This window comes from Gossypium raimondii, chromosome 10 (genome assembly GCF_025698545.1).
Source record: "Gossypium raimondii isolate GPD5lz chromosome 10, ASM2569854v1, whole genome shotgun sequence".
Lineage (NCBI taxonomy): Eukaryota > Viridiplantae > Streptophyta > Magnoliopsida > Malvales > Malvaceae > Gossypium > Gossypium raimondii.
Window position 1 is genome coordinate 32,259,104 of NC_068574.1, and position 72,089 is coordinate 32,331,192.

The 72,089-nt window shown below is 33.1% G+C and overlaps 3 protein-coding genes and 1 non-coding gene across 4 annotated transcripts; all 4 read right to left on the reverse strand.

Annotated features, from left to right (window-relative positions):
* Positions 1-25,021: 25,021 nt before the first annotated feature.
* Positions 25,022-28,540, reverse strand: LOC105775039 (serine/threonine receptor-like kinase NFP). The gene is made up of 2 exons (XM_012597585.2): positions 26,853-28,540; positions 25,022-25,927 (listed from the first exon to the last, which is right to left on the reverse strand). The coding sequence occupies exons 1-2, from the start codon at positions 27,966-27,968 to the stop codon at positions 25,196-25,198; spliced, it is 1,848 nt and encodes a 615-aa protein (XP_012453039.1). The 5' UTR covers positions 27,969-28,540; the 3' UTR covers positions 25,022-25,195.
* A 155-nt stretch (positions 28,541-28,695) lies between these two features.
* LOC105777385 (photosynthetic NDH subunit of subcomplex B 5, chloroplastic) lies at positions 28,696-30,164 on the reverse strand. Its single transcript, XM_012600646.2, has 5 exons — positions 29,859-30,164; positions 29,642-29,702; positions 29,438-29,559; positions 29,056-29,352; positions 28,696-28,948 (listed from the first exon to the last, which is right to left on the reverse strand). The coding sequence occupies exons 1-4, from the start codon at positions 30,114-30,116 to the stop codon at positions 29,122-29,124; spliced, it is 672 nt and encodes a 223-aa protein (XP_012456100.1). The 5' UTR covers positions 30,117-30,164; the 3' UTR covers positions 28,696-28,948; positions 29,056-29,121.
* A 1,635-nt stretch (positions 30,165-31,799) lies between these two features.
* LOC105777384 (CBL-interacting serine/threonine-protein kinase 7) lies at positions 31,800-33,367 on the reverse strand. The gene has a single exon (XM_012600645.2). The coding sequence runs from the start codon at positions 33,291-33,293 to the stop codon at positions 31,971-31,973; it is 1,323 nt and encodes a 440-aa protein (XP_012456099.1). The 5' UTR covers positions 33,294-33,367; the 3' UTR covers positions 31,800-31,970.
* A 31,455-nt stretch (positions 33,368-64,822) lies between these two features.
* On the reverse strand, positions 64,823-64,934 carry LOC128034309 (small nucleolar RNA R71). The gene has a single exon (XR_008190438.1). It is a non-coding gene; the product is annotated as a small nucleolar RNA R71 (small nucleolar RNA).
* Between the last annotated feature and the right edge of the window lie 7,155 nt (positions 64,935-72,089).

Here is a 72,089-nt window from a genome sequence, read left to right on the forward strand (position 1 = left end):
CACCATAGAATACCTAAGAAAACAACTCAAAAACACCATTGAAGCCGACTCTGAAGTATATTTCCATCAAGATTGAAGATATCCTTTTAATTTCTTTAAATTTTATTATGATTTTCTTTGTTTCTTGTGGTTATACTGTCTTTGAGATATTTTTATTTGCTATCATGAACTAATTTTCCAAATATCTAGGGAGATGAACCCTAGGATGGATTTTTTATTTGATTTCTATTTTTACGCAATAAATACTTGGATCTTGTTCTCAATTATGTGTGCTTAATTATTGGTTTGATATTTCTAGATTATTAATCCATGTTTGATATGCTTAAATCAGAGGAGGAATAGACCCTGTTTAAGAGTAGATCTAGCGTAATTGAGTGGAGTTGCATGCAATCCTAAAAATAGGACAACATAAATCTACCATATTAGAGTCAAATCTAATAGGGGATCCATAGATCAAGTTAATGCAATAATAGGGGCTTTAATTAGAAAGAAATTTCAATTAATGAACCTATAGTCAGTTGCTCTTAGTCTTGATGAGAGACATTAGTATAATTTAGGGATTTCTACGGATCAAGATACTAAGTCAAGAAATTGCGTAATATAGATTGATAATGACTGAGAGATGAAGTTTAGGTGGATTCTTTCCTTCGTATTGTCTCACTTCTTGGTTGTTAATCGTTTATTTTCCTGATTTGTTCTTTGTCATGTTCTTTAGTTAATTAATTTAGTTAATTTTAGTTTTAATCAATCACTCCAATTTGTCAATTAAATAATAGAAAGACAATAATTACTAGTACTTTTAGTCCTCGTGGGAACAATATCATTGCTCACCGTAGCTATACTATTAATTGATTGGTGCACTTGCCTTAGTTAGATTTTTAGTTCGTTTACGACTGCATCAAGTTTGTTCATTCTTGTTTATAAAATCTTTAACAATAAGGAAGAAATAAATCTACAAATTTAAAGTCTAACCTAAAAAGAAAAGAGAAAACCTAAGCTACAAATGAGAAAAAGGAAAAGAAACCCTAACCTTAAACTAAAATTAAGGAAAAAGATGATAGAAAACAAAAGTGAAAAGCTCTCTCCTTTCATTCAACCAAAAATGACTTTAAATAGATTATTTCAACCCTAACTTTTGGACCAAAATGTCCCTAGGTGCCTAATTTTGATTGTTGTGGCCGATGGACAAAAACTACCCTTAGAGTCATTCTTTTGTTGCATTAGGCTTAGGTATCGCGATATTCGTGTTTGGGTATCACGATATTGAAATCTAGGCCCTTAGGAATCTCGGTCTCACGATACCCAAGGATGGGTATCACGATACCACTATAGGTGGCCTCTATTCTCCTTATTTCATCATTGTCAAGAGTATCATGACTTTCATGCTTCGATATCGTGATACCCCCTTCTAGGTGATATTTTCTTCACGCTCAAGCCACCGTCGACTCCTTACAACACTCAATCCACTTGTTAGGTTTCCTATGGAACAATTGGCCAAATTGGGTCACAAAAAGAGCAAAAATGAGACATTTTTATTTATTAAAGCTAAAAATGAAAAAATAAGTAAAATTGTAATAAAAACATATAAATTGCGTGAAAACAAGCTCATTAAGTGCAATGAGAAGCCTAATTTGACACATCAATTTGTGGCAGATCAACTCTCTCACACTTAAGTCTTTGCTTGTCCTCAAACAAACACACTAAACATGCAATAAGACGATCCTTGGACTAAATCAGACAATTAAATCACAGTGTAAAACATCGAACTTGCATGAGAACTACCTTACATGCAACTTAGTGATATTTAGCTAACTCAGGCATCCTCAATGCAAACACAACTAGTTCAATAAATTAAAATGTTAACAAATATAGAGACAATTAAAATGAATGTATGTACAAGTGTTATCCATCAAAGCGAATTACGTGGATAGCTTATAAATATAAAAAATGAATTGGTCATGTTCAACCAGACAAATGCAAGCAATTCAAGAATTATTGTGTTAGTGAATTATTCGGGTCCCAAAAGTGTTCTAGGCTTGTAACATTCTGAGGGTTAGGACGGTTCAGAGTTGAAAAAACAGATAGCTCAAAACGGTTTCAAGCACTAGAAATGGTTAAGCACATGGCATTATTTCCTATTCACTCCAAATTTATTAATATACTCGCCTCCTTATTTCTTCTTCTCTCGCCTACCTTATTTCTCTAAAATTTTAGAAGATATTACACAATATCGGCACATATAAAACTAGTAAGCTTTAATAAATTATGAATTGAAAGATTTTCTTTCCAAGCTTAACTTTGATTTTTAAAGCTCCTTTCTACTTTTTTCACTCTTCGGCTCATAATGCTTTTAACCCTCACCTTGCTTTTATTCATTCAACATTTTGATTTTTGTATTTTTTTCTAACTCAACAAGGTTCTATATGTACTATTTCACGTAGTCTTTTCTTTTCTTTTCTTTTGCATAAGAAGCCACCATAACGTCTCTACCTAACTAATAAATGCTAAAAGTAACATGTTTTCATCCATTCTTAATACGTTTTTGGGTGATTATTTATTATTAATTGTGAATTTTATGCTCTTACTCCTTTAAATTCATGTTTGTATGCTTAATAGAGCATTTTGGAGTAAAAAAGAGTGAAAAACGAGCGAAAATAAAAAATTTGGAACAAGCTACAAGAGCCATACGAGCTGATCCATTCAACATGGTAGTGTGACTTATTGGGAAATGTGCCCATGTTGTAGTAAACATGTAATTGTTTTCTATGTATTTGAACGGTGACTAAATAAATAAAGTTAATTTCATATTTCACTATTACTACATGAGCCACACGGACTGACCCATTCCACACAATCGTGTGACCCACACGGGCTACCACACAGCTATGTGGTAAACCATGTCGATTGTACAAATTTCCACTCTAAACCACGGAAAATCATAAATTTTAGGTTTTTTGGGCATTCTAAGACGTATATATGACAAAAATAAGGAGATAGGAGTGAGCCGTCATAGAATATTCAAGAAAACAACTCGAAAAACAACATTGATGCCAATTCTAAAGTAGATTTCCTTCAAGATTGAAGATTCCTAGTTGATTTCTCAATAAATTATCATGAGTTTTTTTTTTATTTCTTTCGGTTATACTATATCTTGGATGTTTTTATTTTCAAGTATGAACTAATTTTCTAAATACCTAGGGGAGATGAACTGTAATATGGATTCTGTCTATTAATTTTTATTTTATGCAATAAATACTTAGATCTTGTTCTCAATTATGTGTGCTTAATTCGTGGTTTGATATTTCTAGATTATTAATCCATATTTGTTATGTTTAAATCAGAGAAGGAATAGACCCTATTTAAGAGTAGATCTTGCATGATTGAGTGGAGTTGCATGTAATCCTAGAAATAGGATTACATAAATCTACCGGATTAGAGTCAAATCTAATAAGGGAATCCATAGTATGAGTTAATGCGATAATAGGGGTTTTAATTAGAAAAAAATTCAATTAATCAACCTAGATTCAATTGCTCTTATTCTTGAAAGAGATATTAGCATAATTTAGAGATTTTTATGGATCAAGTTACTAAGTACAAAAATTACATAATTTAGATTGAAAATGACATATGAAGTCTAGGTGGATTCTTTCCTGGTATTGTTTCGCATCTTGGTTATTACTCTATTATCTTCGTGTTTTAATCTTTGTCGCATTCGTAGTTAATTAATTTAGTTAATTTTAGTTTTAATCAATCACTCGAATTTATCGGTTAATTAATAGAAAGACAGTAATTACTAGTACTTTTAGCCTTTGTGAGAACGATATCTTTATTCACCATAGCTATACTATTTACTGATAGGTGCACTTGCCTTAGTCAATTTTTTACTAAGTTCACGACGCATGACTAACCCTCAATGTCCATAACCTGACATCCATTACATAATGCATTTTCAGAATTAGGATGGAGAAGGGTTGAGCTATTGACTCGTTTAGGTTTAAGGCTTCAATAATAAGGCTAAACAAGAAAAAGGATACTTGAGGCTCAAAATATGGGAACTAGTGGTATATAGCAAAAGGTAAGGCTTTTAGGCTCTAGGCTAAGTAAACAATGCCTAAGGTTTTTCCCGAAATATCCACAAAACACAACTTTTATCAAGCATACATCTATTCAAACGAACAACTAACAATTTAATTTATTTATCTACAAGGATACACATACTTCATTCATCCTATGGCACAACTTATACATTTTCATCAAAAGTTATTACCTCTAATCTATATACTAATTAACTAGTTGAACTAATTACTCTACAATTAAGAACATCGAATTATCTAGTATTAGTTTAAATTTACATGCTTGGAAATTCAGCATACTTATTCGATATTTACAACCCGTGGCCTATTGCCCAATTATTGTCCAAGCACCATGCAAACACATAAAACAAAGAACACAAACGAAATTTTTTTTGAATTTTTTTGATTTTTTTCTAAAAATGCATTAAGAATGAAAATAAACACCAAAACAAATAGAATTGAAAACTATATGCATCCCTCCACACTTAAGTTACACATTGTCCCCAATTCGTCCCAACTAAAGATAAAGTTTAAGGAGACCCCCTTATCCAATGTAAGTGCATCAAAATGGTGGAATAGTCCTCAAACTTTGTTAAAACTTTTAATGTTGTGTAGATCCTAGTAGGTCGACCTACATAGGAAAACAAAAAAAAACACACAAAAAATAAAATCTGCAATAATAAGAAAATGAAAACAAAATAAAACTAGCAAAAAGAAAACTTATCAACTTTCGGGTGATCCGTATTGTAATGACCCAAATTTAAGGTTATTGGAATAGTGGTTTCGTAACCACAAATCCAATTTAAAGAGAAATTAATTTTTTATGATTTATCGAGTGATTAGATATAAGTATTAGAGTATTGATAAGAAATTTTATTGATTGCATGCCTAAATTGCCTATTAGGACTTAATTGCAAAAGTGGGTAAATATGAGTTTTAGATGATAAAGGATTTATTTGAAGTGTATAATCAAAGTAGAGGTCCTTAAATAGTAATTAGACCATAAAATTTCCATGGAGAAAAATAGGCATGCATAGATAAAAATAACTAAAGTTTTAATTAAGAGTATTTTAGTCATTGAATAATAAAAAGAATAAAAAGGGAAAAAGATGGCAAAAATATCATCTTCTCCAAAACGCTTTCTGCCAAAATTTGAAGGACACTATAGCTAGGGTTTTCACACTTTCTCAAGCTCATAGTAAGTGATTCCAAGCCCCGTTTTTAATGTTCTTTACGTTTTTGAGATCCCGGTAGCTTAATTTAGCTTATTCTAGCAATAATTTAACCCAGGGTTTATATTTGGAAAAACAGCCATAGGTGAAAAGTTTTTATTTTGATGTTTTAAGGTATAATATGAAGCTATAAATTAGGTTAAACAACTTTTTATAGTCGATTTTAAGCGAAAACGAGTAAAACTCCATAATCGGTAAAATACCTAATGTTCATAAATAGATGACAGAGTGAGAATTTGATGTTGTCATAAAAGAGAAAAATGTTCAGCATGTTGTAAAACACAAGAATAAGAGATGAAGTTTAATTTCCGAGCTTTGGGGAAAAAATGTAATTATGTAAAATTTTAGGGGCAAAATTATAATTTTCCAAAGGTAGAGTCGAGAGCTATTTTAATGAATTTGAGTATTAAATAAGTTAAATTTGCTATTATAGATCAAGAAGAACGGAATTCGAGGTTAGATCGAGGAAAGAATAAGATTGAAGACTAAGTGATAGATTTGGCTATATTTGGTATCGAGGTAAGTTTACGGTAAATAAATGCAATATTTTAATAATTATTATTAATGTTGTTATTTTCCAGCAATTATATATTTATTTCATGAATTTATCTAATGTTGACTCAAGTATGAGATGACTGAGAATTAATGATACAAGCCCTATTGAAACATTAGGAATGTATTGGATACAAATGTCATGACATTTGGGTAAAGAGATCCCATGTAACACCATGTCTGGGACATGGCATTGGCACCGATATGAGAACTCCTATGTAAGACCATATCTGGGATATGGCATTGGCAGTACATGAAACATCCCATGTAATACCATACCTGGGACATGGCTTTGGCATGTTATTATCAGAAAGAGACCCAAGTATCCTTATTGTTCCAATGTGGCTCAATAGGCTAGTAAATAACTTATGTCCATGAAAGTTCAGTTAAAAGCATAAATGGCAAGTTCAAGTGAGTTATAAGAGTTAAGAGTATATTAAGTTACCCATTGAGAATCAACATTTCAGTAAGTGAAAAGTAAGTCATAATTATGAGTTATCTAGGTATACAAGTAAGTGAATGAGTAAGAGATTAAGTAAAGAAGAAATTAAAATTATGTTACTTGGTATTATTATTTGTGTTCAATGTTGCTATTTATTTACTTGTAAACTTACTAAGCATTATGCTTACTTTTTTTATTTTATTTATATATAGCATTATTAATCAAAGTCGAGGATCCTAAAGATGTTGGAGATCGTCCACACTATCAACCATAACGACTCGATATTTTATGATGAACTATGTTTTAACTATGGCATGTATAAGGACTTACTTATTTTGAATATTGTATTATGATTTTGCTAAAGAATGATGTGTAAATATCTAATGATGAATGGTTTTCAAAATGGCTAAGTATGAAGGCGTTTGTTGTTATACATGTCTATGTGATAAATTATGAATAGAAATCATGAAAGAGTAATAAATTGCAAAGAAACAGATTTCAAACAGCAGCAGTGAAGTGAATTTGAAAAATCACTTAGGATTGTATAAAATGAATTAGGGGGTTTATGATAGATAGAATGAAATCATTTTGAGTCTATTTTCCTGGAAATATAACGGTTTAGCAAAAGGAATTTTATATTTTGAGATATGTGAATTTTTGTGAGACAGGGTCAGTACTGTTTTTGGAATCCCCTATTTTGAGTTTAGAAAATCACTAAAAATTGTAAAAAATATTTATGAGTTTTAATTTATATTTCTAGATTCCTTATTGAGTCTATTTTCTGTAGAAACAAGTGAGAACACCATATGAAAATCTTACAATGAGAAAACTTATTTTTAGTGGCAAGGGGTCAGGACAGTCGAGTGGTGAAACAGGGGAGACTTTAACTAATAAACTATATTAATTGGCAGAACCAAAAATTTTGAAAAATTTATTATAAGAAGGGAAAATTTACGGATTTAAATTTCGAGTTCTGTAGCTTGAGTTATAAATGATTTAGTGACTGCTGCGCGAGTGGACAGCTTTATCATAAATAGTGAGATAAATTTTTAAAAGTAAATTTTTATGCCCCGAAGTAATAAGTTAAGTAAAGTAATGCCTCAAGCTCGACTTCGGTAACGGTATCAGGTAAAGGGTGTTACATTTGTTGGTATCAGAGTAGGTTTAGTTGGTTCTCGGATCGAAATACTCAATATGAATAAGAGTCTACCTATACATGCCATACTTGTATTTTGATAGTGTGACGAATCCTGACGATTTTAAAATGTTGTCTTTTATAGTTATGGATCCTGAACGAGTTGGCACTGATGAAGTAGATAGTAATGCACCCGCTCTCACAGAAGGGACGGTGCCACCAGATGTTAATGTTAGTGAAAGCCCATATCAGTTAGTCAGGGAGGAGGAGCTAGAGAAGCCTTCTTCCAAGCTATGAATGATTGGTTTGCCGAGTTCGTTCGTACGAATCTAGCTGTGAGACCTCCACCCCCTCATGATTCTCAAGTTCTCCATGTAGCTTCCCCAGCTACAGGTATAGTTATCAGAGAGAGACCTCTAGTTGATAAGATCCCGAAACAAGGGGCTAAAGAGTTTCGAGCTACCAAAGACAATGATGCTGAGAAAGCTGAAATTTGGCTCAAAAATACTATCAAAGTTTTTGAAGAATTATCTTGTACACTGGAAGAATGTATGAAGTGCGTTGTTTCACTTCTCCTAGATTGAGCCTATCATTGGTGGAAGACTCTCGTGTCTGTGGTACCGAGTGAGAGGGTTACCTGGGATTTCTTTCAGGAGGAGTTTCAAAAGAAGTATATCAGCCAGAGATTTATAGATCAGAAAAGGAAAAAGTTTCTTAAGTTAAAACAAGGTAAGATGACTGTGACTGAATATGAAAACGAATTTTTCAGACTTAGTAAATATGCCTGGGAGTTTGTATCAACCGAAGCTAACATGTGCACAAGATTTTAAGAAGAGCTTAATGATGATATTCGACTAGCAGCAGGTGTTTTAGAAATCAGAGAGTTTGTCCTTTTGGTGGAAAGAGCATGTAAAGTAGAAGATTTATTAAAAGAAAAAGAGAAGGGCAAAGCTGAAGTTGAAGTGCAAGATACAAAGAAGAGGCAAATGAGTAAATCATTTCAGTCTAATTCTAAGAGGCCTAAAGAGCTCTCTAGTGGATCAAATTTACCAGCCAGATATTCTAGTCGAAGCAGAGGCAAAATATTTGAGGGCTCTAGAGCTCAAACCACTACAGTTGCAAGTATGAGCAGTACTCGACCTCCTGGGCCAGAATGTCCTCAATATGGTAGACGCCACCCCGGAGAGTGCAGAGCAAGTGAAAATGTTTGTTTTAGATGTGGTGCACTAGATCACTTTATTCGGGATTGTCCCGAAACAGCTAAGAAAGAAGTTATACCCAGTGCGAGATCAGGAAATGCTTCTACCAGAGGTAGACCATAGAGAAACCTAGGAGTTGGAGCGGGTAATAGGGGTATGCCCAGTGACTCAGCAGCTAGATCAGATGTTAGAGCACTCGGAAGAACATATGTTATTCGTGCTCGTGAAGAGGCATCCTTTCCTGATGTAATTACGGGTACATTTTCTCTCTATGACACTAATGTTATTGCATTAATTTATCCTGGTTCTACACATTCATACATATGCAAAAAATTAGTATTTGTTAAAAATTTTTCTGTTGAACCTATTGAATTTATGGTTAAAGTCTCGAACCCCCTGGGCCAGTTTGTGATGGTGGATAAAGTTTGTAAAAATTGTCCACTGATGGTAAAAGGTATTTTTTTCCGGTTGACTTGATGTTATTTCATTTTGATGAGTTTGATGTGATATTGGGCATGGATTGGTTAACTCAGAATGATGCAGTAGTAAACTGTAAACCGAAATATATTGTGCTAAAGTGCCAGAATGGAGAATTACTTCGGGTTAAATCTGATCAGATAGAGGAATTATCCGATGTGATTTCAGTTATGACAGCTCAGAGGTGTGTCAGAAAAGGGTATGATGTTTATTTGGCATATGTGTTGGATACTAAGGTATCTCGAGTCAAAGATCTGAGCAATTGCCGATTGTATGTGAATTTTCTGATGTGTTTCCAGAGGAATTATCGGGGTTGCCACCTGAAAGAGAAGTGGAATTTTCTATAGATCTGAATCTGGGAACTACCCCAATTTCCATAACTCCGTATCGTATGGCTCCTACAGAATTAAAAGAGTTAAAGACACAGTTACAATAACTTGTTGATAGAGGTTTTGTTCGTCTGAGTCATTCACCTTGGGGTGCTCCAGTTTTGTTTGTGAAAAGGAAAGACGGGTCTTTGAGATTGTGTATCGACTATCGGTAGCTGAATAAGGTAACTATAAAGAATAAGTACCCGTTACCCCGAATTGATGACTTATTTGATTAGTTGAAAGGTGCCACAGTATTCTTGAAGATTGATCTCCGATCGGGTTATTACCAGTTACGGGTAAAAGAGCCAGATGTGCCAAAGACAGCTTTCTGAACCAGGCATGGGCATTATGAATTTTTGGTTATCCAGTTTGGGCTGACTAATGCACCTGCAGTATTTATGGATTTGATGAACCGGATATTCAGACCGTATTTAGACAGGTTTGTAGTAGTTTTTATTGATGATATTTTAGTCTATTCTCGAGATGAAAATGAGCATGCAGAACATTTGAGAATAGTGTTGCAAATTTTACATGAAAAGAAGCTTTATGCTAAATTCAGTAAATGTGAATTTTGGCTCCGAGAGGTGGGGTTTCTCGGACGTATTGTATCTGCAGAAGGCATCAGGGTAGATCCAAATAAAATCTCAGCTATTGTCAATTGGAGTCCACCGGAGAATGTACCTGAAGTTAAAAGTTTCTTGGGTTTAGCTGGCTATTATCGGATATTTGTACAGGGGTTTTCTATGATAGCTTCTCCGATGACCTGTTTATTACAGAAAGATGTTAAATTTGAATGGACAGATAAATGTCAACAGAGTTTTGACCGATTGAAGAAATTATTGACAGAAGCACCTGTGTTGGTACAGCCCGAATCAGGTAAAGAATTTATTATTTATAGCGATGCATCATTAAGTGGTTTAGGTTGTGTCTTGATGCAAGAAGGTAATGTAATAGCCTATGCTTCAAGACAACTTAAGCCACATGAAAGAAATTACCTGGTACATGATCTTGAATTAGCTGCTATTGTATTTGCATTGAAGATATGGCGACATTATTTGTATGGTGAAAAGTGTCATATTTATACTGATCATAAAAGCTTGAAGTATTTGATGACACAGAAAGATTTGAATTTGAGACAACGCAGATGGCTTGAATTGATAAAGGATTATGATTTGATTATTGATTACCATCCGGGTAAGGCTAATGTTGTAGCTGATGGTTTGAGCCGAAAATCTCTGTTTCCTTTACGAGCTATGAATACCAGGTTGTCACTGACTGATGATTGTTCAATCATAGCTGAAATGAGAGCTAAATCGATATTTGGTCAACAAATATGTGAAGCTCCAAAAAATGATGAGAAGTTACAGGCTAAACGGGTACATTGTGAATTAGGTAATGATTCAGAATTTCAGATTGAGACTGATGGTTTGTTTATTATTCAGAGGCAGAATATGTGTACACGAGGCCCATAGCAGTACTATGTCTGTACATCCGGGGAGTAATAAAATGTATAATGATCTGAAAAAGATGTATTGGTGACCGGGTATGAAATGTGATATCTCTAAGTTTGTATCAAAGTGTTTGGTATGTCAACAGGTTAAAGCTGAACATCAGGTACCTTCGGGATTACTTCAACCAATCACTATACCTGAATGGAAATGGGAAAGAATCACTATGGATTTTGTATCTGGGCTACCGTTGTCTCTGAAGAAGAAAGATGCCATTTGGGTAATTGTCGACCGATTTACAAAGTCCACGCACTTTAGTCCGGTATGCATGGATTATTCTTTAGATAAATTGGCTGAATTGTATATATCTGAGATTTTCAGACTACATGGAGTCCCTGTCTCCATTATATCAGATAGAGATCCCCGATTTACGTCTCGTTTTTGGGACAAATTGCAAAAAAGCTTTGGGTACTCAGTTGCATTTCAGCACTGCATTTCATCCTCAAACAGATGGTCAATCTGAGCGTGTAATTCAGGTATTGGAAGATATGCTCCGATGTTGTATATTAGTGTTTGAAGGTAATTGGGAAAGGTATCTACCTTTGATTGAATTTGCTTACAATAACAGTTATCAGTCCAGTATTAAAATGGCTCCGTATAAAGCTTTATACGGTAGAAAATGTAGAACACCATTGTGTTAGACCGAGCTCAGTGAAAAGAAAATACATGGGGTTGATTTGATCCGGGATACAGAAGAAAAAGTAAAGCTGATTCTGGATAGTCTAAAAGCAGCTTCCGATCGTCAAAAGTCAAATGCTGATCTTAAACGAAAATAGATTGAATTTCAGGTGGGTGATAAGGTATTTCTAAAAGTGTCTCCTTGGAAGAAAGTTCACCGGTTCAGTTGAAAAGGTAAATTAAGTCCAAGATTTATCGGACCATATGAAATCATAGAAAGAATTGGACCGGTCGCTTACCGATTGACATTACCAACGGAACTCAATAGAATTCATAACATTTTTTCATGTATCTCTGCTACGACAGTATCAATCAGATCCTTCACATATTATTTCTCCAACAGAAGTGGAGATTCATCCGGATATGACTTTTAGTGAAGAACCAGTCAAGATATTCGCACGGGAAACAAAGGAGCTTAGAAATAAGAAGATAAATTTGGTAAAAATTTTATGGCAAAAACACGGGATTGAGGAAGCAACATGGGAACCGCAAGAGGCAATGAGGGAACAGTACCCAAACCTCTTTACTGGCAAGATTTTCGAGGACGAAAATCCTAAAAGAGGGGAGAGTTGTAATGGCCCAAATTTAAGGTTATCAAAATAGTGGTTTCGTAACTAGAAATCTGATTTAAAGAGAAATTATTATTAATTTTTTTATGATTTATCGAGTGATTAGATATAAGTATTAGAGTATTGATAAGAAATTTTATTGATTGCATGCCTAAATTGTCTATTAGGACTTAATTGCAAAAGTAGGCAAATATGAGTTTTAGATGATAAAGGATTTATTTGAAGTGCATAATCAAAGTAAAGGTCCTTAAATAGTAATTAGACCATAAAATTTACATGGACAAAAATAGGCATGCATAGATAAAAATAACTAAAGTTTTCACACTTTCTCAAGCTCATAGTAAGTGATTCCAAGCCCCGTTTTTAATGTTCTTTACGTTTTTGAGATCCCAGTAGCTTAATTTAGCTTATTCTAGCAATAATTTAACCTAGGGTTTATATTTGGAAAAATACCCATAGGTGAAAAGTTTTTATTTTGATGTTTTAAGGTATAATATGAAGCTAGAAATTATGTTAAACACCTTTTGCTAGTCGATTTTAAGCGAAAACGAGTAAAACTCCACAATCAGTAAAATACCTAATGTTCATAAGTAGATGTTAGAGTGAGAATTTGATGTTTTCATAGAAGAGAAAAGTTTTCATCATGTTGTAAAACATAAAAATAAGAGATGAAGTTTAATTTTCGAGCTTTGAGGTAAAAGTGTAATTATGTAAAAGTTTAGGGGCAATTTTGTAATTTTTCCAAAGTTAGAGTCGAGAGCTGTTTTAAGGAATGTGAGTATTAAATAATTTAAATTTGCTATTATAGATCAGGAAGAACGGAATTCGAGGTTAGATCGAGGAAAGAATAAGATTGAAGACTAAGTGATAGATTTGGCTATATTTGGTACAGAGGTAAGTTTACGGTAAATAAATGCAATATTTTAATAATTATTATTAATGTTGTTATTTTCTAGAAATTATATATTTATTTCATGAATTTATCTAATGTTGACTCAAGCATGAGATGGTAGAGAATTAGTGATACAAGCCCCGTTGAAACATTAGGAATGTACTGGATACAAATGTCATGACATTTGGGTAAAGAGATCCCATGTAAGACCATGTCTGGGACATGGCATTGGCATCCTTGAGAACATGAGAGGTCCCATGTAAGACCATGTCTGGGACATGGCATTGGCACCGAGACGAGAGGTCCCATGTAAAACCATGTCTGGGACATGGCGTTGGCACCGAGATGAGAGGTCCCCAGTAAGACCATGTCTGGGACATGGCATGGGCACCGATATGAGAACTCCTATGTAAGACCATATCTGGGATATGGCATTGGCAGTACATGAAACATCCCATGTCAGACCATGTCTGGGACATGGCTTTGGCATGTTATTATCAGAACGAGACCCAAGTATCCTTATTGTTCCAATGTGGCTCAACGGGCTAGTAAATAACTTATGTCCATGAAAGTTCAGTTAAAAGCATAAATGACAAGTTCAAGTGAGTTATAAGAGTTAACAGTATATTACATTACCCATTGAGAATCAACATTTCAGCAAGAGAAAAGTAAGTCATAATTATGAGTTATCTAAGTATACAAGTAGGTGAATGAGTAAGAGATTAAGTAAAGAAGAAATTAAATATTATGTTACTTGGTATTATTATTTGTGTTCAATGTTGCTATTTATTTACTTGTAAACTTACTAAAATTATGCTTACTTTTTTAATTTTCTTTTTATATAGCATTATTAATCAAATTCGAGGATCCTAAAGACGTCGGAGATGGTCCACACTATCAACCATAACGACTCGGTATTTTATGATGAACTATGTTTGAACTATGGCATGTATAGGGAAAAATGTTGTATTATGATTTTGCTAAAGAATGATGTGTAAATATCTAATGATGAATGGTTTTCAAAATGGCTAAGTATGAAGGCGTTTGTTGTTATACATGTCTATGTTATAAATTATGCATAGAAATCATGAAAGAGTAATAAATTGCAAGGAAACAGATTTCAAACAGCAGTAGTGACGTGATTTTGAAAAATAACTTAGGATAAAATAAAATGAATTAGTGGCTTTATGATATATATATATAATGAAATCTTGTTGAGTCTATTTTCATGGAAAAATAACGGTTTAGCAAAAGGAATGTTATATTTTGAGATATGTGAATTTAGGTGAGATAGGGTCAGTACTGTTTTTAGAGTCCCCTATTCTGAGTTTAGAAAATCACTAAAAATTTTAAAAAAAATTATGAGTTGTAATTTATATGTCCAAATTCCTTATTGAGTCTATTTTCTGTAGAAACAAGTGAGAACACCATATGAAAATCCTACAATGAGAAAACTTATTTTTAGTGGCAAGAGGTCAGGACAGTCGAGTGGTGAAACAGGGGAGACTTTAACTAATAAATTGTACTAAATTGCTGAACCAAAAATTCTGAAAATTTTATGGTAATAAGTTATTTGAGTCTAGTTTTAAGGAAAATTAACGGATTTAAATTTCGAGTTATGTAGCTAGAGTTATAATGATTTAGTGACTGCTGCGCGAGTGGATAGCTTTATCATAAATAGTGAGATAAAATTTTAAAAGCAAATTTTTATGCCCCGAACTAATAAGTTAAGTAAAATAATGCCTCGAGCTCGACTCTGGCAACGGTATCCGATGAGGGGTGTTACACGTATCCCCCTCCATAGAAGAACTTCCAAGTGGTCCTCGACACCTTGAATCGTCCTTTATTCTTCATGACTAGAATAAGGACCCCCCTTGGCGTTTCAACACATTGGGACTGTCTTATTTTTTACCTTCTAGATAACCACATCATGAGCCAATTCCTTCCATAGTCTATCCTACTCCATATCTCGTCCCAAGGTATTATAGCCTCGGGTATTACAAACTCAATGTCGCCATAATCCGTAGATACCTAAACTCCAATTCCTGTTTTAAACTGAAAATAGGTATGTTCGTTAAGTCCTTCAGTGAGCTCATCTTCAATAATAGTTGGAAAGTGTGTTGGCTCCTATAACAGCCCACCCGGTGAAGTCTACAATAATGAGCTGATTTCAAGTGAGCCCACACTCGGTAGACGTGAGCTTGAGGATAATGGAGGAGACTACTCTATCGAAGCGTTCATCCTAGACAAATTGAAAAGGTACAATTTTGATTAAGGTTTTATTACTTTAGATATTACAATTAAGTTCTTGTTTTTGAAAAAAATTTAAAACTATGGTTTTTCCCTAAATTTATTTTTCGTCGCATTTTCCAAACTCAATTTTCCAACAATAACATGTTTATAAATGTGTGATATAAGGTAATATATACACAGGATGATTATGTTTTTGCAAGTTAATGAGTGTGTTTTGGTATAGTTATTCATGTATAAAAACATATATGGTAACTTGTTAAATGATAGATGCTTTGTGGCAAAGTTTGGATGATGTTATGCATATGAATTAGTAGGTGCTTGTGCTTTGGCATTGTTGAGTTTGGATATATATAATCATGTGCATATGGTAGCTTTAGTAAATGTTGAATGATATTTGCAAAATTGAATTGCAACCTTAAATAATGCTATGTATGTGACCTAGCTTGTGGTATAAAATGGATAAGTGTTTTGGTATGGATTGTGAATTTATATTGTTGGTATAAAATGTGGCATATTGGTTGTATGCTTGTAATGGATTGAATGACTACTTTGTAGGTTAATTGTGTACATATATGTATCTATGAGCTAAGATATAGGTTGGGCATGAAATGAACTTTCAAACTAGTGATTTTTTACCATCTGGATAAAAGTATCGATACCAAAGACCAATGTATCGGTACTTGACCAAATGAACAGTATTTTCAAATTGGAAGAATGTTAAAGCGGTATCGATACTGATTATATTATCGATAACTACCATAAAAGAATCTATATTTATTCCTTTGGTATCGATACCTAGTTCCAAAGTTTTAAAATTTACAGTTTGGTTCTTTCTCATGCCCGAATCTAATAATTGTATTTTAAAGCTCGATTTAGTTCCATTTTCATTTGTAATATTTAATATGTGTATTAATATGATCATTCAATGTTTTAAATTGCATTGATTGTTCCAAAATTATTCGTAGCATCTCATAGCTCGGGTCCAGTGACTGAACCGGGTAAGGGGTGTTACAAAACTAATGAACCTATATCGATTATACTGGTTGCCACTTTTAATAAGGAATCTCCTCTCGTTCTCATCCTAAATTAAAAGATACCACCTAAGATTACCTTCTGGTCTCACCTAGGCATATAGCTTACCTTCCAGTCTCACTATTGAGTACAATCATATCGAATAATTTAAGGATAAACTCTCCTCTCGATCTCGTTTATCTAGGTTTTCTACTAGAGGCATTAATTTTAGCGTATTAATCATTTCGATATAATTAAACAACCAATCAATTAAGAATAGACGCTAACTTAAGCTAAAAACAACCAATCAACCAACCATCCAACTAATTTAAAGTATACTCAAACTCAAATTCCATACAAGCATTTTATCAAACATATTGTAAGCATAAAATGAAAGCAATGAGTTTAAAACAATGCTCATTCAATTGATGAAGTTCCACTGAAGCCTAAGAGTTTGCCCATCATTGTTTACAAAATCTATAACAATAAGGAAGAAAGAAATCTACAAGATTAAAGTCTAGCCTAAAAGGAAAAGATAAAACCTAAACTACAAATGAAAAAAAAAAGAAACCCTAACCCTAACCTAAAACTAAGGAAAATATGACAGAAAAAAAAGTGAAAATCTCCCTTCTTTCATTCAACCAAAAGTGGATTTAAATAAATGGTTTCAACCCTAACTTTTGGACCAAAATGCCCCTAAGCGCCTAATTTTGATTGGTGTGACCGTTGGACAAAAACTACCACTATAGTCATTTTCTGTTGCGTCAGTCTTATCTATTGCAATATTCGAGTTTAGGTATTGCGATATCCGTGTTTAGGTATTGCGATACCCAAGTCAATATTGGAATTCGGGGACTTGGGGATCTCGGTATCATGATACCACTATAGGTGGCCTCTATTCTCCTCATTTCAGCACTATCAAGGATATCACGACTTTCATACTTCGATATCTCAATACCTCTCTTCTAGGTGATGTTTTCTTCACGTTCAAGCCACCGTCGACTCCCTACAACACTCAATCCACTTGTTAGGTTCCTCATGGCATGATTGGCCAAATTGGGTCATAAAATGAGCAAAAATGAGACATTTTTATTTATTAAAGCTAAAAGAGAAAAAAATCATAATAAAAACATATAAATTGCATGAAAACAAGCTCGTTAAGTGCAATGAGAAGCCTAATTTGACACATCAATTTGTGGCAAATCAACTGCCCACACTTAAGTCTTTGATTGTTCTCAAGCAAACACACTAAACATGCAAAAAGACGGCCCTTAGGCAAAATCAAACAATTAAGTCACATAGTGGTAAAACATCGAACTTGTACGATAACTACCTTACATGCAACTTAGGAGGGATATTTAGTTAACTCGGGCATCCTCAATGTAAACACAATTAGTTAAATAAATTAAAATGTTCACAAATATAGAGGCAATTAAAATGAATGTATGTACAAGTGTTATGATCAAAGTGAATTATGTGGATAGCTCATAAATATAAAAAATGAATTGGTCAAGTTCATCGGGACAAATGCAAGCAATTCAAGAATTATTGTGCTAGTAAATTATTTCGGTCCCAAAGGTCTTCTAGGCTTGTAACATTCTGAGGCTTAGGACGGTTCAGAGTTGAAACAACATATAGCTTAAAATGGTTTCAAGTTGTAACAGTCCATTTCTTTAAAGTGTCAAAATAGTGGTTTCGGGGCCACAAATCTGACGTGTGAGTTTGTAAGTATTATTATTTAATATTTAAAAATTAGATATAGTATAATGATAAATTTTGACTTAATGATTTGTGTTAAATGGAAGAACAATTAGGTTCAAATGGTATGACTCTAAAGTCAAGTGGTTTTAGAAAATGAGGTATCGGGACCTCGTTTCTATAAGTTGAGCTGTAAATATTTTTATAAATATTTATGGAGTGTTATTAAGGTCGTATTAAATTTTTGTTAATAAATTTTGATGTTTAAAAGGTTAATTAGGTGAAAAGGACTAAATTGAAAAAGGTGCAAAAGTTGAGTTCTATTAATTAAAGGTGTCTAATAGCTATGAAAAGGTGAATTGTTGGAATTAGTTGGTAATTATACCAACTGAAGTATTAATTGCTCTTTATAAGTATTTTATTAAGTGATTTTTGATGAATTTAACGATTAGGGATTAAATTATTGAAATAGTACAAGTACAAGGATTTAATGTGTAATAACAGAAAATATGGGCTATAATAAGGTCTCAATAATTCGGTTAAACTTAATTTGGAGTAAAAATCGTTAATTTGCATGTTTTAGGCTCAAGGACTAAATTGAATAAAAGTAAAATGTTGGGGAAATTTTGTAAAAATGTTAAAAAGGACTAAATTGCATAAAATGATTGGTTTTTCTGTCTAAATTAATGAATTGGATGAAATTTTTAATTTAGATCAAGAACGAGTGACAAATCGAGAAGAAGAAAAAATTACCAAATAGCCTATGTACTTAGTCATTGCCGCAATTTAGCCAGGTAAGTTCGTATGATTAATTAACGTTTTAATGTTATATTGAATTATATATTCATGTATTATTTTCCATAAAATCAAATGTGGAAATCCAACAATGTTTCGACAATTATCGAGTCCTATTTGAACCTTAGGAATACGTAGGATACAAATGACATGTCATTAGGGTTACCATGTTTCGGGTGCTGGTCTTGAATGTCCTACTAATGGCTAAGGTCCTACATTTGTTTCGGATACTCAACAGCTTGTGTGAGCAGCATCGCATAGCTTATATTCCGACCGTCAACTTGTGTGAGCAGACCTATTTCACAACTTGAGTGAGCAAAGATGTAAAGGAAAAAGAAAAGGTTACGACTATATGTGCTCTTTGTGTGAGCTTTCCCATGTATATGATGTTATTCTAAATGGTTCAACGAGTATGAAAAGGAAAAGAATGGTAAGTGTTCAAATGAAATATGACATGAATTTATGAAAATGATTGAAATGGAAATGTTCAATGAAAGTATATCTATGTTCATGAAAAGGATGAATTCAGAAGTAGTATGTTCATATACATCTAGCTTACCTCATGTTAATTTAAGTGAATTATGTATTAATGCAGTAACATGTGTCGTGGGTGGTGCTTAGGCTTGTGCCAAGCTTATGGTTGGATTATATCATGCTTAATCTTAATGATATACATCGAAATGGTAAGTGTCCAAATGAAGATATGCTTATGTGTATGAAAAGGTAGTATGAATCAAAAGATATTTTTTCTTATGAAATGGCTTATCATGTGGTTGATCCCAAAAGAGTTAGTATAAATACACTAATTTGTGTATTGATGATGATATTTAGGCTTGTGTCAAGCTTGTGTAATTGGTTGATGTTTATGCTTATGTCTTGTATTATGCAAATGATACGGGTAAGAAAAGGTAATGAAGCGGTAAGTTTATAGTTGATATGTAATATGATAATATAAAAGGATTGATGAGTTAAAGGATTTACTTATATGTGAGAAATTTACTTATGTTATGATTGAATTTACCTATGCCATGAATAAACACACTAATTAGTGAACTGATAATATTATTTAAGCTTATGCTAAGTAAATGGAATGGTAAGTAAGTAAATAGAGTGGTTCATAGTCTTATAAAAGGTTAATGATTGTGTAATATGTCGTATAAATCCTATTATGTTAGGAATGAAAATATATGTGATATTGATGGACCTACTCATATACGAGTTGATGGTTATATAGTTTGATAAATCTTGTGGCATTGGTATAGATTTATATTTACCCTATAAAGTTCATTATTGAAATGGAATGTTATGTTAAAATTTTATACGAGCTTACTAAGCATTCATTGCTTACGTAATTACTTTCCTTTACTCTACAAATTATTGAAAGCTCAATCGGCTTGGAAGCTCATCAGAGATCTATCACACTATCCAACATAAATATCAGTAGTCTTTTGATGTTTTGGCCAAGGTTATAATGGCATGTATAGGTAGACTTGTGTTGGTATCTAATTGAATGCTAGTTGATAATATTGGCATGTATAAGTTGTTTTGGTACCATTTGATGTTGGTTGGTTGGTTAGTTTCATTTTGGTACTTATAGATGCCTTACTAGTATATGTTATTTTGGTAGTGTGTTAATGCATGTTTGAATGGCCAAAGTTGTATGTGATGAATTGACCTAAATATGGTCAAGTTATGGTATGTTTTGAAAATGGTATTAAACTAGATGTTTATGAATGAAAAGTGGTCAAGTATATACATATCTTTAGGTAAGTTTGAACGTTGCAATTGAGGTGTCCTGTATGGCATATTTGTTGAATGGTTATGAACTATTGAATTGGTCATTTTATATAGGTTTTGGTCATGTTTTGATACCTTAGTTATATGCACAAAAAGGTCGTTAAGTGAATGCATGATTTGGGGAAGGAATTGGCTTGGTTTTGGGCAAATTCATGTCCACAAGGCCTGAGACACGGGCATTTGACTCAGTTGTGTGTCCCCTATAGGTTTTAAGGTTGCAAGTCAGGCTGTTACACGACCTAGCACACGGGCTAGCACCGGCGTGTGAGGCCATTTCAAGAGTTACACAGCTTGGTACACGAGCGTGTAGCTTGGCCGTGTGACCCAATTTCAAAAGTTACACAAGCACGGACATGGGCTGGGACACGACCGTGTGTCCCTATTTCAATTGTTACATGGCCTGACACATGGGCGTGTGTCTCAGCCGTGTGAGTCACATGGCCTGGCCACATGGCCGTATGACCCCTACAGTCCAAATTTTTTAACTTTTACATGAAATTTCTGATTGATTCCAATTTAGCCTCGAATTTTTTGTATTGTATTTCTAGGGCTCGGTTAAGGGACGGTATGCATGTAATGAATGATTTATGCTATGATTTTGTTGATGTATGAGATGTATGTTTTAAAAATACGTTTTTATGGTAAAGCTCTGTAACTCTAATCTGGAGATGGATATGGGTTAGAGGTGTTACACAAGCACTAGAAATGGTTAAGCACATGACATTGTTTCCCATTTGCCACTAATTTATTCATAAACTCGCCTCTTTATTTCTCCTTCTCTTGCCTCCCTTATTTCTCCAAAATTTTAGAAGATATTATGCAATATCAACACATACTAAACTAGTAAACGTTAATACATTATGACTTGAAATATTTTCTTTCCAAGCTTGACTTTGATTTTTAAAGCTCTTTTCTACTTTTTGCACTCTTCCGCTCATAATGCTTTTAACCCTCACCTTATTTTTATTCGCTAAATATTTCGATTTTTTGTATTTTTTTTCTAACTCAGCAAGGTTCTATATGTATTATACCTTGTAGTCTATTCTCTTCTTTTCTTTTCTTTTTTATTTCACAAGAAGCCACCATAACGTCTCCATCTAACCCTCAATGTCTATGGCCCGACATCCATTACAGAGTGCATTTTTAGAGTCGATACAAAGAAGGGTTAAGTTATTAACTTGTTTATGTTTAAGGCTTCAATAGTAAGACTAAACAAGAAAAGGATACTTGAGGCTCAAAATATGAGAACTAGTGGTATATAGCAAAAGGTAAGGCTTTTAGGCTCTAGGCTAAGTAAACAATGCCTAAGGTCTTTCCCAAAATATCCTCAAAACACAACTTCTATCATGCATACATCTATTCAAATGAAAAATTAATAATTTAATTTATTTATCTACACGGATCCACACACTTCATTCATCCCATGGCACATCTTATACATTTCATTAAATGTTATTACCTCTAATCAATTATATAAATTAACTAATCGAACTAATTAGTCTACAATTAAGAACATCAAATTATCTAGTATCAGTCAAAATTTACATGATTGGCAATTCAACTTATTTATTTGATATTTACAACCCATGGCCTATTGCCTAATTATTGTCCAAGCACCATGCAAACACACAAAACAAAGAAAACAAACGAAATTTTTTGGAATTTTTTTGAATTTTTTTCTGAAAATGCATTAAAAACGAAAATAAACAAACAAAACAAAGAGAATTAAAAACTATGTGCATCCCCCCACACTTAAGTTACACATTATCCCTAATGTGTCCCAACTAAAGATAAAGTTTAAGGAGACTCCCATTATCCAATGTAAGTGTGGCAAAATGGTGGAATAGTCCTCAAACTTCCTTAAAGCTCTTAATGTTGTATAGCTCTTGGTGGGTCTACCTACATAGCAAAATAAAACAAACACACCAAAAACAAAATATACAGTAATAAGAAAATAAAAACTAGCAAAAAAAAAGACTTATCAACTTTTGGGCGATCCGCTATCCCCTCTATAGAAGAACTTCCAAGAGATCCTTGACACCTTGAATTGTTGTTTATTCTTCATCAATAGAATAAGGACCCCCTTGGCGTTTGAGCACATTGGCGTTGTCTTATTTTTAACCTTTTAAACAGCCACATCACAAGCCACTTCCTTCCAAAGTCTACCCAACTCCATAACTCATTCTAAGGTATTATAGCCTCGGGTATTACAAACTCAATGTCGCCATAATTCGTAGATACCCGAACTTCAATTCCCATTTCGAACTAAAAATAGGTATGTCCGTTAAGTCCGTTGGTGGGCTCATCTTCAATAATAGTTGGAAAGTGTGTCGGCTCCTATAACAGCCCGCCCCACAAAGTCTCTATTTATAGTTATTGTTTATTATACTAAGTGTAGTCTTGAGTAAGTAAAGTATTAGTTGTGGGTAAGTATGAGATTATGTGTATGCGCCAATTGGCTAAGCCTGCGTTTTGGCAAGATCTGTGGTTTGGCGAATTCTTCTGTCAAGTATACACCACCTAGATGTTTTGGCAAAGTTATCAAATCTATAATTTCATAGAATTGTTTATTATTTTTATAAGACTATTTAGTTAGACCAGTGAGAACTGGTTAGAATGGAACTAAGATACTATAGTTGATAAGACTTAAATGATGATAAGTGCACCTAATCACGAAAATCAAGAGTGTTAGTGGAATAATCTGATCCTTCCACTAAGCATTGTCTTTGTGCTTAAGTATATAAGAATATCAGTGTCTTCACTGATAAACTTTTGTGTTTTCTTTGCATTCATCTTCTTCTTGATTTTCTCTGCCTTCTCTAAAAAGCTTAAGTCCTGAAACCTGTCTAAAGTTGAGTTCGATGTATTCAACCAACTCCTACATTTGTTTTAACTCTCTGGTAAATACCAATAACCCCTAGGTTATTTTTACAGTTATTTACGTATTTTCAATTCTACATGCATAAGTATCAGATTAGTATCTAAGAAAGGAAGCTTCTTGATTATTCAAAAACAATTAACTTAAATCAAACTTAATATTATTATATTGATAATAAATTTTATTTTAAAAATATTTAAAATTATTAAAATATGAATATAAAATAAACTTGATTAAACAATGTATAAAATAAATTTATAGATGTAAAATAAATTCAATTAAACAATGAAAAGACAAGAAAATCTCAAATGTATGTTTGTTACATTGAAAACAACTTTTATGAAATATTTTAAGAAATCTACTAAACAATAGAAAATATTTTGTACAAATTCATTCAAGCACCGAAAATATTAATTTTTCTAGAAAAGTCACTTTCGTAAATCATTTTCCGAAACCATTTTCAATAAAACAAACAAACCCTTAATGGAAAATCAATTACCTGAATGTATTTAGTTCAATCAATTAATTTAGTATTTAGTTCAATTAATCAATTTAGTTTATACAAATTATGCACACCCTTTATTAAAGGAAAATATTTTATAGATAAGCTTTTCCAACAAATCTGAATATTTTATCTATGTTTAGGATGGCTCTAGAATTGAATCAAGTTTATCTAAATGGCTTGATTTAAGATTTGAAGTTGGAAACTTGGGAGGGGTTTAGTGTATTTAATTTTATAGTTCTAACTCAAATCAAAATAAAATAAAAATAAAATTACTTGATTTTTTTATTAGTTTCGTTTCAAACTTAATTATTTATGTTTTAACTTAATTTTAAGTTTGAATTGACAAATTTTAATCCTAATCGCAAAACAACAAAAACATAAACTTAAAAAAAGTACCTCAGTTAGGGTTATGAAATATTTGAGTTGAATTTTAATTTAGTTGATAGTTTAAATTGCTCAAGTTTAAGTTTAAGTTTAAAATAATTAAACTCTATTTAAAGAAGAGAGAGAGGGTAGGATGTCTCATTTTACACCTATAAGTAAAACTTGTTAATTAGAGAAACCGAGAAAGTTAGTTGCATACAAACTAGACATCATCTCTATTATTTTTGAGCTTACTGTAAGTGTTAGTTTTAATAAATTATTGAATATGGGCATATGTCTAACACGTTCAGTTTTAATTTTTAAAATTTTTCCTCTATTTAAAGATTTTTGCAAGTAAAGATATTATACTTTTATGTATTAAGAGTTAGATTATATTTTGTTTTTTTTACTCAAAAAAAAAATAAATTAGTCATTATACATCAAATCAAAGAGTAAATTGATCTTTTTATTAAAAATTTCATTCATTTCTAATGTTAAAAAATGGTTCCTACACATCAGCATAAGGTACACATGGCACGTCACATGTCACTGTCCAGTTATTCAGTATAAATGGATGAAATTTATAATATAAATTACAAATTTACTCTTTTATCTAATATATATAGACTAATTTGTCTATTTTTTAGCACAAAATGCAAAATATAATCTGACTTCTAATAAAAATCTTTCATGATACTTTCATCTATTTTTACAATAGTCGATCTCGATACCGATACGTGAATATGAATCAAAACATATAACAACATTCACCTTGGAAAAAGAGGAGGGGATAACCCATCTTCCGAGACATGGAAAAACAAATCATGGGTCATGGACAAAGCATATACAACATCCACCATCCTAGGCCTCCTCCTTGGGTCTTTATTCACACATGCGATGGCAATCCCCATTACATTCATCACACTCTCCATCCAACACCCCCCTCCTTCTAAACCTCCATCCATAAACTCCTTCACTTTCTTCACCTTTCTCTCCTCACTCCCATCCAAAACCCCATTAACACTTCCCCAAAGCAGCTTCCCTCCTTCACCAATGGCTTCCCTGCCAGACACTAGCTCAAGCAAAACAACCCCAAAAGAGAAAACATCCATCTTCGTCGACACCACCCCGTCCGCAACATATTCGGGCGCAATGTAACCTTGGGTGCCAACGATGTGCATGGTTATTGCATTGCAGCCGGATTTGGCCAGTCCGAAATTAGCAATTTTGGCCCTCATGTTGGAATCCAACAGAATGTTGCCGCTTTTGATGTCTTTGTGTACAACTTTTGGCCTTGTATGCTCATGGATGTATTGCAGACCGTTTGCCACATCAACGGCAATCCTTAACCTTGTTTTCCAATTTAGTTTTCCATTGTTGTTTTGATGAAGACAAGAGTAAAGGCAGCCATTTTCGATGAACTCGTATACCAGATAGCAAGTTGTATCTTCAGGGTCTATGCAAAACCCCTCCAACTTCACCAGATTTCCATGGTTTACCTTCAAAATCAGAATCATGGTTCAGTCCATTAATCAAATCATGCTTACTTTAGGAATAAAAGAAAAGGTTATAGGCGTTACATAATATCATCTTGGAGAGGATGAAATAATTATAGAAGACCCTATATTAGGAATCAAATTATATCTTATTATCTCTACTTAAACAATAGGTAAAGTAGTCCCGTTAAATGAAAGAGTAAATTAGTCCTATTAAAAATACAAATCATTTTTACTGTTAAAAATCAATCTCAGACGCCTAAGGTTATTCATCCATTATGTTAGTTTTAATATTAGAAATATATGAAATTTTAATACAAAAATTAATTTACTTTTGATTTAACTTACAAAAACTAATTTACTTATTTTTTAATAAAATAAATAAAATACAATTTAACACTCTCTCAATGATACTTTTACTTCTTAGAACTAATATGAATACAATTTAACACTCTCTCAATCATACTTTTACTTCTTAGAACTAATATGAGTTCAATTATTTAGTTATGGAAATGCGATGATCTAAGAATATTCCCCCACAACATCGGTAATGATACCAGCCAAAAGAACAAGCAGGAAATAGATGGGACATTCAAAGATGTAAATATTATACTATACCATAAAATAGGATTTGTCATCGTCTCCATGGCATTTGACTTCATATATTTTTATGCTTCTTTCCTACTACATTATCATCTAATGAATAGACAGGTCACTTAAACTAACCACTATTTTATTGGTAATATAAATTCAAACGTTTGTTATCATTTGTTAGTGAGGTCCTTCCATTGGTGTCCTTATTTTCAATTATGTTCATTTTATTAGGATTCTTTTCACTTAAGTCCTTGCAGAAGTCTTCACACAGATTAGTCCAAAGAAGAGGAAAAAAAATGTTATTCAGAAGATAAGAAAACGAATCAAATGATACCTTCTGTAAGATCTTAAGCTCTTCACATGCATTCCACTTCATCTTCTTTATGGCATAGGTACCTCCATTAATGGAACCTTTATAAACAGATCCTTGAATCAAACAACTCTCATTAAAGCAATCAGTGGCTTCTCTAAGTTCTTCAATATTGAACACCCTGTACATATCCAAGCAATCTGACACATCCGCCATCAAATTTACTTCATTTCCCTTCATTAGCATCCCTGGCCTATTAAACTGTATCTTCTGATTATCCTCAGGCCTTTCCATGTCTCTTTTCTTGGAAAAGACATCCCTATAAAGCAACACAGCAAAGAAAAATATCAAAAGAACCCCACAAATTCCCAACCCAATTGCCAATCCTACTATGGCCCTTTTCTTCTCAGCATTTCCAGGAGAGGCTGCTGAAGGTGCCTTAGGCTGAGGTAACACAGGCAGTTTATTAACTGGAATGAAAATGGTATCAAAAGGGTGTATTTTATTTCCATTCATGTTGTTTATATCATGAGTTCGAACTCCGAATCTTGAGGCGACTAATGATAAGTTGTCATAAGGCTGAAACACATAAGAAACAAGGTAATTCACTCCAGTTTTAGCCTGAGTTTCATTAGGACACTTGCAGAAGATCGGAAAGACAATTTCGCCCCCTATTTTGAGTCGGGTAGGGACGGAACTCGGATTGAAAACTTCGACAGATTGGTAAGTGGTAAGGTTTTGAAAGTTCCTAGTTGACACGAGATAGAAAGTATCGCCTCCTTTGATTGTGTAAGTGAGGTTGGCAGCTGAAAGGCTACCAAAAGTAGCGGTAACGGAGTTACAAGAACATGTTATGGGAACAAAGAGGGACTGGTAAGGGATGAGAAGAGACGAAGGGGAGGAAATATTGCTTGGTTGTGATATCATTAGACGACTAACATGGAAAAGATCGCCAATGGAAGCCAGGTCAAGGAAGTTAGGAGCGGTGGCTCTGTAGAAAACGTAGGTTTGGCATGGATAAGTGGTCTGGTTAGGTGTGCAAGTGTAGCCTGTGGTGCTTGGTTGGGTTTGGGAACCATGGAAGAGAAACAAGATAAGGAACCAAGAGAAAAACACTTGCTGGTGGGGTTTGATTCTCATTTCTTTTTTTCTCTGGTTCTTGTTCTGGTTTCGAGCCTTTGACCCTCAGCTGGTTTGTTTATAAACTATATAAGTGAAACTGAAAAACTCTTTCTTTGACAATCAAGCTGCCATGGAAATAATATATTATTAGAATTAAAGAATTTATAGTTTATGCATCAATCAATGACATTGCTATATTGCTTCTGCAAAATTGTAACTGGTGAGTGATTAACTTTGACCAGGCCATTGGTAACCTTGTATGATTGTTAAGATTAAAAGCTATATCTGAATGCAAAGGAAGCTTTCATATCCAGGTTGAAACTAGTTCCTCCACATTGACAAATTCTTGCTTGTACCAGATATCAATGTTCTATAAGAAACATGGTGACATCTTAGGAACTCAAGAATAATGGTGACTGTCTAATGGATTTTCTGTGCAGGGATGCATAAAAGTTATTATGCAATAGATAGGACTAGAAAATAGACAAAATGTTTCAAATATTTAGGGATAAAAACTATATATTTTAAAAGGAACTAGTTAAAATGATGTGGTATTTCTTTGTTACTTGAAATATCCGTGTTTATTTTCCAAATATTAAAATAAAAATGAGCATACTTATGTCCCATGTCACCTCCGAGTCCGAGTAACATAGGTACTACCTTCAAGGTCCTATTTCCAGAACATTATTTGCAGAATGTGAAGAAAATTTCAGTCCATAAGAAAAGCAGAAATTTTAGCTGAGAATGAGGTATAAACAGTAGAATTTGCATATAATCTTATTCTCGGTACTCAATGGAATAGAGCCTTTATATCTTCAAAAACAAATGATGGAAACTGATATAGTAGGCATTCAAATTAACCTTGTAAAGAAATCATCATAAAAGCACTCCCAAAGCTCTCACACCTATGATGAAGTTTTAGCAGCCTACTTAAGGCGACAGTTTCGATTTAGTATCTACTGCAATCGAACGTGATCGCATCGGACCGAAAAATACATCTGCAATCACAATATAGATGGCTTACTGATTAAGTGATCCTCTTAACACAAACATAGTAATCAATAAAAACTATCTTCTCAAAAAACAAGGGAAAAAGAAACTATACCTTCCAGACCATGCTCACATGACAGTAGCTAATAATTACAGTTCTCTTTTTCTGATCCAGAGAAGTTTATCTCTTTGTTATATCATCTTTCTTGATAGTGAAATCCCAGAGATCTCCATATTTCTCATTAAAATCCCAAATGCTCATGGTATTGTAGTCATTTATTAACTTATCACGAGCTCCCCTTTCCATGTTATATATCTGTGGCTCAAAGTGGTGAGGCTTATCTGGTTTATCCATCTCAATTATACAAAATATAGCCGTAAACACTCCAGCTCCTATGAACAAGTACTCCCCCTACAACATTAAATTCATCTTGTTAATCTTATCTGTTTTTCTTTTCAAAAGATAGAAAGATAAATGAAGACATGAAATGAATTACTGGAACATTGAAAAACATTCCGGCAGCAACTGCAGGGAGGAAGAGCCATGAAATAAAGCCTTGGAATCCTGTTGGAGGTTCAATAGCTTCAATGTCATCAGCAATGGCTCCCCAAAATGTTCCTGAAGTAAAAAAGCTTCAACCAGTTATATGTTGTTTCACCATTGGTTAAACAGAAACATCAAATTTAACTCTTTCATGTACCTTTCTCCTCTCCTTCAAAGTAAGTATGGTGCCCATCATATTCCCCATACTTAAAATCTTCCTATAATTCAACAAAACATAAGCATTGAAATGAACCAACATATTCATATAACAAAAATGTATACTCTTGTACCCATATACATACAGAAGACAGACTGGGATATGAATACTTTTAAGTAAAGCAATTAGATTAGAAATAGAAACGAAAAGAACTGACAGAGCTGACGCTGTTGGTGGCCCATCTGTCAACAGGGTCTTCATTGAGATCAGGTTCAATCTCAGACAACCCTGCAGCATTCAATCTTGTGAAGTTGATTCTTCCATCCCCATGGTTTCTAACCAGCTTGAACTTAACAAGACCAACCTCTCTTTGGTTCTTCATTACATTAACTCTGGTTTCAACCTTCTTACACCTGATTTTAGGCACTGAACTTACAGAGACAACTGAGAGTGCTGCCTGAACTGCCATTTTCATTTTTTTGTTTCTCTGTTTATCTTCCTTGTGAGCATGTACCCCCCCCCCCCCCTTCTTTCGTCTATAACGGAGTGAGGTTTCTAAGCAACTGATAGGTGTATGAATGACCAATTAGATAGAATCACGTTGCACGTGGGGGACCTACTTGTTGAGGTACGTGGTGCATTTTGGTTGGGGGCTCTCCCATAGTTCCTGTGAGACTTGGTTTGGTTTAATCAGGCGTTAAATGAAGGATGGAGAATGCTTTGTTCCTTATCCACTTTTTAGGACGTCGAAAATATAAAGGCCGAAACTAAGCAGTGGAACTCCGCACACGGGCCATTACGGCCTGTCAAGGCTGGTGGATAAAGGCCTACCATAGCTAAGAGTACTTGGTATAAAATGTTTTGTTTTTCTAACTTGAGGTATCCGATTAACCTGAAAATGTAAAATCAACTAGGTAAAAACAGTCTGGTTTTTTTTTTTTTTTGAAATTGAGTAAATTAGTCTCTTCAAAAAATGTAAAGCAATTTAATCTCCTTTAATTTAAAAAATAAATAAGGATAATTAATCATAGCGTTAATGTTTTTCATCAACTATACATAATTTTAATTGGTGTAGCAACAAACTTGGCCTTTAATGTTTACTTATTTTGTCATTTTGACCTTAATTCTAAAAAAAAATTCAACAAGTGCAACTTCAACATTTATACAATTGTTATGGAATAAATTTGTTAAATTAGGACCAAATTGACATATATATAAATTTTGAGGGCTAAAAGTATTATTATTCTAATAAAAATTATATAAAATTGATGAAACTTTAACATTTTACTCACTTTTGAATTGATAAAAATTAAATTGCTCTGATTATTTTAAGAATGAAATACATTTGGTTGTTATGCTGGTAAATCTGCTTAATGTTATCTTTTCTTCATTCTCTTTGTTGCTGCTAAATTATGTTTGTTGGTGGCAGCCACTATCTGGATGTAATTTCGGTTTTTGTCAATTGATTATCAGTTTCTTCCATTTTTTTTTCTTGTTTCTTTGATTGATGGAATATAGTTTGGAGTTTTTGGGATGGACAATCAATGGAATTATCTTGAAAAAGATTGATTCCAGAAATTTTGGTATTGTGGGTGTGGGAGACCTCTGCAATTGATTCAAATTTATTGAAAAGAATAATACCAACAAAAAATGCCAAAAACATTTGGATTTGATTTTAAGTACCGGATATGTGTTGGTATTTAATATGATGTTAAAGTTTTTCATGCAGAGAATTTTAAAAGATTATATCTTCACATTCGTGTTCGGGTAGGCATCATGCATTAAAGGAAAAAAAATAAGAGTCCAAGCAACATAGAAAACTGCAACCGAGATATAATATGCATGTTTCAACAAATGTTACATTGTATGAGAAAGAAGACATTGTGGAGAGGGATAACTTTAAACTCAAAACATGCTGGTTTTGATTTCTGCCATCCCTGTTTCTCTTACACTATTACATTAGATTTACAACAACTCTACACTCGGAAGAACAAGTTCTGGCTTCCAAAACTCTGACAATATTTTCCTGTTTGTGAAATTTAGTTGTTAATCCACGTGTTTTTTTTTAACAACTTTTATGTTTCAGCTTCTTCCCCTGTTTCTGGAATTGATTCCAATTTTATCAGTTCCGCAAAATCTATGGAAAGTTGCCAAGAAATCAACAAAATAATAATAAATTATTCAGCTGCTGAAATTATCACTATAATTTTCATCTTTTATACCTATCTAGATTCAGACCAAATAAAATAACTAATGAATACAACAAAAGTAGGGGAAAGAAAGAGGGAAAAAAAAAACCTTCCATGTACATTACCAAACAAAAACACCATCACCCTAAAGCACCATTATCCCAAGAAACAAAAACGTCTCCAAGGCCGGCTTCCAGATCCACCCACTGCCCTTCCTCAAACTCTACCCCACCATCCATCACCTTAACCTCCACCAAAACAAACACCTCTGCCACCTCTACCACCTCCACCACCACTACCACCCTCCCTTTCCCTAACCCCATAACCCCTCTTTTCCCTCTCTCCACTCTGTACCCCAATCTCTCCCCTACCTCCCTAACCCTCTCCATTACCCCATCCAACTCCATTGAAGTTGTATACCTCCTTTCCTTCCTCTTATTATCCCCTCCTTCTAAAAGCCCTGACAAATCCAACCCTGAAGACAAAGCTATTATATCAAAAGCATTAACTCCATTACAAACCATATCATGTTGCAACTTCCTGTCATGTAACAAACTTTCTTGTTGGCTGTTGGATGATGGAAACGCCTTTGAAGTCCTCTTAAACCATGAAGTTTCCATTAACTTGGCTATGTTCATTCTTGTGTCGGGGTTCGGGTCTAAAAGCTGCCATATTATAGCTTTTGCTTGCTTTGATATCCAAGATGGAAATTGAAACTCCCTTCGTTGAATCTTTTTGTACATAGTCATTAAGTTACCATCATCAAAGGGTAAATAACCTGCCAACAGAACAAATAAAATGACACCACAAGACCAAGCATCCGCCTTGGAACCGTTATACCCTTTTCTCAGGACAACCTCAGGAGCTGTATAAGCCGGCGTTCCACAAGCTGTATGCAGAAGACCGACGTCGTTTAGCTGTTCTGGTAGAGCCGAGAGACCAAAGTCCGAAACTTTAAGATTTCCACTTTGATCTAACAACAGATTTTGAGGCTTCACATCACGGTGGGCGACACCGTTTAGGTGGCAGAAGTGGAGAGCGGAGACGAGTTGGGAGAAGTACCTACGTGCGGCGGATTCAGTTAATCGGCCACGGCGTAACACTTTGGAGAAGAGTTCACCACCGGAGGCTAGTTCCATGACGAGGTAAATCTTGGTCTTTGAGGCCATCACCTCGTGGATTTTAAGAATGTTCGGGTGATGTTGTAGGCGGCGCATAGCTGAAACTTCCCGGATTATCCTCGGTTCCATGGCGGCATCTACTGTTTTCGTTTTGTCTATGATCTTGATCGCCACAACGCTGTTATTGTCCTCAAGAGAAGTTGCCTCGTGAACTTTTGCAAAGCTTCCACGGCCTAACAACCGACCCAATTCATACTTACCTAAAAGTATACTTGCTGGTGTTTTAATACGGCTGAGTGTCGGTATCTGTGGTGGTGGTGGAAGTGAAGCCACTGACGGCATGGTGTATGGCGGCGAATGGGGAGTACCACAACGAGGTTGAAGTAGACGGTTAGTTGGGATATATAGTGGGGGGAAGTTTGGTTGGCTTCTCGCTGTCAAAGACTAAAATCTGGTGGGACTTTCCTTCCTAAACTACCCTTTAGATCTAGTATAATTTGATTCTTGTTTTGATTGGAAAATTAGGTTAAAATATACTTTTAAGTCCCTGTATTTTTTTATATTTAAAATTTAGTTCTTTTACGTTTAAGAATTTTTTCCTCCACTTTTAAATTTCAATTAGTAGTCATGTAATAAAAAATGACTTGTAATTAACCTGAATTTAATAGAATAATTTTGACCAAGTCAACAAGTAAACCATTTTATATCTGAAAAGTAGAGAAATTAAATTTCTTAAAATAAAAGTAGGGACTAAATTCCAAATATGTAAAAAGTAGAGAGGCATAGAACATATTTCAACTTAAAACTTTCACTTATTTTTGGTTAAAATTGTTGTTAGTCTTCATACTTTGAAAAAAAAGTAAGATTCAATCCTTGTAATTAAAAAGTTAAAAATAAAGTGTTATTACTTTTTCAATTTAAAATTTTACTATTATTATTAATAATTTCTGTTAAAATTTATCAAGTTAATATGGTAATTAAGTTGTCCTCACATTATTATAATTAATGAAAATAAATATGTTAAGTTTACAAATTTTGATGAAAATTACTATCCCTTTAATGATTGGGTTAGGATTTTAAATTTGGAAAAGAATAAAAGATTTAATTTTTAACTTAAAAGTATAATGACCGCATCTTGAATTTTGTAAAAGTATAGGGACTAAAAATATATTTTAACCTTTATTCTTTAGATTTTTCGTTGCATATTCCTAGTGGGTCTCTTTCATTTTAGGATTGATTTGGACTTGTATTTTGCCTTCATAAACCATCCAACAGTTGTGTGCGGAATAATTGAACTACAAGTACTTTTCTTTATCTTTTTCTTTTCTTTTATTAAAGCGACAAATGTTAAAATTTCACATCAACTTTTATCCAATATAATATATAAAATTGATTTGATAATTATTAATTTAAATTTAAATATAAAAAATTATCTCATATATAATTTATGAAATTAATTTAGGTGTGACAAGTGTATTATAGAATATAGTAAAAATATAAATATAAATAAATTCTTTAAACTCCACAAACAATGTAGTAATTACTATTTATGAAACTTTAATTTTATTTTAAGAAAACAAACATATCATCAACAAAGCTTGGCTTAATAATAATATTGAGGTCTTAGGAATTCTAATATCTTAAATTTAACTCTCTGTATAAGTTCTCTCTAAATTCTCTTTAAATTAGATATTGTTATGATATAAGTTAAGATACAATTCAGGTATCAATTTAATCATGTTTTTGTAATAATTTCTTTTAGTTATGATTATTTAAAAATATGTATCATGAATTGTGTAAACTGAAATATGATTTTAATAAATTCAAAACAATTTAAAAATACGTATAACTCAAGAATAATGGTCTTTTATTACCAAAAACAGGAATACTTGTGTTTTTCTGTTTTAAAAACCACCCACTAATAAACTTTTTGAAATAATTTGGTGTTTTAAAATATATATATATATAACTCTGAAGTAATCTCATTGATATAGGAACCCAAAATCTATAGACATGTATAACACCAAAAGGGATAGTTTGGTCGATAAGGAGAAAAGTTAAGGAATTGAAATTGAGTTAAATCATATCAAATTAAGCATTATATTGTTATGGAGTGTGCTTTTAAAATTGTTCAAAATGATTAGATTACAATTATTATTATTAAAAAATAATAAAATATAGACACCTATAAATCAATTTCTTTTAAAAATTAAATGTAGAGAATAAGAAATTTTAGTAACACAAATGATATGTTTTTTGAACTTTAAGAACATCACATGTGATGAAATGAAAATAAGCAAACATTAAATTGGGATATTAATCATTTCCTAAGGCTTGATATGACAGGTGGATTGTTTTGGTACGCAAAAATTTAAGGCAATGGACAATCAATTAATAAATACGGTAAATTACATTGGTAGGGCCTTAATTATTAGTATCTTTTTTTTGTCTTACAAAATATTACTTAATTATTGAATTTTTTCTTTTATTTTTTCTCACAAACCTTTAGATTGTTGATAGGAAGATCACATGACAATTTCTAAAATTGACATAATAGTAATTTTAATCCTCAATATTTATATATTGTATTAATTTAATCTTAATTCTTAAAAATTTGCCCTCAACGTTTATATATTGTGTAATTTGATCTTTCTTCTTTTTTCAATTTTACTTCTCTTTGCGACTCTTTCACCTAAAAAGCTAAAAAATCTATCAATTAAATTTTATCAAAATATACCAAAAATGTAAACACTCGAAAATCCAATATAATAATTTTTATTTTTTCTCATTATTTTAAAATTAACCCTTAACGTCACAAGTAAAAGTAAAGTTGCAAAAGATGACTAAATTACACAATGTGTAAATGTCGAGGTTTAATTTGACACAATGTATAAATATTGACGGTTAAAGTTGTTATTATGCAAATTTCAAAAGATGTCAAGTTATTTTTCGTTAATAATTCAATGCTAGTGACCTCAAAAAAAATTTCAAATTGTTAGGTGACTGAAAAAATTAAATAATTATTTTATAACTTTTTATAATTTAGTGATAATTAGATCAACAAATAAATTGGAGTATGGAATCATTTATAGTCATGTCTAATTTTGCTACCTATAAAGTGGCGAGCATGGTCGCCATTACGCTTTTAAGAAAATAATTTAAAAATAATATATTAGGAAATTCTACCAAAAACTCTTACAGCAAAGCTAAAAAAAAAAAAAAAAACCTTACCACCTTACCATAAGCTTCAAAAAACAGGAGCCTTTAGATTGAATCAAAATTAATTGTAACTGTTGAAAAAAAAGGATAAAGCGAAAACAAAACCGGGAAATCACCGGTTATGGTAAATTCACTAAAGGTAAAAAAAGAAACAGTTGTAGGTTAAAAAATAATTCTTCACCAAGCTGCCATTCCTCGTTCCTCCTCCTGACCCATTCTTGTCGGGCTTCCTTCCAACCCATTCTGGTCGATACCACTACCGTGTTTGCTGCTCTCCAGCGCTAGTCAAAGCCAGCTGCATTTAAGGCAACGTTTTATGCCATCTCATGCTTTCATCTTCTTCGCCGCGGTTCTAACCGATCCCAGTGGACATCTTCGCCGTGTCTGTGACTTTCCGACGACTAACGAAGTCCACTTCCTTGTTAGTGTCGTAGGTTCCAATTGGTGCATTTTGGTCGTTCCTCTTCTTCACCATGGGACGATCTTACTTTTCTCGATGTTTCTACCCCCTCGACATCGCTACCCTTTTTTACTGTGGGTAATCATTCAATTCCTTGTCTCTTTTCTTTTTCATTTTGAACTCGTCTCTTTTTAGGAGAAGTAGTTAGCTTTGGAAACCATTCAAAGGATCGTCAATCGCATAGCTTGGAACGTTATTTTGAGAAGTAATGCATGTTATATGGTAGTTCAGTGACTATTGTTTTCAATGTGCTAATGTGCTTCGTTTGAGTGATGCATTATTTTCATTTTCCAGAATCAATAGAGAACTTTCTCCTCAGAAACAATTGAAGGAAGAAGCAAAATTACTAACGGAGGAATTGATGATTTCAATTCAATATACATGTACCACCTCTAAAATCATTATGAAATAAAAGTAGTATTAAGTGAAAATTGTGTATAATGAATTCTTTGGTAAAGTAAAATAAAAAAAGTTAATAAAAGAGAAAGATGGTGGATGCGAGAGAAAGTTGAATTAATAAGTATGTTGTGACATATTAATTTAAGATAGGGACTAAATTGTAAATATGTGAAAAAAATTGGGATTTAAGTATAATTACTCAAAATTTGAAGGGTTAAAATGTAAATAAAAGAAAATTTGAAGGAACAAAAGTGCAAATAACCCAAAATTTCTTATGACACAAAATTGGTAAGTAGGGACCGAATTGAATAAGTGGAGAAAAATATGGGATTAAATCACAATTTTTTCAAAAGTGAATAGTGATTCAAAGATGATTTTGTAGAGAATTATGAAGGGCAAAATGATCATTTCTCAATTTGGATAATTATCAATTATTGAAGTGTAACAGCCCGTTTTCGGTAAAATCAGAACAGTGGTTTTGGGACCACAAATCTGATTTCGGAAGAAAAATTATTTTTATATTATTTTATGGTCTATAGTATGATAGTAATGTTGTATAAAAATTTCATAAAGAAATTTTACCGATTACATGTTTAAATTGATAAAGGACCAAATTGCACAAAGTACAAAAGTTGAGTTCTAATAGCTAAAGGGATTAAATAGCTATAGAACTTTAAATTGGAGGTCCTTATATGGTAAATAGACCATTAAAAATGCTTAGTGATTAAGGATGATGATTCATCCATGGAAAATAAAAAAAAGGATGAAATTGGAAAGTGAAATAATAAAAGATGATAAATGATAAAAAAATAAAAATATTATCATTTATATCATCTTTCCCAAATTAAAAGCATGGAAACCCTAGCCATGGAAACCTAAGCTCAAGCCAACTTATTTTGCTTGATTAGGTAAGTATTCTTGCCCCTTTTTAATGATTTTTATATTTCCGAGATCGTAATAGCTTAATCTAGCTATCTCGGGAATTAATTTGTAAAGTTATCAAGGTACTAGGGTTTTGATATGGATGAAAATAGATGAATTATGAAGTTTTATGGTAGAAAATGAAAGGTTGTTGATAGATAAACAACTTTTGTAAAGGGAATTTTGATGAAATTATGATTTAGGGACTAAATTGAAAAGATGTAAAATTCATGGAAAAATTTTGAATTTTATGAAATAAATGGGCTGTAAATTTTACTTGTAAAAATCGGCTAGGCTTGGAATAAGGATTAAATTTTTCGAGCCTAGGGACGAAATTGTCATTAATTAAAAGTTTAAGGGCAAAATGGTAATTTTACCTAAGATGTGAATTGAATTGAAATGAACATGAATTAATTTTAAATTCATTCATATAGATTCGAATAGACCAAATTCAGAGTTAGAACGAGGAAAAGAGAAAATGTCGAATTAGTAGGTTTTACGTACACGAACATTTGTCGAGGTAAGTTCGTGTAACTAAATTATGTATATTAATATGTTTGAATTGAATGTTGTGTATGTGAATTGTATAAATGCCAAATATATGAAATTGGTTACATATCCAACAAAGCCCGATAAATAGTAAATCCCGTTTGAATAATAGAAATCGATAGATATAGGATTTCCCAATTGGTTGTGGTCCTGCATGTGTTGCGGACACACCACAGCTCCTACAAGCATCCTATTATAAGCCCTCTCGAGCTTCACGTTATATGGTTCCTGCGAGCATCCTGATCGGTAGTGATCTTGCATGTGTTACGGACTACCGCAACTCTTTGTGAGCGTCCTGTTATATGATCGGTTGTGATCTTGCATATATTGTGGACACAAACGCCGCTCTTTGTGAGCGTCCTGATATGGCTCACTTGAACTTCTCAATATATGGCTATCCGGAGCTCTTGATTAAAGGCTCTTCACGAGCTTCCTAATTATAGCTCTTATGAGCTTCTTGTTATATGGCCCTGATAAGCTCTTTGTGAGCTTCCCGATTAATGGCTCTTTGTGAGCTTCCTTGCTATATGGCTTGAGAGAGGATTTCCCGATTATGTGCTTTAAAAAGCACTCTTGAATATAAATTGACGGATTTTTTATTTGTACACTTCAAGTGTACTACCACTACCTGTGTATCCATCGATGTTTTTAATGATTCAACGGATAAAATCCCAACATGAGAAAATATGAACATAAAATTAATTAATACACGTATTTGCCTGAAATACATGAAAATGATGATACATGATATATGGAAATACGAGATGATAATATATGAACATGGAGTTTGTTTGATGAATATGTTCATCCATGATTATAGATTTGTACACCTTGAGTGTATTACTTGTGTGACACTAACATTTCAAATGATTTAATGGACAAAGTTTCGACATGAAATAATTTGAACTCGAGACAAATTATTATGAAAATTTACTTGAAATACAAGGATATGATTTGTATATGTTATATGAATACATGTGGAAAGTATATGTACATGGAAATCTAATTATTGTTGAGCCCATACATGTTTCTTGATATTTATATGAAATATATGACTAATAAGGGTGATGAGGATATGTGTTAGGGCCTGTGATCAAGTTTATTGAATGTGTCTTGTATGTTTAAATTGAATTTAAATGAGTGGTAAGTTAATTATCATGTTATACAAACTTACTAAGCATTTCATGCTTACTCTATTTTATTTTCCCCTGTTCTATAGTAATCCGGAGGCTCGTTGGATTGGAAGTTTGGCGGAGATCACTCACACTATCCATCAACCCATTTCAGTATATATACGGTAAATTAATTATGGTTATAATGGCATGTATAGGTTAATTGGCCAATATCGGCATATAAATGCTTTAATTGTAACTAGCCATTGGAATGGCTTGTGATGGATATGTTTGGTATGTGTTTGAAATGGTTGATTGATAGAAATTGTATTGGCATATTGATGATTAAATTAAGACAACATATTTGATAAGATATGCATATATGTTAACTTGGTAATTTAAGTAAGTGTGTATACTTGATTATATGAGGTATTATATCATGTATAGGACTTGATTTTGAGTTGGGTTAAATGACCTATAATAGCTTGTGAATGTATTAAAGTGTTGGTGTAGGAGGATGACAAAATGGGGTGAGAAATATGGCTTGGAAAATAGCCTATTTTTGTCTACATCGGCAAAGACACGGATATGTGTCTCAGCCGTGTGTGACACATGGCCTAGCACCTAGTCGTGTGTCCCATGCATCTTTGAAATTTTAAAACAGAATGCTCAGGTATTTACACATGGCCTAGCACACAGGCGTGTGTCTTGGCCGTGTGACCCAAGTCAGAGAGTTACATGGCCTAAGACACGGGTGTGTCCCTTGGCCATGTGAACCACACAGTTTGACCACGCGGGCGTGTCCCTTGGCCATGTGAACCACACGGTCTAACCACACAGGCGTGTGACCCCTGCACCTAGGAAAATTTTTGAGATTTTGCGAAAAATTCTCTGAGTGTCCGGTTTAGTCCCAACTCGTTTCTAATGCATGTTTTGGACCTCGAGGGTTCATATAAGGGACTTTATGTTTGATTTCTGACATGAATATTGTATAAAATGAAATATTTGTTTACTTGATCTGTATATTTTGGTAATGCTTCGTAACCCTGTATTGGCGATGGATACGGGTTAGGGATGTTACATGAAGTGTAATGATTAAAGATGAATGGTGTTGAAGGATGATTGGTTAGAATAATTTAAAATTATTTTAAAATTATTTTATTATATATTTTAATTAATTAATTAATGGTTAAGTAATTAGAAAAGATCAAAGAAAAATCTTCATCCTTCCATCATTTTCATGTTCACCATTCTTAAAGAGAAGAAAGTTTAGTTTCTTTGCAATTTGGTCATTTCCTTGAAATTTAGAAAGAAATCCTTGAAATTCCATTAAAATTTCTAGTAAAATTTAGCCTCCAACAATCTAGTAATCTTAGATTTCAAGAAGGAAGATTTCATGTTCATGATGGAGGAGAGAGAATGTTAAACCCCGAAAATTGACAGATCCGAAAATATGAGTAAGGTAGGTATGCAAACTATTGGGCGCATTGTGGTAACATAATCCGCCACCCTATTGGCCTGATGGTGAGTTAGAATATTGGTGCATACTAGTGTTAAAGCATCCGCCCGTTGGCGATATCTAAGGAATTGATTACAGGATGTTTTCAATAGAAGAAGGATTACGCCCAAGAAAGTGCGCTCCTATGAAGGTACTCTCCAGAGTTTTGTTTGAGCACGAGCTTGTCAAGTGTATGACGAAGTTGTAAGAGACTTAATTGTCTTTAAGACCACGTCAAACGTGAAACACCGCCAATACATAGTACGCCCAATTTTGCATAAATACTATTCAAGTGGATTTTGTATCGGGTTTAGTTAGGAGCTGTTGGGATTCTACAGCAATAGAAGGATGAGATCAAAGTAAAGAACATAGTAGCAAGATATATGAAAGATTTCTTTTACACTAAAACAAGCCAACTAAAAAAATCATCACAAGCAGCATAGCTGGCCATCTCCCAATAAAAGTCAAATGGATTGATTTGACCCTCTCATGACTGGTTAACAGTGAGGTTAACCTTTGTTGGATTTTTTTTACGTGCTCTGGATTTGGTAGGGAAATCAAGGGGATCGAGAGTATATCTATGGGAAAAGGACAATTTAGATGACTTTTCTATCTACTTAATGTTCAGGTTCTTCTTTCTAACCTTAACATCCTCTTCTTTTTCCTCGTTAAGATCGGACTAAGATCTTGTCTAATGAGTAGATGATTTTGCTTCTGGTAAGTCTTATAGCTTTGCACGTTATGATTATAGAAGGGAAGAATGTTACAGGAAGGCCCTACATGGGGTCACATGTAGTTGAAATGTTAGTAAAATCTTTATAATGTGGATTTTAATGGAAATCTTATAATCTTTTAAGCAGTTGCTGCTACTGGATTAGGAAAGACAATCGAAACAAAAACTCCAGGTCGAAGTGAAGAGAGGTGATAACTCTTGAAAAAAGTTATATTTCTGTAACACCCCTAACCCCTCTCTGTCAACGGATTACGATCACGGGCATTACTATCAAATCAATCAATTAATCAATCATAATTAAAATGCAAGTTAATTTATTCAAATCATAGTAAAAATTACCCATACAGTCTTAAATACGAGCTTACTTGACCCTAAAAATGATTTAAGAACAAATAGGGGCTAATTTGAAACAATTCTAGAAGTTTAGGGTGAAATCTCAAAATGCCTAGAAATAGGGGACACACGGCCGTGTGGCCAGGCAGTGTGGAATGCCCCAGACCGTGTAACTTTCGAATTTGGGACACACGACCATGTCCCAACCTATGTCTCTACTCGTGTAACTCACTGGCTTGAGACACATGGTCGTGTCCCAGCTTATGTCTTTGCTCGTGTAACTTACTGATTTGGGTCACACGACCGTGTCTCAGGCCGTGTGTCAACCCGTGTGGAAACTACACCTATACTATTTTTTTACATGCTCAGGGCACATGCCCGTGTATGACACACGGCCATGTGACAGACCACGTCCCAGGCCATGTGTACCTAAATGTACCTTAAAACTCAAGTTTACCAAATTTTGATTACTTGGGCACTAAGCAACCATGTCACCAGTCATTTAACCTATTCAAAACACAATCAAACATACTCAATTCATACCAAAACAACCATCTTAAGTGCCTAATGTACCCTCATTGGTACCACAATTTATATCATCAAACAAATTGACAAAGCATTAACCATTCAAAGCTTTCATTCATGCCAAATTTTAAGCTAAACAAATACCAAAACTAGGCTAATATACTAACATAGCCTCAACCATAATCAAATATATACAAGTAACCATCATCTCACTTTAAACCAAAATAACATCACACTAACAAACCAAATATCAACCAATAACTTCCTAGGTACATACTGTTGAAACCTCTTTTTTGAAATTGACTTTTTATTTTAAACACAAAGATGGAGTCGCCGCCAATCCTTTTTATTTGGGTGTGATTGGATCACCTTGAAACTTAACCATAAAAAATGGTTAAATTTACTAAAGCGACAATTTTCAGTCTATAAAAACTAGGAAGTGGGTTTGGGAGTTAGTTACGTATGAGGAAGGATTAGCACCCCCATAACGCCCAAAATTGGTACCTAGTTGATTACTTGATGTCTTAGTGTCGAGAATTGAAAATTCAAAGAAAATTTAAGATACGATCCCCTTCTTGCATGATTTTATTAAAATATCGCAAACTAAATTGAATTTTAAGGAAATAGCCTTCTTATTTCGAGTCAATCAAGAAAATGATCATGTCCCGTAAGTTAGGGCACGATATCTCGAATCCTCGAAAATAAGATTCTCGTCATTTGATTATTACCTAAGTCCTATGTATTTTGAGTTTTAAATAGGATATTTAGTTATTTCGATTCTAGGAAGAGACCATACTCCGTAAGCTAGGAGCACAACTCCTTGAATTCCCAAAAATAACGAACATTGCCTCGGTTTTAATTATTTCTTATGTGTTTTCGCTGAAAAACGGATGAATTATGTAGCAATATTTACAATGTACGATGATGGCGAAAATATGATATTAACAAAATAACCACATAAATAATGAAATAAAATGCCAATATTATAATGAATACAATAATAAGAAATAATAATAAAAATAATAAAATATTCAATTAATAATACTATATAATAATGATAATAATAAAATAATATAAAAAGTATGATAATAGTCTAACTACATTCAATAAATATTGATATTTGAGCAAATTTTAACAAAAATAATATTAATTAACAACAATAATCACTTAGTAGTATTAATAGTATCAATAATTAAAAATAAAGGACCAAAATAAAATAATCGAGAAATTCGAGAGCAAAAACGTAAATTATATAACTTAAAGGAAAAAATATAAATAACAAAATTAACGTGTTGGAAATTAAATAATGGTAAATAAAGGGTTTGAATTTAAGATAGGTAAAGGACTAAATTAAAATTTTAAAAAATTAAAATCCGAATTGCAAAAACAAACAAAGAAAAGCAAATAAATGACTAAATTATAATATGCGAAAATGAACAGGGACCGAAAAGGGTATTATCCCACCCATATTACACGTGTCCTTCCCTTAGTGGGTCAACAGTGGGTCAAGGGACTAAATTGCACAAGAATAAAATAAAAAGGATAAAAATAAAATAAATAAAAATGAAATAGGATGAAATTAAAAAGGAGCAAAAAAGCTAAAGGACCAAAATGGAAATTAGCCCCTCTATGCGAAAACACGCGGATCCTAGGGGGTCGAGTCGAATTATTCGGGTCAGGCTTGAAACGACGTCATTTTGTGCGTCTGAAGTCAAGCCCAAAATGATGCCGTTGTGAAGGGATATATAAAATCAAAAATAAAAAAATCATTTCTGAATCAGTTTTTTTTAAAAAAATTCTTTTCCTTTCATTTTTCTTCTGAAGCTGCCCTCCCCATTGGTCACGGGGCCGACGAGTCTCCGCCGTGCCCACCAGTCATCGGAAATGAAGATCGTCGCCTCTGGTGGCCAAAAATCACAAAAAGACTCCCTTTTGAGTCCCCTTTTTGTGTAGAACACGGATCTGGGGTCAAAATCCCTAAAAAACGATCCAAAGTTCAAAAAAAAAAAGATGAAACCTTTCGGTTTCTTGGTGTTTTTTTTAAAGAAAAAGAAGAGATGGCCCCTGCATATCTTCGTCCGATGAAGTCCGAACGGAACCCTAATGGATTTGGAAGCCTTCTAGATCGACAAGGACTCCTACGACAGTCGGAGACAAAGCGCCGCAGGTAAAAGTCGAGCCTTTTATATATATTTTTATATTTTTCTATTTTAGACAAAATTAAAAAGAACTACCTTTGTTAATTCTTTTGCATTTTTTGTATTCGATTTTCTTGATGAATGTATTACAAGATGATTTCGGCTTTTATAGCCATATATATTACAAGATATATTATTTTTGCTTTTTGTTTTATTTTCTCTACTTCTTTGCTTTATCTTTTTGCTTCTGTTTCTCTGTTGTTTTGCAGGTGATGGTGGCAAATGGGCGAAGTCAACGGCACGCCTGTCGACATAGTGAGGTTGCGACACGGGAAGGAGTTAGGGTTTCTATTAATTTTTTAAGGTTTTGGGCTTGAGTTGGTGTAATATTGGGCTTTAGGGTGTAGGTAATGGATTAGGGTCATTGGGCCTGTAATTTGGACTGTTTATTATTTGTTTGTTTATTTATTTTTTCTTTTCGTTGGGTCTGGGTTGGAAGAAGTTGGGTTGCTACTATAACACCCCCATACCCAACCCGATCGCCGAGTCAAGGCATTAGGATGTCACATTCGTTGCCAAAGCAAGTAATGAAAATTTCAAATAAATTTATCATATTATTTAATTAATGTAGATGATTAACTAATTATAGTAATAATTGAATTTACGATAGAACTAATTATGAGTTAAAGGAGCTCATTAAAACATCCACAATTGATCAAAGTCAAATTGTAAAGTTCATAAAGATTTTTGAACTGTTGTCGCGATGTTGGGGCTTTCACGTCGTGACATGGCGAACTTGTCATCGTGACGTCGTCTCCATTTTCCTATAAGTTCCACGCTTTATTTTTATTTATTTAATTTATATCATTACCTGAACTGTATTTAGATGTCATAACCGCCGCTTCATTTTACATATCATCCACTTACATCTATTTCTAATCTCAAGTTCTCATAAAAACATGATATTCAATCAAAGATAACAAAGTTTATTAAATTAACATAAATATTAAAGTTTTACAAATAAGACCATTGGAGGACTTGCACTTGAAAAATTAGTTTACCCACTTTATGTATATTTCATATTTATTTCTAAGTTGTAACAATCAATTTAATTCTTCACAAATAATTCAATATCACATCAATTAACAATTATTTACTTATTATTTTATCAATTCGTTTAAAATATATTCACATGTATTAATGATTCCATCACCTACAACCATTTCAAAACATTTCAAATTCATCCGCTATATATATATTCATATATTTTTCCTCCTCCTCCTCTCCATTCCACATCCTTTATGTATATATTTGTTAAAATCTTTAGCTTTTAGTATATAACATGTTTATATGTAACGTTATCTATAATTCTACTATTTACTTATGTGTTTATATCAAAGTTGTCCACTTAAGTTATAGTCACTAAATTATTTATATTTTGAGCTACTGAATTCAAAATTAAGATCCGCTTAATGTTTTTTAAACTAGACTCAAATTTATTTTTACCATAAAATTTCAGAATTTATAATTGATCCAATAAGTACAGTAAATTCTTCAAATTTTTCCCTATTCTGTTGCTTGACAGCTTCGACCTTTCTTTATTAAAAATTAATTATCTCTTAGTACGGGGTTTGGATGATATTTCCGTTTGTTTCTATTGAAAGAAAACTCATTAATAAATTAAAAATATAAGTTTAAACCCCTAATCATTCTTTTTCAATTTTGATGATTTTCTAAAGTCAGAACAGGGGAACTCAAAATCAATCTGACCTTGTCTCACAAAAATTCATATATCTCATAATATGAAATTCTTTTGCTTACATCATTTATTCTATTAAAATTAGACTCAATAGGAATTAATTTCATACTTTAATTAACATGTAATTCAATTTCTACATTTTTTGGTGAATTTTCAAAGTCAGACTACTGCTGCTGTCCAAAACTGTTTTAGTGCAAAATGTTGATAACCAAGTTTATTTCACCCTCTTTTCCTCTCTCTACAATATTTCCCCTCACTTCCTCTTATTTCCCTTCTCTAACATATTAAGAAAATAAAACTTTATATAAGAAAACTCTACTTTAACATCATTTTCATGCTTTTTCAATAATATCAAACTTTAAAATATATTGAAATCTTGATGTTCTTACCTTGTCCTATTGATTTCAAACTTTAACTTGATTTTGTCTCTCCTCCAACTTCCATTTTCTTGAATTCAAGGTGATTTTCTTGTTCTCTATAGTCTCCTTATCACTTTTCTCTCTTGGTGATTATGAAAATTCCTTAAAATTCTAGGTGAAAAATGGTGGATTTTTGGTAGAAAGACCAAATTTCTAGATCCTTCTACCTTTAAGATATTTTCACTATTGGCCTTTCACTTCAACTTTTCCATATTTATACTTATGCCACAAAACTTTTCACATATTTGCAATTTTCGTCCATTCCTTAATTTAATACATTATGTCTTGCTTCTTGATTTCTTTTGATATCTTGCAACTTTCGTTTTTATTGATCTTATACCTTCTCTTTTCGCTAATATTTTATCTCATATTATTTACTACAAAGGGGGTTTTGAGGATGTTACACTTACACATGCCATTACAAATTGAAATATCACCACACTTGAGCTTGGTATTGAGGTTGAATGCTGAGTCGACGATAAGTTGAAAAGTACCTAACTTGCGCACGGAAAAAAAATCACACACTGAGTAAAACTTAATAGTATTTCTATAATTCGAACAATTTAAACTTGATATAAGTAGTTAAATGTAAGAAGTGTAAGAAGTAATGCTATAAACACATGTATCAAATTAATAATGAAAATTTGCTCATTCTCTATTTACATTCACTAGGGTTCACATGTTCAAGTACATAACATTGACATTTCATATAACATTTGATTATTCAACTCATGCAATGGCATGATTCATATCTATATCCAATTCACAATTTCATTTCAATATACACATCCAATTTCATCATTTCATAATCCATTTCCCATCTTGATTCCATTTTCATTCATTGACATCTCAATATCAAGCACATCTATTTTATCATTTATTTTCCCTATTAACAAGACTTGGACTTGGGCAGATACACGGATCAAACCAACATACCAGTTTGGCACCTAGTGCCTCATCGAATAAATTCAAAGTAATAACTATGCCCAATGCTATATAAGTTGACACCCAGTGTCTCAGTGCCTCAAATTGGCACCCAGTGCCTCAAATTGGCACCCAATGCTATATAAGAATCCCTAAACTCTTCCTATCCTATGGCATGCCATCTATATCCTACTTAGCCCGAACAGTTAATAGAGTTTCATTTCATATTTCAATATAACCAATGTCTAATTTCCATATATATATATATATACCTTTGTAACATATAGGCATTTTATTCAATTCATTAACAATCACAATTCTCAAAACACATATATATTCAATTCATCATTTATGCAAATATGTACATTCCTCAATGCACACATTTAAATCCTTATAAATATTCATCAAATCGATTCAATCCGTTTCATCCCAATTTTAACAAAACTACTCACCTTATGCCTTACTATGCATAATAGTTCAAAATGTAACAATTTACAAGAGTTCGGATTATAGAAACACAAACCATGAATTTCGAGCTATTTGATGTCGATTTTATCCTTCCCCTTTGTACTCGAGGATTCCGGTACGACGTTAGCTATAGAATTAAAACAATTAAAATACATTAATATTATACAATTCAATCTCCACATAAATTTTTAATTTTTACACTATATTTGCTTAAACTTCAATTTAGTCTCTAAATCGAGACTAATTTTAACTTCCACATTTAAATTTATATTTATTATACTAATTTCACTCTAAGCTAAAATTAACTCTCTATTTTTCAATTTTATCCCTAAATTTTAGAATTTTCTCAATTTAGTCCCTATTGCTCAAAATCAACAATTTACTCCACAATTTAGTCCTTTTCCACTTCTAACTTAAAATCTATCAATTTAATCCTTAAAGTTATAGCTAACTAATAATGGTAACATTCTCAAACTTGAACAATATTAAAAATTACAACACAGGTCGTGCAGCTCTAAGTACCGGGATTCCAAAAAAAATTCAAGAACATGACTAAATTGCACTAACCAATTTTGGATTTTAACTCCAAACCCCCTAGGTCATGCATTCTTCTTTCTCTTTTCTTTCTTTCTTTTATTTTCTTCCTAATTTGCATGTTATCATCTCTTTCCTTTTGTATTTATTATTATAACTATTATTATTTTATAACCTATATATATTTATTTTATTTTATTTATTATTATAACATATCACATATATATAATACACACCATTAATGTCATCCACTATAAATATATAAATGTATATTTACTGTGTAACACCCTTAACCTGTATCCGTCGCCGGAATAGGGTTACGAAGTATTACCGTACAAACGAAATAGTAAATTATTCATTTCATACATAAATGCAAACATAATCTAATTACCTTTAATTACAATCATAATGTCCCTTAATCGAGCCCTCAGGGCCCTAAACATACATTAGAAACAATCTAGGACTAAATCGGAAACATTTGGAAGATTCAGGAAATGTTAGAAAATTTGGATTGCAAGGGTCACACGGCTGAGACACACACCCATGTCTCAGGCCATGTAACCTTCAAAATAGGGCCACACGGCCTTGTCCCAGCCCGTGTCCTCGCTCGTGTAACTCTCTGAGTTAGGTCACACGGCCAAGCCACACGCCCGTGTGCTAGGTCGTGTAACACTCGAAATAGCCTCACACACCCATGTGTCAGGCTGTGTGTTAGGCCGTGTAACTGCCTAACTTGTGAGCCTTGAAACCTACAGGGGAAACACAGTCGTATCGCCAGGCTGTGTGTCATACACGCCTGAGTCACACGCCCGTGTCTTAGGCCGTGTGGACCCAAAATGAACCTTAAACATCAAGTTTACCATTTCAAGCTTACTTGGATCCTAAGAAACCGAAATACCAACCAAAATACCTATTCAAAAGGACATTAATCAAGCCAAAAACATACCAAAATAAACCTATTAAGTGCGTAACAAATGTACCCTCATTGGTACCACAAGTATATACAATTTTATATCAAAGTAAAACTTCGAACATAACTTATCAATTCCTCCAATCTAACATCTAACCAATGTACCTTTCATAGGTACCTCAATCACAACATATCATTAATTCATGTCATTCATAATGGCATTGGAACTGTACCTCATTCAGATTTTTCATATAAGTTGATAATTTACACATAGATCATACTTAATATATACACATCTCAAAATATTAGAATAATAACACAAAAGCCTAATACATGTCATATAATCTGAAATGAACGTTCCAAAGACTACCGAGATTCATGGATAGTGTGACTTGAATGTCGATCTGTCCGTCCAACCTTCCGAGTATCTACAAGAACAAATTTAACACAAGTAAGCTTAAAGAAGGTTAGTAAGCTCGACTTATTAAAATAATAAATCTTACTGAAGTAAATATAACAATTCAAAAAGTATTAATACAACCAGGAATGTTTCTTGTCATCCACAATTTCAACCGGTAGATCACAAATGTTCAATTCAAAATCAAATATGTGGTAAATTCATCAAAAATTACTCATCAAGTTACCTTACCGAGATTTTCAATCCGATGAACGACTTATGGATAAGAGTACATCGACAAACTACCCAAACACACTAGATGCTCATAAGAGCCAGTCCATCCGAAACACACCAACGCTCATAAGAGCTAATCCCTCCAAAAAACACCAATGCTCATAAGAGCTAATACAACCGAAACACACCAAAATATAGAGTATAACATGAGAGTTCGCAACAAATGTTGAACCTTAGTTTACTCAAGAAACATAAATATATCACTCCCCAATAATCTCCACTCCAAATCCACCACAACACACCAAATCTCGATCATCCTCTATCTCGCGTTCAACTCCAACCAAATATCAGCATTCAATCACATGTCTCAAATATCCTTTCGTTAACAAGTAAATACATATTGTAACACCCCTTACCCGTGTTCCTTGCCGGAACAGAGTATGAGGTATTACTAGAACTCAAACACTTGTAATTGTTCTAATTGCGATACATTGTCACTAAATTTTTTTTTATAAATTTTGGCAGCATTTCTACTTATTTTTACATAAAACCTCCTGCAAATTTTCAAAATACAATTTCAAATGATTTCAATATTTCAACCAAATACAGTTTATATGTTCAGACACAATTTATCCAATAATAAACACCAACATTTTAAACTAAACAATATTTTATATACATATTTATACTACATTACATTAAGTCATCTATACATGCCATGTTTCAAAAGTGTTGGTTGCAAAATACCTAAAAGATGATGATAGTGTGGATGATGTTCTGACTTCGTCTAGTTTTCGAGCTGATTGATGTCACTATTATCAAGGGAATATAAAGAAGAGTAAGCATATAGCTTAGTAAGTAAACATATGACAAATAAATAAATTTCTCACATGATTACATAGTAACATAATTTTAATCACACATAAATTTCATTGTTTGTTCAATTTCCAGCAAGTCATTTTTCTACGTCATGGTCAATAATTTATTTTTATTTGGAGCTAAAGGGCTCCAAATTAAGTTCCGTAAATTTTCCCTAAAACTAGACTCATATACCTTCCTACCATAACATTATCAGAATTTTAGTTCAGCCAATTAGTATAGTTTACACTCTCAATATTCCCTTGTTTCACTGCTCGACAATTCTTCCCTCTCCTTACTAAAATTTACTTAACACTCTGTACAAAATTCAAACAATGTTCTTGTTTGCTTCTCTTGAAAATAGACTCATTACGGAATTCAAGCATGTAAATTTCAAGCCATAATTATTTTTGTACAATTTGTGGTGATTTTCCAAAGTTGGAACAAGGGATTTCAAAATCAATTCAACCCTGTCTTTTAAAATTAAAATATCCCAAAATATATAACTCTTTTGCTTTCCCTATTTCTTTCATGTGAAAATAGACTCATTCAGCTTCAATTTCATTTATTTTTAAACCTCTAATTCAATTTCCACCATTTATGGTGATTTTTCGAAATTGCCCAACTGTTCTTGTTTGAAACTGTATTATATCTAAATTTACTCTTTTGTAGTTTTGATATTTCCTTCCATCTTACACTTAGGCTGATTAAGTACCAAACCTAATATTTCTCACATAATCTTGTCCATTATATATATACACCTTTCCAATTTCCCTGTTGAACACTCAAAATGTTATCTGTTACTCGGTGGATTCAACATTTAGCAACCACCAGTGATTCGAGGAATAAACACTTAGCAACCACCAATGATTCGGGGAATCAGCACTTAGCAACCCCGTTCACATTCAAGATACGGTGGAATCAGCACTTAGCAACCACCAATGATTCGGGGAATTAGCACTTAGCAACCCCTTTCATATTCAAGTTACGGTCGAATCAACACTTAGCAACCACCAATGATTCGGGGAATCAACACTTAGCAACCCCTTGGGGAAATCAGCACTTAGCAACCCCCTTTATATTCAATGTATTCCGGCTTATTCCGAGTGTTCAATCGAAAACCTTGTTTTTCAACACTTTACCACCTTTTCTAATTTAACCACATTTTTTTAGGATCTATACCAAGTATTTATTCTATGTTCAATTAAATCTCAAATATTAAATAATATCAAAATAATGTATTAATTCACATGTTTACTTACCTCAGTGCAAAATATTGTAATTTTGCAATTTACTCCACGATCTTCTCTTTTCCCCGATTGAGATTGTCTCCTCGTCTTTCTTGATCTATAATAGCAAATTTAGCTTATTTAATATTCACATTTATTAAAACAATCCTTGACTCAACTTTTTACAAAATTACGATTTTGTCCCCAAACTTTTTCATATTTACACTTTTGTCCCCAAGCTCGAAATTAAATTTCATTCCTTATTCTTGTGTTTTGTAACATGCTGAACACTTTTCCCTTCTATGGAAACATCAAATTCTCACTCTAACACATACTTTTGAACATTAATTATTTTTACCGATTATGTCAATTTACCCGTTTTTGCTTAAAATCGCTTAGCAAAAGTTGTTTAACATAATTTCTAGCTTCATATTCTACCATAAAACAGCAAAAAAACACATTTCACCTATGGGTATTTTTTGAAATATGAACCCTAACATGAATTAATGGTAGAATAAGCTAAATCGAGTTACGAGGATTTCAAAAATGCGAAGAACATTAAAAACGGGGCTAGGATGCACTTACTATGAGCTTGAGAAAGTGAAGAAACCCTAACTATGGTGTCTTCCAAAATTTGGCAGCAACTATGGAGAAGATGAGCATATTTTGGCATCTTTTTCCCATTTAATTCTATTTATTAACCAAATGACTAAAATGCCCTTACTTTAAAAAGATATCTATTTCACTAATTCTATGCCCATTTTTGTCCATCAATTAACTAATGGTCTAATTACAACATAAGGACCTGCAATTTAGAATTTCATAACAATTAGACACTTCTAACATGTAGAACTCAACTTTGCACTTTTAAAATTTAGTTCTTTTGACTAAATTGAGTGCCCAAACGTCGAAATTTTTGAACAAAATTTTTTCGTGAAATTGTAGACCATAAAAATATAATGATAATAATATTTTCCCTCGTCGCATTTGTGGTCCCAAAACCACTGTTCCGACTAGGCCCAGAATCGGGCTGTTACAATTCTTCCCCCCTTAGGGATTTTCGTCCTCGAAAATCTTACTGGAAAAGAGATTTGGGTACTGTTTTCTCAAAATTTTCTCCAGTTCCCACATAGCCTCTTCCATTCCATGTTTTCGCCACTACACTTTTACTAAGGCTACACTCTTATTCCTTAACTGTTTGACCTCTCGAACCAGGATCTTTATCGATTCCTCCTCATAAGTCATATCCGGTCGAATTTCAATTTCTGTAGGAGAAACTAGATGTGAAGGATCAGAACGATAGCGTCGTAACATCGATACATGAAATACGTTATGTATTCTTTCCAACTTTGCCGGCAAAGCTAACCGATAAGCTACAGGTCCAATCCTTTCAATAACTTCATACGGTCCAATAAAACGTGGACTCAATTTGCCTTTACGACCAAATCTCAAAATCTTCTTCCATGGAGATACTTTCAAGAACACTTTATCACCTACTTGAAACTCAATCTCTTTTCTTTTTAAATCCGCATATGACTTTTGTCGATCTGAAGCAGCCTTTAAACAGTCACGGATTACTTTAACTTTTTCTTCATTTTCTTTCACCAAATCAATTCCATGAATTTGGTTCTCACCGAGCTCAGTCCAATATAAAGGAGTTCTACACTTACGTCCATATAATGCTTCGTACGGTGCCATTCGTATACTTGACTGATAGCTGTTGTTGTAAGCAAATTCAACCAATGGTAGATATTTCTCCCAACTGCCTTCAAATTCTAAAATACAATACTGGAGCATGTCTTCAAGAACTCGAATCACTCTTTCTGATTGCCCGTCAGTTTGCGGATGAAAAGCAGTACTAAAGTTCAATTTTGTACCCAAGGCTTCCTGCAACTTTATCCAAAACCTCAAAGTGAACCTCAGATCTCTATCCAATATAATAGACTTAGGCACCCCGTGTAATCTTACTATTTCAGCAACAGATAACTCCGCCAACTTGTCAAGTGAGTAATCAATACGTACTGGAATGAAATGGGCTGACTTTGTCAATCTATCAACGATTACCCAAATAGCATCCTTCTTTTTTGGAGTCAAAGGCAATCCCGTCACAAAATACATCATGATGTTGTCCCACTTTCACTCTGGAATCATTACTGGTTGAAGTAAACCCGATGCTACTTGATGCTCAGCTTTCACTTGTTGGCAAATTAAACACTTTGATACAAATTTCGAGATATCCTTTTTCATGCCCGGCCACCAATACAATTTCTTCAAATCATTATACATTTTCACACTACCTAGGTGAACTGACAAATCACCACTGTGCGCCTCACATAAAATGTTCCGAATTAACTCATCATTTCTCGGTACACATACCCTATCCCGGAACATCAAACAATCATCTGATCTAATTCAAAAATCTGAATCAACACGTGATTCACACTGAGCCTTCTTAGCTTGCAATTCACTGTCATTCTTTTGGGCCTCTCGAATTTGCTGAAGGAATAACGGTCTAGCCCTCAATTCAGCCAGAATTGAACCATCATCAGATAAAGTTAATCTCGTACTCATAGCTCTCAAAGCAAATAAAGATTTTCTGCTTAAGGCATCAGCAACTACATTAGCTTTTCCGAGATGATAATCAATCACTAGCTCATAGTCTTTTATTAGTTCAAGCCATCTTCGTTGTCGCAAATTCAAGTCTTTTTGATTCATTAAATACTTCAAACTCTTATGATCAGTGAAGATTCGGCATTTCTCACCATACAAATAATGACGCCAAATTTTTAAAGCAAAAACAATGGTAGCCAATTCTAAATCATGCGTCGGATAATTCTTCTCATGCGATTTCAACTGTCTCGAAGCATAAGCTATTGCTTTGCCCTCTTGCATTAACACACACCCAAGACCATTCAATGATGCATCACTGTAAATTATAAACTCCTTCCCTGTCTCAGGTTGTACCAACACTGGCGCCTCAGTCAATAATGCCTTCAATTTCTCAAAATTTTGTTGACATTTATCGTTGCATTCAAACTTGACATTCTTTTGCAGTAACTTAGTCATAGGAGAAGAAATCATCAAGAATCCCTTGACAAAACGTCTATAATACCCGGCTAAGCCCAGAAAGCTTCTAACCTCTGATACATTCTTTGGTGGTTCCCAGTCAACAATTGATGAGATTTTGCTTGGATCAACCCGAATACCCTCACTTGAAACTATATGTCCCAAGAATCCAACCTCACGAAGCCAAAAATCACTTTTGCTGAATTTAGCATACAATTTCTTCTCTCTCAGAATCTGCAACACAGTTCTCAAATGTTCGGCATGCTCGGATTCATCTCAAGAATAAATTAAAATATCATCTATGAACACCACCACAAACTTATCCAGATACGGTCGAAAAATTCGGATCATTAAATCCATAAAAATAGCCGGAGTATTAGTCAACCCAAAAGGCATTACCATAAATTCATAATGTCCATACCTCGTTCTGAAAGCGGTCTTTGGCACATCGGACTCCCTAACTCTCAACTGATAGTAACCAGACCTCAGATCAATCTTTGAAAACACTATTGCTCCTTTTAGTTGGTCAAACAAATCATCAATTCTCGACAAAGGATACTTGTTTTTTATAGTCACTTTGTTGAGCTGACGATAGTCAATACAAAGTCTCATAGAGCCGTCTTTTTTTTTCACAAATAATACAAGAGCACCCTAGGGAGAAAAAATCGGTCTCACAAATCCTTTATCTGTCAACTCTTGTAACTGAGCTTTTAATTCTTTCAACTCAGTTGGAGCCGTCCGATACGGAGCAATAGAAATCAGTGCAGTACCAGGTAACAAGTCAATAGTAAACTCCACCTCTCTAATCGGAGGTAACCCAGACAACTATTCTGGAAATACGTCTGGAAATTCACAGACTACTGGCACTAATTCAAGCTTTGACCTACTTATACTAGTATTCAACACATAAGCAAGATAAGCTTCACATCCTTTTCTCATGTATTATTGAGCAGACATGTGTGAAATCACCATAGGCAATTTATTCGGCTCCTCTGCTTCAACCCGAAGAATTTCACCATTTTCACATTTCAATTTAACGATTTTCCGTCTATAATTTACCTTGGCATCATATGATATCAACCAATCCATCCCCAAAATAACATCAAACTCATCAGATGGTAACAACATCAAATTAGCCAGGAAACAGTGACCGTGAATCATCAGAGGACAATTCTTGCAAACCTTATCGACAAAGACATATTTGCCCAAAGAATTTGATACTTTAACCACAAATTCAGTATTTTCAACAGGCAATTTCTTACTGGATACTAAATTCACACATACATATGAATGAGTAGACCCAAGGTCAATCAAAGCAACAACAGCAATATCATGAAGAGAAAATGTACCAGCAATCACGTCAGGAGATGATGCATCCTCACGAGCACGTATGACATAAGTTCTGGCAGGCGCTCTAGTTTCTAATCTTTTAGCTGTATCTTTCGCCACACTTTTACCACTGACTTTGCTCCTAGTATTCCTCGGCGGTCTACCTCTACTAACAGCATCACCCGATCCCACTCTCTGTAATCTCTCTTCTTCTATCTTCTCAGGACAATCTTTTATATAGTGCTCTTGAGAACCACACCTAAAATAGGCTTGTCTAAATCCCCAACACTCACCTACATGTCGCCTACCACACTGTTGACACTCAGGTCTATTATTCCCCACATTGCCCACGCTTGCCATTAAGGTAGCTTGAGTTTTTACTACGGGATATGACTTCCCTCGATCTCTACGTGAATACCCAGCTGAACTAGTTGATCGTGGATCTATCCCTTTAAGCTTCTTTAGTTGGGATTGAAATGTCCTGCTCGTTGACCTTTTTCTTACATCTCGAGCTTCAATCTCCGCTATTTTCTTTTCTTTACTCAGTTCTTCAGCCTTACAGGCTCGGTCAACTAGTACTACAAATTCTTTCAACTCTAAAACCCCAACATACAATCTGATATCTTCATTTAACCCCTCTTCGAATCTTTTACACATAATGGCCTCCGTGGGTACACATTCCTGGGCATATTTGCTGAGCCTAACAAACTCCCTTTCATATTCTGCCACAGACATTCGACCCTACTTCAACTTAAGAAACTCCTTGCGTTTTTGATCAATAAACCGTTGGTTTATGTACTTCTTTCTGAATTCTTCCTAGAAGAAATCCCATGTAACTCTTTCTTTCGGAACCACCGATATTAGTGTTTTCCACCGACAGTATGCTGAATCCTTCAGTAAAGATACAACACATTTCAAGCATTCCTCGGGAGTACAAGATAGCTCTTCAAAAACCCGAATAGAGTTTTCAAGCCAAGACTCTTCTTTTTCTGGATCATCATCTATATTTTCCCAGAAATCCTCAGCCCCTTGCTTTCGGATTTTATCAACTGGAGGTTTACTCAATCTTACCAAATCAACACCTTATGGAGCTACGGGGACTGGTTGAGGAATAGGAGGGGGTAGAGGAGGTTGAACATTCAGATTTGCACGAACAAATTCGGTATACCAATTACTCATCATTCGAAGAAAGGCTTCCCGTGCCTCATCTTGACTATGCGTCACATGCCTATTTCCTTCATGAGCGGTCCCTTGTGCGGGAGCCAACGCGTTACTCTCAACATCATCTGCTGCACTTCGGTCAGGATCCATTTACTATATAAAACAAAAATTTTAAATTGTCAAAAATCATCACACTATCACAATATAATTATGGCATGTATAGATAGACTTTCTTGCATATTTTATTAGTCCGAGAACCTGCTAAACCGTAGCTCTGATTCCACTAAAATGTAACACCCCTTACCCGTGTTCCTTGCCGGAACAGAGTATGAGGTATTACTTGAACTCAAACACTTGTAATTGTTCTAATTGCGATACATTGTCACTAAATTTTTTTTATAAATTTCGGCAACATTTCTGCTTATTTTTACATAAAACCTCCTGCAAATTTTCAAAACACAATTTCAAACGATTTCAATATTTCAACCAAATACAGTTATATGTTCAGACACAATTTATCCAATAATAAACACCAACATTTTAAACCGAACAATTTTTTATATACATATTTATACTACATTACATTAAGTCATCTATACATGCCATGTTTCAAAAGTGTTGGTTGCAAAATACCCAAAAGATGATGATAGTGTGGATGATGTTCTGACTTCATCCAATTTCCGAGATGATTGATGTCACTATAATCAAGGGGAAATAAAGAAGAGTAAGCATATAGATTAGTAAGTAAACATGTGACAAATAAATAAATTTCTCACATGATTACATGGTAACATAATTTTAATCACACATAAATTTCATTGTTTGTTCAACTTCGAGCAAGCCATTTTTCTGTATCATGGTCACTAATTTATTTTTATCTGGAGCTACAAGGCTCCAAATTAAGTTTCGTAAATTTTTCCTGAAACTAGAATCATATACCTTCCTATCATAAATTTTTAGAATTTTTAGTTTATCAAATTAGTATAGTTTATTCTCTAAATATTCTCTTGTTTCACTGTTCGATAGTTCTGACCTCTCCTTACTAAAATTTACTTAACTCTTTGTAAAAAATTCAAACAATGTTCTTGTTTGCTTCTCTTGAAAATAGACTCATTAAGGAATTCAAGCATGTAAATTTCAAGCCATATTTATTTTTTACATTTTTGGTGATTTTCCAAAGTTGGAAAAGGGGATTTCAAAATCAATTCAACCCTGTCTTATTAAAATTCAAATATCCCAAAATATATAACTCTTTTGCTTTCCCTATTTCTTTCATGTGAAAATAGACTCATTCAGATTCAATTGAATATATTATTAAATCTCTAATTCAATTTCCACCATTTATGGTGATTTTTTGAAATTTCCCAACTGTTGTTGTTCAAAACTATATTATATCTAAATTTACTCTTTTGTAGTTGTGATATTTCCTTCCATCTTACACTTAGGTTGATTAAGTACCAAACCCAATATTTCTCACATAATATTGTCCATTATATATATATACACCTTTCCAATTTCCCTGTTGAACACTCGAAATGTTATCCGTTACTCGATGGATTCAGCACTTAGCAACCACCAGTGATTCGGGGAATCAACAATTAGCAACCCCTTTCACATTCAAAGATACGGTAGAATCAGAACTTAGCAACCACCAATGATTCGGCGAATCAACACTTAGCAACGCCTTTCACATTCAAGATACGGTGGAATCAGCACTAAGCAGCCACCAATGATTCGGGAAATCAGCACTTAGCAAACCCTTTCACATTCAAGTTGCGGTGGAATCAGCACTTAGCAACCACCAATGATTCAGGGAATCAGCACTTAGCAACCCCTTGGGGGAATCAGCAATTAGAAACCCCCTTTATATTCAATGTATTCTGGCTTATTCCGAGTGTTCAACCGAAAACCTTGTTTTTCAACACTTTACCACCTTTTCCAACTTAACCACATTTTTTTAGGATCTATACCAAGTATTTATTCTATGTTCAATTAAATCTCAACATATATCAAATAATATCAAAATAATGCATTAATTCACATGTTTACTTACCTCGATGCAAAATATTGTAATTTTGCAATTTACTCCACGATCTTCTCTTTTCCCCGATTGACGTTGTCTCCTCGTCTTTCTTGATCTATAATAGAAAATTTAGCTTATTTAATATTCACATTTATTAAAACAATCCTCGACTCAACTTTTTACAAAATTACGATTTTGTCCCTAAACGTTTTCATATTTACACTTTTGTCCCCAAGCTTGAAAATTAAATTTCATTCCTTATTCTTATGTTTTGGAACATGCTGAACACTTTTCCCTTCTATGGAAACATCAAATTCTCACTCTAACACATACTTTTGAACATTAATTATTTTTACCGATTATGTCAATTTACCCATTTTCGCTTAAAATCGCTTAGCAAAAGTTGTTTAACATAATTTCTAGCTTCATATTCTACCATAAAACAACAAAATAAACACATTTCACCTATGAGTATTTTTCGAAATATGAACCCTAACATGAATTAATGGTAGAAAAAGCTAAACCGAGTTACAAGGATTTCAAAAATGCGAAGAACATTAAAAACGGGGCTAGGATGCACTTACTATGAGCTTGAGAAAGTGAAGAAACCCTAGCTATGGTGTCTTCCAAAATTTGGCAGCAACTATGGAGAAGATGAGCATATTTTGCCATCTTTTTCCCAATTAATTCTATTTATTAACCAAATGACTAAAATGCCCTGACTTTTAAAAAATCTATTTCACTAATTCTATGCCCATTTTTGTCCATCAATTAACTAATGGTCTAATTACAACATAAGGACCTCCAATTTAGAATTTCATAACAATTAGACACTTTAACATGTAGAACTCAACTTTTGCACTTTTTACAATTTAGTTCTTTTGACTAAATTGAGTGCCCAAATGTCGAAATTTTCGAACAAAAATTTTATGAAATTTTTCCGTGAAATTGTAGACCATAAAAATATAATGATAATAATATTTTCCCTCGTCGCATTTGTGGTCCCGAAACCACTGTACCGACTAGGCCCAGGATCGGGATGTTAAACATATCATTTGTACTATCTTAACTTATTCAACAATTCATGTAAGTGTTAAGTTCTAAACTGTACAAACTTACCTGGACTGAATTATAGTAGTTGCACAAGTTTAGGGATTATTCTGCTAGTTTTCCTTTTTCACAAGTATCTACAAGATCTTGATCTAAAATATGAAATTTCTGAATTATCAGCTTACATTTTACAATTCAATCCACTTTACAAATAATACCCTTTTATTTTTCTAATTTACACAATTATCCCAAACTTTTATAATTTTTACAATTTAGTCCCTTAACAAAAATTCATCAAATTAACTAAATTTCTCAATTCAATATTCCATCCAAATATACTAGGACCTTAAACAGTCCCTAATGAACATTAAATTCACTATCAAACCCTAAAATTTTGACATTATCACAATTTAATCCCAAAATCAAAATCTAAGAAAAATCACTTTACAAAATCATCAAACAACACAATCAAAGCTCCAAATACATGGCTATAATAAAAAAAACATTCAATATTCATCAATGGAAACTTCTAAAATTTTTAACAAATTCAAAAACGAAGGTACAGGCTAGCTGGACCTCGTTGCAACGATCTCAAAAACACAAAGATTACAAGAAAACGGGTCAATTTCCATACCATGCAAGGAAAAATTATGATAAAATCTTCCTAGGTCATCAATGGTGAGTTTCAGCCAAGAAAAAGAGAAAAATGAAGAATTTTGCCTTTTGATTCAATTTGTTTTATTTAATTTTAACTTATTTACCATTTTGCCATTAAATGTTTAATATTTTAATATTTTCTTTTGTTTAGCCGTCCAACTAGGTTATGTAAGGCTAATTTACCAGTTAAGTCCTTCTTCATTTAACTTTCAGGCTATTTGATCAACTAAATGCAATAATTAACAAGTTTTGCACCTTTTTCAATTTAGTCATTTTTATTAATTAACTATCTAAAAGTTAATATTTCTAAACCAAAATTTAATACGGCTCTAATGGCTCTATAAATATTCTAAGAATAATATTTACGACTTGATACGATTAAAATTTATGGTCTCGAACCACTATTCCGTCACCACTGAAAATCAAGTTGTTACATACTACTTTAGTCCTTTAATTAATTTTAATCTATAATTCAACTTTGCCCTTTCACTATTTAGTCCTTGAACCTTAACAAATCCTAATTTCATGTAAATTACTTGTCCAAAATTTAATTAACTACTTAACTAGTTTCGTAAATGTTTAATGAAAATATTTACGGGTTCCTTTTGCAAATTTGGAGTCTCGAATCTCACTTTCCGTCACCCTTAACTATCTGGTTGTGACAGTTTCATGCCTTTATACCTAGCTAATTGCTTTTACTTAGGTACATTTAGTTTCATTTTAAGACATTCCATCTATATTTTCATCATTTCATTAGGAGCTTGGACTGTGTTTAAATATTAGGTACTTTTAATTGCTTGTTGTTGGGTCGTGTTTGGTGGTTTGGTAGGTGCAGGTTGAGGAACAAGAAATAAAAGAGTGAAGGTTTGTCGGGGTAAAGAGTTGGACCTTTTGTCAAGACAGATGCTGTGGCAATACCGAAAGACCAAGTCAACACTCAACGCATACCGATTTCAGCCCAACTGTACTTGTACCAGAAAAATCTGCTTAAAAAAGAGGAGAAGTTAATCTTAGGTTGTTAGTTTTTATACTAGAAAAAAGAATTTTAAAAAAAGGAAAAGATAATCTTGGGTTGTTGAAAAAAGAATTTAAAAACAGAAGAAGATAAACATGGGTTGTTTGATTTACCCTAGGGAAAAAGCTATAAAAATTCAAAGGAGGAAACCCCAAACAATGAAAAAATAAGGAGATCCATAGGCGAAACTAGAGGGTAGCAGTTGAGTAGAGACAGAAAAAGGAAGACAAAGGCAGTCCCTTTTAGCCACCGCAGGACACTGTGCCACTGGAGTGTGAACCGGACACGTGAAAACTATCTTCCTGTTTTTCTTCTATTATTTCTTAACTATTTCTCCGTGAATTGATTTGATGAAAACGATGTTGAATGATATTTTAGTTTTGAGTTTTATTTTCCAACCCATGAGCTAAATCTCATCGGGTTGGGATTACATGATGAAACTTTTATTTTCTTTAATGGTTGAAGCATACATCCGAATCAATTTATTGTTTCATTCAATTGTTTTATTTCTAAGTTGTATGTGTGCAATCCCTAGACATAGATCACTATTCAACATACCTATAAACTATGTCTAATTCTGAAAAGGTTGGATTAGTTGAATCGATATTAAATGATATGAGCAAGTACTCGACCGATACTTGCAATAGACTCTAGACATAGATCAGCGTTCATATAGAAGGAAAATAATTTAGGTACCATATTAAGGACTATAGACACAGGCAAGGTAACTTGAGGCTTTTTTGCTCTCGAAAGAAGCAAGCAAATCGTTTTAAAACTCTTCTGAGTAGTAAACTGAGTATGATTTTGCTAAGACATTATTGGCAGTAAGGGTAGATTCTTAGTAATCCCGACCTTCCAAATCAACATCGTATATCCTTTATTCTCTGCCATAGTGTCTTTGCCATATCATTATTAGTTATTTATTTGTTCATTTACACAATATTCCCATAGTAATTCTCATAATTTCCATTACATTTCTACTCTTGTTTTGCCATAGCATTTCACAGTATTCATTAATTCCACATATTGCATACATCATTATTCCTTTAATTGTCGTTGCATACTTACCATAGTTTTAGCATAGCATTAATTGTATTTTATTATAATAACTTGACCACTTTTGTACCTCAATTTGATCCCTGTGAGAACGACACTCACTCATCATTTTAGTATTTGATTCGACGTGTATACTTGCAAAAATCGCATATCATTTCACATGCGACAAGTTTTTGGCACTGTTGTTGGGGATCTGCAATTTGGTGAAAATTTTGTTTTGTTATTTTACTTACTTACATTAGTTTTATTTAACTTAGTTATATTTAATTTCTACAGGTTTGCCATCAGTGTATGAGAAGAGACCTTCCTACTAACATGGAATATCCTGGCCCAGCGATCGAAAGAACTTTATGAAGAAGGCGAAAAGAATTGCGAAAAATGGCTAAGAACGGGAATGATCCTAGCCTCAATGATAATTCGAATGGTCAAGATGCTAATCCTCTTTTTTGTAGGGTGATACTTGGTATGAATGATAGTTTGAATGGTCGGGGCGCTAATTCTCATGTTTGTGGGGTGATAAATGACCAAGATATACCAATCTGAGAGCATGTTGTGCCAATTTTGGATGACTTGGATCCAGGGATGTTAGACCAAAAATACAAGCTCAACAGTTTGAACTGAAACCGATAATGTTTCAGATATTGCAAACAGTAGGAAAATTTAGTGGATTACCTACTGAAGATCCAAGATTGCATTTAAGACTTTTTCTAGAGCTTTATGACGCGTTTAGACAACAAGGTGTTCCTGAAGATGCTCTGCCACTTAAATTGTTTGCATTTTTTTAAGAGATAGTGTGAGAGCATGGCTGAATGCTTTGGTGTCGGGAACAGTGGCATCATGGAATGATCTTTGTTAAAGGTTTTTGCTACAGTATAATCCCCCAAATATGAATGTCAAACTTAGAAATGACATCACATCACATCTTTTCGGCAAATGAAAGACAAAACTCTATATGAAGCTTGGGAACGATTTAAGGAGTTAATTCAGAAATGTCCGATGCATGGATTCTAGCACTGGACTCAAATAGAGATGTTTTATAATGGTTTGAATGCGCATACGAGGATGGTAGTTGATGCGCCTGCCAATGGTACTCTGCTAGATAAAACGTATAATGAAGTATATGAGATTTTGGAAAAAATTGCTGACAATGATTATCAATATCTGACAACGAGAGTTGGTGCGGGTAAAAGAGCTACTAGAAGTTAATGTAATCACTTCATTGATAGTTTAGGTATCTTCTCCAGCTAACATAATTAAAACAATGAAAAATTCAACTGTAGCCCATGAGATGAAATCAACCGAGTTTTGATGTGTTTATTGCGGTGAAAATCATGTGTTTCACGAATGCTTATCAAACCCAGTGTTAGTGTACTGCATGGGTAATTTTAACTAGAATAATAACCCCTATTCCAACACCTACAATCCAAGGTGGAAGCAGCATCTGAATTTTAGTTGGAGTAATCAAGGTGTGGGGAATTTTAACAATGCTGCAAGACAGAATACCAACAATGTACCACCTGGTTACGTTCAACCTATGCCGAGGCAAAATGTTCGACATATTGTATACATCATTATCATTTAATTTTCGCTGGATACTTACCATAGCTTTACAATAGCATTAATTGCATTTTATTATAATAATTTGACCACTTTTGTGCCTCAATCCTATCTTTGTGGGAACGATACTCACTCATCACTTTATTACTTGATTCAACATGTATACTTGCACAAATCGCATATAATTTCACACGTGACAGTAGGTCTCTGGTGAGCCTATGAACCTAACTCCTACATGTTATTTTATGTTGATTATGTGATGGTTGATGTTCCCATGAACCAACATGTATTCTTGTAGAGTGATGTAAAAATGTGTACGTGTGTTTTCTGAGAAGTATCTGTAAGTACGTAAATAAAGTGAACAATGTGCGGTATGGTATGACGATGTGTGATATACTTGTATGGGGAATTATGTGTTAGAAAGTATGATTCTGTTATAAATATGAGTGAGACTTACATAAGTGTTTCTGTTGTGATGAGTTGGCTCATGGGGTCTGGTTAAGTATGATAAGTTGTGTTGTAGATGTGAGTATGGTCATTGTATAATACCTTTCTATTATATGATCCCAGTATTAACAAATCTTTGTCATATGAAAATGTGGAAAAAAGTTTTATTTGTGATGCCTCCGATAAGGCAATTTCATTACAAACCAGACTGACAGATCATGACCTGACTTTGCGGACGAATATGATATGTGTAAGACCATGTGGGCGAGACCTCATGGCATCATTTAATAATACAGGAAGATGTCGAGATGATGTAAGACCATGTGAGTGAGGCTCCACGGCATCCATTGTGTTCGTCCGCCAGGATAATAAACATGAAGGCTAACATGGCAAAGATATAGCTCGTTGGGACCTTAAACACGAGGTCCTTCAAGATTGTAAACTAGCACATAAAGTGCATACTGGCACACGAAGTGCATCCTAGCACACGAAGTGTATACTGACACACGAAGTGCATCCTGGCACATGAGGTGTATCCGAGCGCATAAGTGCATAATTCCATACACAAACCAACCCTATAGCATGCCAAATATATTTGACATAACCCAAACAGCTAATAGGGTACCAACTAGGGGTGAGCAAAATTCAATTCGATTTGAAAAAATTGAATTTTTTTTTGAATTTCGAGTTAATTGAATCGAATTATTCGAGTCAACTCGAATAACTCGTTTGAGTTTCAAATTCAAGTCGAGTTGAATTTCACAATTCGAATAACTCGAATAATTTGAATAACAAATTGATGTAAATACCTTTTGGTCCTTGTTAACTTTGAAAATAAGCAAATTGGTCTCTCTCAACAAATATTACCAAAAAATTTAAAACAATTTTCAAAATGAAAATAAATTTTAAAATTCAAAATATTTATAAAAATTTCAAATTTTATATTTTTAAAATTTTAAAAATTCAAAAAAGTTAGAAAAGTTAAAATTTTAAAATTTTCTAAAATAATAATTTTGGAACCTAATTAATTATTCAAATTTATTATACAAGATCTTAATTTTTATTTCTTTGAAAAATATTCAAATATATATGGTTTTAAATTTATGTGCTCTAACATGAAATTAGTTATATTGTAACAATATTTTTATTTGACGTGTTTATTTTTTTAATTTAACTCGAATAATTTTACTCGATTTGACTCGACTCGAATTTCATTTCACTCGACTTGATTCAAAAAAAATTCAAATTGAGTTAGGATGATAAAATAGGACTCGTAAACTTGATTAACTCAAAATTTTCACTTGATTCGACTTGATTCGATCAAACGTTCACCCCTAGTACCAACCATTCAATCAATTTTTTACAATTCAATACATATAATATTCTCAATCACAATCATAGTCCAATTCACTATCAAACTCATACATTTCATATTATATAACATATCTCATTTTAATTTCCATATAATATAATGTAATTCATGTATTTCAAGCCATTTTCCATTTTATTCATTTTAGTATTCTATATCGATATTTTATATCAAACCAAATCAAAACCAGTCACAACATCACCATGTATTTACCTTGACATATAACAATCTAATTAACATATATAGGAAATCAATTAATTTATCTCGAATCATAAAAGTACAAATTGTGGTCTCACGTCACTCATTGACAACTCTCACTTTTTCTTTCCCTCTTGAAGGTTCTGCGTTGATGGTAACTACGAATAGTCAGCAAACATATCACACAATCAATTATCAACCAATTCATAACCACTTATTAATTTATGCATATTTTTCAAATTATTCAATTTAGTCTCTAAAACTAGGACAAACATAACTTTCAATCTAGAGTTTCAGATTAAAATTCGATTTAACATATATTCATTAAGGACCCTTTACTTTCTATTTCTACCAAAATTTCATGATAGATTTTCATTTTATTCAATTTGGTCCCTAATGGACAAAACTAACAATTAAACTTTGCAATTTAGTCATTTTCTTAATCTAAGCTTAATTTCTAAAATTTCGCACCTAAATCATTCAATTCTCAACAATGAAAACTTTCAAAAACTTTAACAGTTTCACAATTTGGTACTTGGGCTAGCTAAATCAAGCTCCCATGACCTTGAATTTATAAAAGTTTTAAAAAATGGCTAGGGACTTGAAATTAAAGGCTGAATATGAAATTAGGTTGAAAGCTTTCTCTTTTCTTCTCAAATGGTGGACGGTGGTTCTTGGGAAGAAGATGATGACTTTTTCATCTTTTTCCCATTAAATTAACTTATATACTTTAATTAATTTTAGCTAATTTACTTAATCATAATTAATTAAAATTTAATCCTTGATTAACTTAGGTTATTGATAACTAATATCACATCCCACTATCATCCATTTAAAATAGGTCTATTATCCATTTTAGTCTTTTGGTTAATTGTTATTTAAGTTCCCTAGCCTTTTTCTAATTAAAAATCTATAGCGATTAAACTTTTACAATTTAGTTTGTAACATCCCAAAAATCGGGGGTTAGTAGAATCAGGCTTTGGAATCGAGAGAGAGTGGTCATGCCTTAATTTTTAAGATTATCTATGCATTTTTAGGAAATAAATGAGGTATTGGCTTGTTGGTTAAGTGTTCCCTTGAACCCTAATTATAAATATAACTTTTTATTTTATTTTTCAGCCTTTAATTAAAATTTTACCTACCCAAGTCGTTCACCCTCTTCCTCTCCTCTTTTCTCTTCAATTTTATTTCTTTCTCCCATTGTTGTTGTCATCTACACCTAGTTTTACCATCTCTTTCTTATTTTTATTTTTGCCACAAGATTTGTTAACATATTCTCCACCATATTTCTTTTATTTTTTCCTCATTAAAATCTGCCCCAAATATGAAATCTGGTACTCCAAGATCAATCTCGAACATTGCCAAGAAAGTGTCATTGCCGTTTCTCTCAACTAGCTTAGGTAAGGTCTCTTCTCTCTTCAATTTCTTAATTAATCTTGTCCATTAAAAACCTAAATTTCTAGATCTGGAATTTAATGGATCTTAAATGATTTGAAAGGTATTTTTCCAGATTTTAATGAAATCTTAAATTGTTTTAAAATTCATCCCCAATTTTGGCCATCGTGAATGGTGGTACGTGCACCTATGGGCAAGAAAAGGGGTTATTTTGTTCTTGGTTCTTGCCTATATTTTTCCAGAATTAATTTGAGTTCTTGAACCCTCCTAATCAGCTTTTAAACCCATTTAAATTAGGGAAAAATTTTCTTGATAGATTGACCATTCGGATCCCACAAATCGTGAAGCGTAAGTGTAATTAAGGATAACTAGTTTATTATTTCAACATAGTTCTTGGGTAAAGGTTATGATTTGATTAAATGAAGGAATTTAATAATTAATTAGCTACTGATTTTCATGTATATTATTGAATTAGGTGCTGAACCAAACGCCCCAAACCATCCGTAAAGGCGAAGAACGATTGTATGTACGGTGCACATCGATACAGTGTAAGGAATCTAACTAGTTTAGATTCATAAAATAGTTATAATTTCAACGATTGGTTTGAACTCATAAGTGGGTGTTTAAGGGTTGGTTTAATGGTAAATTTATTGAATTCATACTGAATTTTGGTTTAGGTTCGTTTAAGAAATTATTAAGGAAAATTGGAAGATTCGCTAATGTGCTACGAGGAAGCAAAATATAAGGTGTGTGTCCTAAAATCATAAAATTTTTTGAAAATGTTAAACATCATGTTATATATGATAAATTAGCTTGCTGATTAGATTGTCATAATAGAAAAATTATTGATTTTGTGAGTGGCCGAACTAGGTATGTTTCGAGCCTTAAAAGGTTGACATGTTGGCAAAATTGCCAGTTTGATAGCATGGATGTTTGATTGAGTTTGTAATTGCATATTTGAGTTATGAGATATGAGAATGTTTGACTGAATGATATAATGTGTTGAGAGATTAAGCTTATGTATGATTTAAACGCATAAGTTTAAATATCATATATAACATGATTTAAACATATAAAATGTTAAATATCATGTTATATATGATAAAAAATGTTAAATATCATGTTATATATGATAAAAAGTTAAACAATTTTTGATTGAAAAGGGTGTTATTTATGCACAATTAAAATCCGTAAAGTATGTGAAATTGAACGATATTGATGGATACCAACACAATGGTAATTTGAAATATTGTAACACTGTTTCCATTTACTGAAAGTATGTGATTATTGAGGACATGCTGAGCATGTCAAATGAATGTGAAAAGTATTGAGATATGATTATATATGAGATTGTGTGACATATTGCATATGCATTGGGTGGGATTTTGTGGTTGACGGAGGAGTTCCAAGGAGTACTAACGGTATATTAAGTCTGCATTATTCGTAGTCAGTACACTGCACTTGGAGTACCGAGGGGATTGGCGATTTTATTGCATATTATATGTTATTGGCAATTGTATCGCACTATTTGATATCTGACAGATTTTCTGTAATATTGATTATTCGGTGGTTTTACCACATCGAGCTATGCTCATAATGTTTTGGAGTTTGGCAGGCAGGTTCTGGGGAACTCGTGGTGTGTAGCGGATGGTATGGGTAGGAACCTTTTTGCATTGCATCATGTGCACAACATATTTGAATGTTATTGATTTATGCTACATATTGTATTTTTTGTATTGAATGGTATCGAAATTAATGATTGTTACTCGAATGAATGATGGTCTATGCTCATACACCGTTTGACATCAATTTGATAATGGCTATGTAACGATATGAAATTCCTATGATGATTCTGTTTTCTTCTATGAAAGCTAATTTGTTTCACTATATTTGATATTTATATTTGTTTAAATAACTGTTTGACTCACACTGAGTTTTTCATAAGCTCACCCCCAACAATGTTTAACTTTTCAGGTAAACCTCAAAATTAGGTCCCGACTCGGCGTTCAGAGAATCAACTTGGACCTCGGATTATTATTATTTTAATTAAGTATTATTAAGTATTTATTGGTTTTCGCTTGTAATTTTTAATTATTTTTGGTTTGTGGCTTGGTAACTTTTCTTTTGAGAATTTTTGCATGCATGAATTACTCAAGCATAATAATCGAATAATGCACGATATCGGGCTTAAGTAAAATTTGATACTGTTCCCTAGTTTCCACTACATTGCAAAGGAACTGTTTTTGAAAAACAAATTGATAAGGCAACTAATTTTCCAAAATGACTTGAAAAATGGTTTTTCCACTACATTAGTTTAACTTCGAGTTTTTTTTAAAGAAGAGTGACAAGCAAATAGTTTTTCTAATACAACACTGTTAAAAATAAAATGAATCCTAAGCATACACGACCTAATGACTGAATGCTTTTAAGCTAACTCAAAGTACAACTACGGTTTTATCTAAAATGAGTTTATTTAAAGTCTTAAAAAGTAAGTAAGCTAGCTTAGCCATTTCGGTGGCTAATGTAGCCTTCTCAATCTAGCAATAACGTCTAGGCCGAGTTTGGGAGGTTACATAGTCCCTAAGCCTTAATTAACCATATTTTTAAATAAATTTCTTATCCAAATTTCAATTCATCAACATGATAACTCTATAAGTATCTTTATTTAATATTTACAAACTCGGTTTACAAAAACGATGTCTCAAAACTGCATTTTCTAACACCATTGAAAATTGGGTCGTTACAAATCCTATCACACACATATGTGTGTGGAAACCACATATTTAAAAGATAAATGTGTTTAAAAATAACATACAGCTTATTAATTGATTGAAGTGATAAATTGTGCATAACAAAATTACAATGCATAAGTAAATTAAAGTAAAGTAAAGTAAATTAAAGTAAAGCTTTAGTTGTGTGGTAAACTTTAATTTTTTCCAATGTAATTGTCATAGGTTCAAATACCACAATATGCATATTTTTATTATTTTTTAATTTAAAAACTAAAATATATTCGAATAATATAACTTGTTTTAAATACAAAATGTCATTTTTTAATTTCCTTACGAGTTGGTGCCTAGTTGACTCGTAACACCAACTCGCTTAAAGATTTTATTAATAGTATATATTATTAATATATACAACTAGAGGAGATAATAAATTATGCATATTAAAAATGTATAAAAATCAAAATAAA

What these genes read in the sequence shown, in the direction of transcription:
- LOC105775039 (XM_012597585.2), bottom strand. Translation starts at nt 27,968, where the DNA reads ATGAGAATCAAACCCCACCAGCAAGTGTTTTTCTCTTGGTTCCTTATC. An exon ending in AGCTTAAGATCTTACAGAAG is followed by an intron (nt 25,928 to 26,852) that starts GTATCATTTGAT and finishes CTGATTTTGAAG; the next exon opens with GTAAACCATGGAAATCTGGT.
- LOC105777385 (XM_012600646.2), bottom strand. Translation starts at nt 30,116, where the DNA reads ATGAAAATGGCAGTTCAGGCAGCACTCTCAGTTGTCTCTGTAAGTTCA. An exon ending in CCACCAACAGCGTCAGCTCT is followed by an intron (nt 29,703 to 29,858) that starts GTCAGTTCTTTT and finishes GTTGAATTATAG; the next exon opens with GAAGATTTTAAGTATGGGGA. An exon ending in CTTTGAAGGAGAGGAGAAAG is followed by an intron (nt 29,560 to 29,641) that starts GTACATGAAAGA and finishes TTTTTACTTCAG; the next exon opens with GAACATTTTGGGGAGCCATT.
- LOC105777384 (XM_012600645.2), bottom strand. Translation starts at nt 33,293, where the DNA reads ATGCCGTCAGTGGCTTCACTTCCACCACCACCACAGATACCGACACTC.